Source organism: Miscanthus floridulus, chromosome 9 (assembly GCF_019320115.1).
Source record: "Miscanthus floridulus cultivar M001 chromosome 9, ASM1932011v1, whole genome shotgun sequence".
Taxonomy (NCBI): Eukaryota; Viridiplantae; Streptophyta; class Magnoliopsida; order Poales; family Poaceae; genus Miscanthus; species Miscanthus floridulus.
Genome location: NC_089588.1, coordinates 142,374,951 through 142,445,806, shown reverse-complemented (window position 1 = coordinate 142,445,806; position 70,856 = coordinate 142,374,951). Strand labels below are relative to the sequence as shown.

The following is a 70,856-nucleotide window of genomic DNA, read 5'->3' as shown; positions in this document are numbered from 1 at the left end:
AAGTTATCTATTAGCTGTGCTAGCTCTTTGGCCTCTTATTTGTTGGAGTTCTTCTTGGCCAATAAAGCTTCGCGATCAGCTAGGTTTCTCTAAGCCCTTTTCACCCTTGGAGCTTGATCTTCAATGATGGATAAAGGTGTCAAAGCTTCGATGAGATCTGGGGACAAATTATCCTTGATAGCTAAGAAGATTCTTCACATTGGAGCTGCATCTTGGACCAAATCGGCTATATCCTTCTCAAGCATTGGCAATATGTCCCTTAGCCGATTTCTGGTCTCTTCTGATAAAGTCTCTTGGAGAGAGGTGGCTGATGAGCTAATCTCACCTTCATCTATGTATTCTTCAAAGTTGAAGGAGTAGCTCAGAGCTGCAGAATTAAGTGTCTATATATGAGCAAAGGAAATTTTATTAGGAGGATCAAATCAGTTGATAACCAGATAAATGGTGAAGTAAACACAGTACCTTTTCTGAAAGAGGCTCTAGTTGAAGAGAAGGAACAGCCGATGATGTGCCAACATTTTTTCCAACAGTCATTTGAATTGACTCTGGGTTTTCAGGGATAGTGTCTGCAAGCATCAAGGAGTGTTTCAGTTTATGTTTGCTATGAAACGCCGTGAACATGAGAATTTCTTACCAACAACTGTTTGCTGAGCTAGGGAATCGGTAGTTTGGGCATTAGCGTAAGCAGGATGATCATCATCTGGTAAATTATCAGACCTTTGTTCTTGTGCAAATGACTTTTCAGGTAGAGTCTGACAAGGTAAATGGTCAGAAGAGAATAAAATTATATAAAATTAGGAGGCTTGGGAGGATACCTTGGTAGCATTAGGAGGTGAAATAGAGAGATGCTCATCTTCTGTCACCTGAGGTCTGTTAGAAACATCGGTTGTTTCAACTGTAATCGGCTCTTTAGGGGGACCAGCCGATGAGAGGTTGGTGGATGCTGATTCAAGTACCTGGGACAGTAGTTTAGCACCCAAAACAGACTGGGATGCAATACTTGATGGCTGCAGGAGGGAATTGGATCAGAAATTAAATATTAATATGAGAAGGGAGATTAGTTGATTTACCTGAGTAGCTGATGGTTTGGTTCTGTGGAATCTTTTCCTAGTGGTAGTTTTTTGAGTCACACCTCTAGCTGCCTTACGTTTGGTATGTAAGTATTGCTGGAGCAGCTGGGGTCTTCATCAGCTTCTTTAAGATGGGTGTTGTGGATCCCATTCTTGAGGCTAGACATGGTGGATAATGTTCTATGGGATGCCCCTTCCTGTCCATGCTTGGGGGATCGAATTCGGTGTCCTGAAAAAGTTTGCTAAAACAGTTGGCAGGGGAATTTATTGAATAATTTTTCTAAAAAGGAATGGTAAGATACCTCACTGTCAGAAGCAAAATCTTCATCCAGAGCTATGCAATTAGGATGGACTGACCCACAAAAGAGATGGGAGTGCCATTCTTGCCACCAGGAGTCAAACATGTTGGAAGAGAAGGTGAGTCTTGTCCAGTCATACAAGCAAAAAGAAGGAAGATCTGATCCTAGTTGAAAGACTCTGGAGGCTTCCATTACTTCACTGATACCTTCTCTTAACTTCAGTGTATTCTTGAAGAACAGTTGAGGAGGTAGCTGACCAAGGCCGAATTGACGGGCCATGAAACAAGGATTGTAGAATTCGTAAGTTGGAAGATTTTCTAGAAGAAAAGAACCAATAGTCATTTTACCACGGCCATGGTGAAATTCAGCTGGCAATACACAGGGTTTGATGATGTAACTAAAAATTGTTGCAGCTGTTTCATCTGAGCAGCCTGATTCAAACCGAAATTTGACTGACAGAACTAATTCATTGTCTTCATCTTCAACATAAGGCAGTCAAATCAAGATGTTTGCATCAAATCCTCTATAGAATTTCTTAAAGAGATGGCCTACATCAACAGCAATTGTTATGGCTAATGCAGGCTCACTATAATTCATACACTATCGAATTCTTCCTTCTTTTCCTTTGTAATCTTCAGCAAAGTTGGAAGAAAGAAAGCTCAGATTTCTGAGATCGAGTCTTACAATCTTGTGCATATACAGGTTCAGCCATACTTGTATCAACCACCAAGGGCCACTAATGGTATGCACTAGTTCGTTCTTTAGCAACTGGACAGCTACCTGGTGCATCAGATGATAAGAAGATCCTAGCAGGTATTTTCCAAGAGGAATTTCATTGCTAGCTGCTAGCTGCTCTGCCTGGTATTTATGATTCAAAGTTGGACCACAAGATGATCCACAAAAGATGAATCTTTCCAGCCACATGTTCAAGAAAGCTACATGTTCCCTTTCGGCAACAGTTGATCTATCTCCAATATGGTTCAGAATGTAGCTTGCCCATCCTATGCAGTCTGATATTTTGGCTAGTTTCTTGGATCCAGCACTTAAGAAGTCATAAGGTTGCATTGATCCTGTTATTCTAAGGCCGGTCAACATGTAAACATCGGCCAAAGTGATGGTCATTAGGCCATGACCAAAAACGAAAGAATTTAAGGTGTTGGACCAGAAGTAAGATGTAGAAATCAGAAGTGAATCATTCCTCTCCATTCCAGATAGTAAGAGTGTCAGGCATTGATTCAAGTCATAAATCTCCCAATCTCTAGCCTTTTCCTCTGATACTCTATGAAACCAATCTCTCCATCCCTTAGGCATTTTGGGCCAGAGTTTTAGTGTTCCCGGAGGACAAATCTACTACAGATTGTTTGAAGGGGATTCGGTTGGTTTCTTGACTGTTAAAGTCAGATGGATTAGTGTCACCCATAGGCCCAAGATAATAGACATTGAGAACAACAGCCGATCGAATTAGAATTTTGTTTCTCATTTCCTAGAAACCAGATAGAATAAATTTGAGAAAGGAAATATAGGGTAACGGCTAATAATTGGAAGACGGGAACTTGAAAGCATACCTCAGGGATGTGGTCGTTGGTCGCCATCGTAGCCAAAATGGATCTGAATCTGAGGAAGGTTACTTGAATAACAGCTTGATAGAGTAGAGGATTTGCTAGGGTTAAGGCCTTGGTGATGGCGGCTTTGGTTGTTGAGGCTTGCTCGAGAAAGAAGGGGAAAGTGAATAGGCTGAGTGAGTTGGAAATAATACTGTTGGGGTATTATATAAAATTCAGGCCGAGAAATCAGGAGTCGCGCGTATATTTCGGAATAAACGGTTATGACACGGTGAGTAGGTAAATAGAAATTTTGGAATAAAATCATTTTAATCCCAAAATTGGGGGGCATGTGTTTACACCAAAATTTGGAAAGAAAAAAGCAGGAACTCGAAGCTTCTAAGATTGTATCATCAAGGAATCAATCAGATGTGAATCGATATCGGCTGGTTTTGAGGCAGTGTCGGAATTGGCTATTTTATAGATGATGTCAGCAGATAACGTCGATGGACTACGTACAGATGGTGTCGGGGAAAAATATGTCGGACTCTACAAAAAGGAAAAGATTAGGGTCCAAGTTATTTTAGGAATATTTTCTTTTGTTCCAAGAATTGTAACGAGTCGTATTTGAGTAGGATTCATATTTAGGGTCCGGGTATAAATATTGGACCCCGGTTATTGTAAGAGAAAACTCATAATCAATCAATACAATTACTTTTCTGGCTTCACACCAACCCTTAGGAGTAGGACTACTGTAGATCTTAATGAGTTCTTCAACAAGCAGGGCTGCATCGACCGATCGACCTTCGGCTTATTTGTGAGTACCGTCATGACTTGTATCATACTTGTAAAGCTGCATCAGCCGATTGATCTTTTACGAGCACAATATAAGTTAGTTATCGATCTGTATCATTATTTGTAAGGCTGCATCAGCTGATTGATCTCTTACAAATCATAATATAGATCAAAGTTATCGATCTTGTGTTAAACAACTTGTTGTTTAATACAATATCACCAGTTATCGAATCTGCTAAGATTAGTAAGATTTTCATTGCTGTTTTTGGTTGATTCACCAGTTATTGATTGAGATAGAGATAGATCGGCATCATATCATCATAATTGGTCGTCTTCTAGTCTGGTCACGCTTTGAATCTTATGATTGATGACTTGATTCTGCTAGATCGGTTGTTTTATCTCTATTCCAGTCAAACATAATGTGCATTCAAAGACATGTTTCAATCCTGAATAAACTCACTAGTTAATGAGATCCAATCTAATGACACTACCATAGCTGCATCGATCCAATCGAACCTCACTTGTAAGACTTTGGGTTAGAGATTATTGATGAGTGGTTTTATTCATGGTCGAGATATGTACTCTATTTGTTTGCTATGCATGCATCGGCTATTTTAGCCAATTCACCTGTGCTTTCATATATATGGCGCGCTTTCATGAGCCTGTCAATATATAGATGGTTTTATGGATTCTTTGGCTTTAGTTTGCTATCATTATCATAGTTGTATCGATCCGGTCGAACCTCACTGTTTATAGTAATAGATTAGATTCAGAGCGTTTGTAGATCCATTTGTACCAGACAGTCGATTTGTTCACATGTTATATCCCTTCTTGTTAAACTTATCGGCTCAATGCTTTACACTGGTTATATCCATCTAACTGATGATGTTTCTTTATATTACTTATATCTGGGTGTATTGTACTTGTTATTATAAATCAATCATGACCCATGAGCATCACAGTCCCTAAACAGTCGATTTCTTCTCATATTGGCTATTTAGTCGATTCCCCTGTATGGCTGCTCCTGAAGCAGCATACTTGGAACTATCTGGGCAAAACCGGCAAGTTCCACCCTAAATTACTGATAAAACTTTCTCTCCTTGTCAATTGCAGGTCAAATTGACTGGCACGCCTTTGGGATTTTCAGGATCGACTGGTCTTGTGTTGAAGCCAAGCATATCTCCAGGTTGACTCTGCCCAAATCGTTTCGGCTTGCAGTGTGTTAGGCGCATCGCCACATTTTTGCACCAACAGACTCCTTCATGACTTAGTCGACTACCAGCTTCGAGTCGACGCGGACATAGAGCGACGTCGCACCGCGTGATGTGCAGCCAATTGATAAGGGCCTCGTACTCCGCAACGTTGTTAGAGGCCTAAAAAATGAGACGGATTGCGTAGCGGATCCTGCTCCCATCCGGGGAAATCAGGACCACTCCAGCCCCCGAGCCGGGTGCCTTGACCGACCCATCAAAGTACATCATCCAGTACTCATGGGTGACGTCCGGGGTCAGGATCTGGACTTCCATCCATTCGGCGATGAAGTCGGGAAGGGCCTGAGACTTAATCGCGGTACGGGGGACATACCTGATGTCATGGCCCATAAGCTAGCATGCCCACTTGGAGATTCAGCCCACGGCATCATGGTTGTAGACGATCTCCCCCAGCGGGTACGAAGTGACGACCATGACCTCATGGTTGGTGATGTAGTGCAGGAGCTTCCGGGTCGCCATCAGCACGGCGTACAGAAGCTTCTAGACATGGGGGTAGCGAACTTTGGCGTCGGTGAGTACCTCGCTGACGAAGTACACCAGTCACTGGACCTTCAGTGCATGCCCTAGCTCCTCCCTCTCGATGACGAGGGCGGCGCTGACCACATGGTTGCTTGCCACAATGTAGAGGAGGAGAGGTTCCCCTCATTCAGGAGCGACGAGGATTGGGGCCGATGTTAATGACGCTTTGAGGCATTCCAAAGCCTGTTGTGCCTCCTCTGTCCAGACGAATCCATCTGTCTTCTTGAGGAGCTTGTAGAGAGGCATCCCCCGTTCGCCTAGTCGGTAGATGAACCGGCTCAGGGTGACCAAGCACCCAGTGAGCCTCTGCATGCCCTTGACGTTGCGTATGGGGCCCATATTGGTGATGGCCGTGATTTTTTTGGGGATGGCTTTGATGCCATGCTAGGACATGATGTATCCGAGCAGCTTCCCCTTTGGAACCCCAAAAATGCATTTTTTGGGATTCAATTTGACGCTGAACCTTCAGAGGTTCGCGAATGTCGTGGCTAAGTTTGCGATCAGGTCGCTTGCTTGAGCCATTTTCACCACTATGTCATCTACATAGATGGCAATAGCCGATTTTGGTCGCTCGACTTGGTTAGGTTGGTTTAGCGGGTTGATTTGGTCGGTGAAGCATCGCTGCATGCACTGTTGATAGGTGGTGCCCATGTTCTTCAGACCGAACGGCATGGTCACGTAATGGTATGAACCATACAGGGTGATAAATGAGGTCGCGACCTAGTCGGACTCTTTCGTCGCGATCTGGTGGTAGCCCGAGTAGGCATCCAGAAAGGAGAGGATCTCGCATCTTGAGGTGGAGTTGACTATCGAATCTATGTGTGGCAAAGGAAAATGATCCTTTGGGCATGCCTTGTTGAGGCCAGTATAGTCAACACACATTCTTCATTTTCCATTCTTCTTTTTTACAAGAACAGGATTAGCGAGCCAATCGGAGTGGTATACCTCCTTGATGAAGCCGGCCCCTAGGAGTTTGGTGATCTCCTCGTCTATGGCCTTGCGCATCTCGTCATCAAAGCGGCATAGGCGTTGCTTGATGGGTTTTGAGCCCGAGGCATGCGTAGTGCATGCTCGGCGACCTCCCTTGGTATGCCCGGCATGTTAGAAGGCTTCCATGTGAAGACATCCCGATTCTCGCGTAGGAAGTCGATGAGCTCGCTTTCCTATTTGGGCGGAAGCTTGATCCCGATCTGCACTATCTTGGTTGGGTCGCTGGGGTTGACCTCCACTGCCTTGGTCTCCTCAGTTGGATGGAAGGCACTCGTGGAGGTTGGCTCATTGCAGTCGGGGACAGCCGGAGCCGCCGCATTCCCGAGCTTCGGGAGCTCGATGGAATTGACGATGGCAGTGGCGGGCTCGTAGTGCTCGCAGTTGTCCATGTAGGCATGCGAGAAGGTGCTACCCATGGTGATGATGCCGTTTGGTCCCGGCATCTTTAGCTTGAGGTAGGTGTAGTTGGGGATCGCCATGAACTTGGCGTAGCATGGCTGCCCTAGGATAGCGTGGTTGGACCCCAGAAAGTCCACCACCTCGAAGGTCAGGACCTCCGTGTGGAAGTTGGCACAGTCACCAAATGTGGCGAGCAAGTCAATCTGCTCGAGTGGGTATGCCTGCACCCGTGGGATAACGCCACGGAAAGGAGAGTTCATAGGGCGGAGCTCTGACCGGGGGATACGCATGGTGCTGAGGGTGTCGACGTACAAAATGTTGAGGCCGCTGCCCCCATCCATCAGTACGATGGTGAGGCGCTTCTTGCGGACGACGAGGTCGACGACGAGCGGGTAGCGACCTAATCGGATGACCTGGGGAGGATGGTCTCTTCGATCAAATGTGATCAAGGAGTCCGACCAGCGAAGGAAAGAGGAGATGGCCAACTCGGTGGCACATGCCTCTCGGTAGTGTACCTTATGCTGGCGCTTGGAGTGGTCAACGTCGGCCCCCCAAAGATCATGAGGCATTCCTCAGGTTCCGAGAAGCCATCTCCATCCTTGCCCACTGCGCCTCCCTTCTTGGCCATGTCCTCCTTGCCTTTCCCCTCCTTGGGCTTGGCAGCTTGCCACAAGAAGCGCTTGAGGAGCTCGTAGTCCTTATAGAGGTGCTTGATGGGGTAGGAGTGGTTGGTGCACGGGCTCTCCATGAGCTTGTTGAAGTGGTCGGACTAGCCCTGCTGGGGCTGCTTGCCTGGGCACTCGGTCACGGCGACCAGGGCTAGGTTGGCCGGTCGACACCAATCCTTCTTGTTCTTCTTGCCCTCTTGCATGGAGGGCCCCTCGTCTTGGATCTCGCGCTTGGCCTTGCCCTTGTCTCGACCGCCGTTGAAGACCGCCTGACCACCTCCTTGCCAGAGGCGTGGTTCGTGGCGATGTCGAGCAGGTCGTGGGTGGTACGGGGCTTCATGTAGCCAAGCTTGTGGACTAGGGCCTTGCAGGTTGTCCTAGAGAAGAACGCGCTGATGACATCCACGTCGACGACTTTAGGAAGGGGGTTGCACTGCCTCGAGAACCTGCGAATGTAATCCCGCAGGGACTCATTGGGCTCCTGCTTGCAACTCTTGAGGTCCTAGGAATTCCTGGGATGGATGTATGTCCCCTGGAAGTTCCCTATGAAGACCTTCTTGAGGTCCACCCAGTCATGGATGCTGCTGGGTGGAAGAAATTGGAGCCATGCCTAAACAAACTTCCCTACACAGATGGGGAGGTACTAGATGATGAAGTAGTCATCATCCGCTCTGCCGGCTCTATAGGCGAGCCGGAAGTCTTCGAGCCATACACTGGGGTTCGTCTCCCCAGTGTACTTGGCAATGTTGGTGGGAACGGCGCTTTTTGGATACAGTGACCAAAGGCCCGTGGCCCTGGGCCATTCGGGCTAGGGCTCCGGTTGCCGTACCGGTCGCTCGGTCGACTACCATGCCTAGGGTGGGTCTCCTTGTACTCCTTGGCAGGCCAGCTAGGGCCTATGCCACCTGCACTCGCCGCCATTCGATGGACGTCATCATCGTGTCGGGTGTGGCACCGAGTGTTGATGATGCTACGAGCGTCACGATTCGACCTGAGCCACTCGCGCACATGCGGTCAGCGCAGAGCAGGCGCCGGGCCAGGCTGCAGCGCAACTGTGGTGCCCTGCCCCACTCCTGGTGACTGCTGTGGTGAGTGGATGGAGCGATTCAACTAGTGTGGCCCTAGTGCGCCGATCGGGCAAGAGGTCGCGTGCCGCAGCCGTGACAAGGAGCTTTCCGCCTGCTGAACAGCGGTGGTCTCCACTAGCGCCCGAAGGTTTTGGTGAATCGCCTGCTCCTAGGGGTCAATAGGCTCGGGGAGGCTGCGCAGAAGCATCGCCGCGGTAGCGATGTTCTGGCCAGCCCGAGCAAACTGAGGGGGATCGTCCCTGTCGACGAAATATGGTCGGCAGTCCACCGAGGGGGGTGCCCGTGGTGGTAGATTATCGGTAGACGGTGCGTGTGATCTGGAACCAGATGGTGACACAAGGCGTAGAGACAGCGATTTAGACAGGTTCGGGCCGTCTGGTCGACGTAATACCCTACGTCCTGTGTCTTTGGTGTATTGTATTGGGATGTATACAGATTAACCTGTCCTCTAGGGGACCCTTGCCTCTCCTTATATACTCTGAAGAGACAAGGTTACAAGTAAAGTATCCTATTTGGTACTATTACAATATCTAGTACAGCTTGTAGCCTTGCGATGTACAACTTGATCTTGCGGGCCGGGCTACCTCCGGTGGTGCGGCCCATGTATACCCATGAGGGTATAGGGGGTCTATCCCCCACAGCTAGTCCCCGAGCGCCTTGTATCCTTCGAGTAGCGCCGTCTTGAGCTTGCCAGAAGGATGTAAGGGGCTCAAGATAAAATTTGAAAAATATTTCCCCCGAAGTGTGCCCACTTGTATTTCTGAAAAGAAATGTAAGTGCGTCTTGAAGCGTAGCGTCCTTGATCATCAGAGGCGTAGAGGTCGAAAAACAAACACATTCACCGCAAGGTGAAGTGTGCCCACTTAGTCCCCGAGCCTGGTAGTAGGTGACGTAGGCACGTGGTGCCAGGGTCTAAAAAGAATTCCCAGTTAAGTTGAGAATCCAACCGTCGTACAGGCGATACAAGATGCACCGGTAGGTGCATCGTACCGATGTAGTCCCCGAGCTTGCTGGAAGGCGAGGTATGAGCCTTGTAGCAAGGTCTAAACGAGAAAGAATATCCCAACTGTATGCGAGTCGTCAGTCGCATGTAGTTGAAACGCAAAGTCCCTGAGCTGTGGTCGGAGAGTGGTCAAGGCAGTCCCCGAGCACAGGTCGAGGAGCGAGCGACGAAATCCCCGAGCCACGGTCGAGGCAGTCCCCGAGCACAGGTCGAGGAGCGAACGACGAAGTCCTCGAACCGTGGTCGGAGAGTGATCGAGGCAGGCAGTCCCCGAGCACAAGTCGAGGAGCGAGCGACGAAGTCCCCAAGCTCTGGTCGGAGAGTGGTCGATGCAGTCCCCGAGCACAGGTCGAGGAGCGAGCGACTAAGTCCTCAAGCTCTGGTCGGAGAGTGGTCGATGCAGTCCCCGAGCACAGGTCGAGGAGCGAGCGACTAAGTCCTCGAACCGTGGTCGGAGAGTGATCGAGGCAGGCAGTCCCCGAGCACAAGTCGAGGAGCGGAAGACGAAGTCCCCAAGCCGTGGTCGGAGAGTGGTCGATGCAGTCCCCGAGCATGGAGTGGTCTGGCGAGAAGTCCCAGAGCACGGAGTGGTCTGGCGAGTCCCCGAGGGTCCCAGAGCACGAAGTGGTCTGACGAGTCTCCGAGCACGAGGGTGGTCTGGCCAGAGTCCTCGAGCACCGTAGTGGTCTTGGCGAGCCCCGAAGCATGAGCTCATTGACCGAACTATGTTCCTGAAAAATAAACACGGAGAGCGGTAGTATATGATGATGTACGAAATATATTGATCTCTCTGTAGGAGGTGAAGTAAACACTTGGTGTTCGGTTGGCGATGAATTATACTTGGTATAATATTCGAAAAATAATATTGGCTGCTTTTAGCCCTTTTGTTATGTAGCGGCGTAGCGCGATGTATTAACCTGTCCTGAAGAATGCGCCAGCCCTGGGCTGACCAACATCTCGTAGCGCGAGGTACGGAACGCTGCCGCGCGTAGAGTGCCAGTGTTACCAGGGAGCGACTGCCGACTACCCGTAGCGCAGAGGGCGGACTCTCATGCACGCGTGGGGTGGAGCCGGAGACAGTGCCGGCTCTGGGATTCTCAAGCAGGAAGGAAAACGTATCGGCGAACCGTTGTGAAAACTTATACATGTTTTGGACTGTATGTATGGAGAAAATTCGATGCGGAGCGCACCCTAAGGGTGGTCGGCGGAGGTGTATGATGATCGAAGAAATTTTTAATTAAAAATAATACTTAGCTTTATTGACGACCGGTGGGTGTAGTCGGCGTGTTGCGATGTTCGAGAGATGGCTTGACGTGTCGTTGGCGATGAAGTTGTCCGGTCCTCGAGCTTTTTGACCTGTCGTCATGACTGTGGTCGCGATTGTCGTAGCGCCGTTCTTCACGGCGATCATCATTGCGACGTGGTCTGGTGATCGATGTGGTTGGAGCCGCTCGGGATGTTTTCGACGTGGTCTGGTGGTCGAGGTGGTCGGAGCTCGGCGAAGGCCATCGAGCGGTGACGACGAGTCGACGGCGAGGGACATCGGCGAAGGCCGTCGAGCGGTGACGACGAGTCGACGGCGAGGGACATCGGCGAAGGCCGTCGAGCGGTGATGACGAGTCGACGGCGAGGGACGTCGGCGAAGGATGTCGGCGAAGGCCACCGAGCGGTGACGACGAGTCGACGGCGAGGGACGTCGGCGAACGATGTCAGCGAAGGCCGCCGAGCGGTGACGACGAGTCGACGGCGAGGGACGTTGGCGAAAGATGTCGGCGAGGGCTATCGGCGAAGGCCGCCGAGGGCAGCGGCGGCGAGTCGTCGACGAGGGCTAATGAGACCAGCAACGGCGAGTCGTCGACGAGGGCTGATGAAGGCAGCGACGGCGAGTCATCGACGAGGGCTGATGAGGGCAGCGACGGCGAGTGGTCGGCGAGGGCTGACGAGAGCAGCAACGGCGAGTCGTCGACGAGGGCTGACGAGAGCATCGGCGGCGAGTCGTCGACGAGGGCCAACCAGAGCAACGGCGGCTAGTCGTCGACGAGGGCTGACGAGAGCAGCGACGACGAGTTGTTGGTGAAGACGACCTCGGAGGTGGTTCCGAGATCGGATCTGCTGTCGCAGGGGCTGGTGTAGCAGCGATGAATCGTCGTCGTGGACCGGGATGGATCTCCACGAGATTGACGACGAGAACGCGTTGTTGATTTGAGGTCCATCTAGCTCGCCATGGATCAAGCGCACACCCCCTACCTGGCGCGCCACTGTCGACGAAATATGGTCGGCAGTCCACCGAGGGGGGTGCCCGTGGTGGTAGATTATCGGTAGACGGTGCGTGTGATCTGGAACCAGATGGTGACACAAGGCGTAGAGACAGCGATTTAGACAGGTTCGGGCCGTCTGGTCGACGTAATACCCTACGTCCTGTGTCTTTGGTGTATTGTATTGGGATGTATACAGATTAACCTGTCCTCTAGGGGACCCTTGCCTCTCCTTATATACTCTGAAGAGACAAGGTTACAAGTAAAGTATCCTATTTGGTACTATTACAATATCTAGTACAGCTTGTAGCCTTGCGATGTACAACTTGATCTTGCGGGCCGGGCTACCTCCGGTGGTGCGGCCCATGTATACCCATGAGGGTATAGGGGGTCTATCCCCCACAGTCCCCTCTAGAAAGGAAGTTACGCTGGACCTAGTGGGCACAGGCTCGAGCGCCGCTCACCGGGTTGCACACGGTGGCTCAAAGCGTTGCGCTGGGCGCACCGGCACAGGCGGCTACCGACTCTGCCGCCGCTGTCGCAACTCATCGCCGTGGTCCTACGCACGCGCCAGGGGTTGAGTCTGCTGAGACTCCACCGCCTCTGGTGGCTGTCCCAGGGCGTCCACGATGGCGCACTCCTGGGACAGAGGATGGCCAGGTGCCATAACGTCGCCTATGCTGGAGCCGTCGCTTTCGACCTCTTCATCGATGAGGTCATGGAAGGAGGCAGGGACGTAGCCTGCCATTCCCACAAACTTGGACGTGAGAGGGGGTGGAATCACGGCCCTCCAGAGCCCCCGTGCGTAAGCGTCCGCGGGGGACGCTAGGCCATAGGGGAATCGACCGTGTGGCGATCACGGCAGAGATAACGGGGTCCCTCCGGAGAGCTAGCAAAAAGTGTTGAATAGTGAGTACTAGACAACATCCACGTCACTCACCATGGGGTTCGTGTGGCCTAGGGCCCATGGAGGTCGCTCCTCCTCCCGGGGACACCGGGGCAAGTGCCTCCTCGTGGAGGCGGAATACGCCGAGCTTGTCGGTGACGAAGTCCAGACTCCCAAAGCGGAAGGTCTAGAACGGTGCGAAGACGAGAGGAATCCACATCCCACTGAGCGGGGGGGGGGGGGGGCAGGAAACTCTAGCGAGCCGAAGCGAATTGTATCACTTGAGCTCACCATGCCGAAGATGGCGGAAAGGTGGGCCATCCGATAACCAAGAACACGAATGCATGGCATCTTCCCCATGGACGACGCTAACTGTCGGTGCGAAATGTGGCCGACAAGTAAATATTTGTAGTTTTGCCGTGCGTTAGATCGGATGTGGCCTAGCACATAATGACACAGGATTTATACGGGTTTGGGCAATGGGCCCTACGTCTAGTTTTCGGTCGGTCGGTGACTATATTCCTGAGCCCAGGTGCTCGAAGTTTGCAGTGGGGGTACAAACGAATGAGGAATGAGAAGAGGGGTGTTTGAGGTCCGGTTGGACTCTAGTCCGAGTGGAGAAGAGTGATGGAGACCTGAACACGCACTAAGTGTTGTGCTAGAGAGGCAGAGAGTTTTCTCGTATGTCTCTGTGTGTGCGTCTGTGTTTTCTAGCCTCTAGAGAAAGAGAGAGTGTATCCCCTTTTATAGTTTAAGGAGACGGCCTTACAAGTCAAAGAGAGAGAGAGAGTGTGTACGGGCGCTGCCTAGTCTTGTCATTGCCCACGTCATCAGGTACGGGATGGCCATCACCCTCCATCCCTATTCATACACTGTTGTGATGGGCAGGTAGCAGAGTGTCTGCCTGACATGGCCCGATGGCACCGCCCAGCACGTGCATAGGGCATGGCGAGGTACGGTCCTCGGTATTGGGGTTGACATGGGTGTGTTTCCCTTATCTGCTCTACCTGCTCCCCGGGTCCACACTGAGCGGGCGTCCCCGGTCGGCCGTTCCCGATCAGTCCCGACCATATCGATCGGGAAAGAACCATGTGCGTAGGTCTAGCATATCCCCGGTCAGGGGAACTCGGTCAGAGTCAGACTGGCCGGAGGCGTCGGTCGGTGACCGGATCATGGTCTGGGCCTGTCGTCGTGTATCTGGGCTCACCCAGGCACGTGCTGTTGCTGCGCCGCCTGCTGGGCCGAGTGTTGTAGAAAAGCGGGTCCATTGGGGACCCCGGGTCTATGAACCCGATAGGCTGCCACTGTGGGGGAGAGGCGCCGCGCCCTACATGCCGAGGGACAAAGGGAGGGAGGAGGGCCACCACTGAGGAGAGGGAGGAGGGGTGCCACCTTCGTATTCGGAGGGAGAGGAGCCAGTGAGAGAGAGAGGGACGAGTGAATGAAACCCGAAACCCTAAGTTCACGTATTTATACTAGAGCACGACTATCGGGCCTCGTCTGGGCCTCTTGGGCCTCGGCCTTTTTCCCAAGCGGGCCTTCTAGGAGTTCCGTCTCTGAAAATGGAGGCATTTTCAGGAGGCCCGCCTCCGTAAATCAATTTAAGGAGGCGGGCATTTTCTAACCGCCTCTGTAAATAAACCGACCGCCTCCGTTAAACGATTTTGCAAGTCGGTTAGTTTTTTGTGCCTTAGTAATTAAAACGGCCGCCTCCGTTAATCGTCCAGCATTTTCCGAGATAGTTGGATTTTGTGATCGTCTCGGTTAATATTTTGGCACCGCCTCACAAAATCTTTTCTATAGTAGTGTATAGCGATCTTGGGAACCATTTCCCAGATTACACACAAAGCTAGCTAGCTATGTACTTAGCTACTGAAAACGAATCATTTGGTTCTGGTGTCATCGACGAGGTGATGACGTTGATGGTACTTTGGAGTAAGGTCTCTCTGGTCTCTCCCCACCTCGACGACGTTCAATCTGGCGTCGGTGAAGGACCAGTGAGAGTTTGGTCTATCAGATTTGTTGATCTTTTTCAGATCTTGTCAGTTGATGTGCTTATCAAAGGAAGCAGTTGGTTGGTTTTCGATGTGGCGATCTCGACCTTTTCTTTTGGTTTGTTCTACTGCAGGGTTCGGAATCTATAACACTCTGTTTTGATGGTGAAGGATTGCAAGCCTGTGTTTCTTGGAGGATTCCTCCGGCCGATGTTCTTTCGGTGGATACTAGATCTCATTGTCAACAGCAAGTGGATTTTACGGTCTTCAAAGCCATGTTTGGCGAGGGTGTTTGTAGGTAGCCATTTTCTTTGTTGTCTTTGCAGTGTGATCTTCAAGCTCCGATAGGCAGTGGACATCCGAAAGAAGACGACCAATTTGGTATTTGATGTACTTTTATATTTTAGAGGTTGTTTTGTGTCTCTCCATCCATCATTTGTACTAGCCTTTGTTTTTCTTGAGATATATCAGATCTGAAACACTCTTTTGACTGTTTTTATAAAGAGTAAAATGCACCGGAGGTCCATTAACTTTCGTTGGGGTGTCATCTAGGTCCATCAACTTGGAAACTGCATTTTTGGGTCCATTAACTTTTAAAATGGTTCACTGCAGGTCCATACCATTTATTTAACCTTAAATTCAACATATATTTGCATAAAACCCCCTACTTTCTTTATCTTCTATGCACTCAGACCCTTCCTGCTCAACGCATGCATGCACGTCGGCCGGCCTCGCTCTCTCCCGACAGCGCAGCTGCACCGAGCTCCCGCTGGCCTCTGCCAGCTCCACGAAGGCGTCATCGGCCTTGGCCACGCGGATCTTGGGGCCGACCACCATCACCGGCTTCACGGCCTTGTCGAGGAACGGCCGTCGCGTTCTGCACCACGCGCACCGCCGTCAGACGCACGCCCGGGTGCTCGACATCAGGGACGCCAGCGTCAGGGCCTCGCGGTCGTCCGTGCCGCCGATGAACACAACCACCACGAGCGTCGTCTGGGATTGCTGGGACTGGGAGCTGGTGCTGACGACGGATGCATGCTTCCCACCGAGGCCTCGGTCCACCACCACCCCCACCGAGCACGGCGCCAGCTGCAGCACCTTCTGGTTGACCACCCGAAAGTCGTGGTGGCCCAGCTCCATGCTGCCGTCCGATCGCTGCGCCTTGTGGAACGGGAGCAGCACCAGCGCCGCCATCACGTCCTCCGCGCAGATGCACATGTCGCTATGCATGTCCGGGAACGACGACAGAGCCAGTAGCCGCCACACCTTCACCTTGGCGCAGCCGCCGCACTCCGACTGGTACGCGTCCAGCGCCTCGCCGATGAGCTTCCGCATCTTCGACACCTCCTCGTCCACCACGGTCACGCCGTCGAATCTGCCGCCCTTCACGATGGCCGCCGCCGTCTGGTCCGTCATCTGCACCATGTCCACGGCGTACAAAGGCAAGCTCGCCGCCTCCTCCCGCGCCACCGCCCCACCGCAGCGCCACCATGATGTAGGATAGCATCGGCACGTCCTGCGGGCCGTGTAGCCCCACCACGAGGCGCAGCTCCTTGGACGGGTCGTGGTACTGCAGCCCCATGAGCTGCCACTGCACGCTCATGGGCGCAGTAGAGGTGGAAGTACCCCTTCATGTTGAGCAGCATCCCCAGTGCCAGCGCCTCCAGCATCCCCAGACCTCGGAGGAGTCCCGCCGCCACGCACCTGGTGAGCTTCCCGAGCGTCCCCATGACGGTGACGAAGAAGACCTTCCACCACGGGAACGGTAGCTCCATGACGTAGGCCCGGAAGCCGTCGTTCCGCGTGAGCCCCGCCACCTCGATGTCGTCCGTGGTCTGGCGCAGCGACAGGCAGACGTGGGCGATGTAGAGCGGCAGCACCCGCACCCTCGCGAGCGCGGCCGCCGCCAGCAGCGCGTCACCAGAGATGGACGGGAGATGGGTGGGGTGAGCAGGAGTGTGGCGACCGGCCACCGCTGTCTGTCTCGTGTCTGTCTCGTGTCTCGTGCGAGCACCCATGCAGTGGCCACCCATGCCACGGCGCCGAGAACCCATGCAGTGCGCACGTGCGACACTTGGATGGGCGCGTACACATCACCAGGGGGCCATCCCATCGCCCACCAGCGCGACGGACGCTGGCCCTGGCTGGTCTCCCTCTGCGGGGACGGCCTGCGGCGGCGCCGCTGTGTGGCGTGCTACGTGTGAGGCGCCGTGGACGGGCACAGGCCCACGGCGAACGGCGCGGTGGCCTGCCCTGCATCCGGCGTTCCGGGCTGCATCATGTCGTCGGCGTCCACCGGCGGGGCACCTCCTCCTAGGGACGCGACGCTGGGCCAGCACATTGCGCGGCGCCTGGTGCAGGTGGGCGTGAGCGACGTGTTCGCCGTGCCGGGGGACTTCAACCTGACGCTGCTGGACCACCTGATCGCGGAGCCCGGCCTCTGCGTCGTCGGCTGCTGCAACGAGCTCAACGCCGGGTACGCGCGCGCCCACGGCGTGGGCACCTGCGCCGTCACCTTCACCGTGGGCGGGCTCAGCGTGCTCAATGCCATTGCCGGCGCCTACAGCGAGAACCTGCCCGTGGTGTGCGTGGTGGGCGGGCCCAACTCCAACGACTACGGCACCAACCGCATCCTCCACCACACCATCGGCCTCCCGGACTTCTCACAGGAGCTCCGGTGCTTCCAGGCCGTCACCTGCCACCAGGCCGTCGTCAACAACCTGGAGGACGCGCACGAGCAGATCGACAGGGCCATCTCCACGGCGCTCAGGGAGAGCAAGCCCGTGTACATCAGTGTCAGCTGCAACCTGCCGAGACTGCCGCACCCGACGTTCGCGACAGACCCAGTGCCATACCTCCTGGCGCCAAGGTCAGTCGGTCGTTGTTAATTGCATTGCGTTAATTATTGTTCTTTGTTAATTAGTTGAGAGTGAATGAATGAATGAAATCATTGCATAATTTGCATTGCATGCATGGGCTGCTGCAGGCCGAGCAACCTGATGGGTCTCGAGGCCGCCGTCGAGGCCACCGTTGCGTTCCTCGACAAGGCCGTGAAGCCGGTGATGGTGGCCGGCCCCAAGATCCACGTGGCCAAGGCTGGCGACGCCTCCGTGGAGCTGGCAGAGGCCAGCGGGAGCTCAGTGCAGCCGCGCTGTCGGGAGAGAGCGAGGCCGGCCGACGTGCATGCATGCGTTGAGCAGGAAGGGTCTGAGCGCATAGAAGATAAAGAAAGTAGGGGGTTTTCTATAAATATACGTTGAATTTAAGGTTAAATAAATGATATGAACCTGAGTGAACCATTTTAAAAGTTTATGGACTTAAAAATGCAGTTTCCAAGTTGATGGGCCTAAATAACACCCCAACAAAAATTAATAGACCTCCCATGTATTTTACTCTTTTATAAAATAAAAAACCAATCTACATTGTATATGACCTCATGGCGGATGGCTCTCGGTAACAAACGTCGCATATTATAAAAAGAAAAGAACAGAGGGAGTGTAGTACACAGTGGTGGCATGGTACCAGCAGTAGTACCGTCAGCAGTTAGCAGTCAGGGTCCTTATATGACAGCTGCTTAGCTTTTTATCGTTGCATCGTAGGCCTTGTTTAGATTGAGGCTAGAAATTAGTATTTGGTATGGTAGCACTTTTGTTTGTATTTGATAATTATTATCCAATTATAACCTAACTAGGCTCAAAAGATTCGTCTCGTAATTTACAATCAAACTGTGTAATTAGTTATTTTTTTATCTACATTTAATACTCCATGTATGTGTCCAAAGATTTAATGTGATGGAGAGAGAGTGAAAAAACTTACAATCTAAACAAGCCAAAGGAACGTCTAGCGGGCCAGGTAGCGTAACAAATTGTAGGTAGCTGCAAAATCATAACCTACCGCCGATCCGATACAACCTTTTCCTGCCAAAACATAAACTGTCGTTGGCACGTCTGCTGATGGCGAAACCCAATAATTAATGCCTTTTATAATTTGCAAGTCTTCTTGCACGGTTGCACCCAATGCAAACCCGCACGTCAGCATAAAATCTTGTCCGACCAACCGCCCTCTTCCCCTCCTCTTCTTCTTCTTGGTCCCCGCGCACTGCGCATGCAATTGCCCATGCATGGTTTTCCTACTTTCCTTACCCTCTCTCTGCCTGAAGAAGCCCTCAAGGCCTGAACAACAACAGGCAGCAGCACCACATCCGAACAACTAGCAACCATGATGGTCACCAACGTCCTCAAGACGTACCAGCATCATCTCCACCACAACGACAAGCAGCATCAGCTCTCGCTTCCCAAGAGGAAGTTCGTCACCTACGCCGTCTACGCGCTCATCGCCGTCGCGCTTTTCTACCTCATCGTCGACCCAGCAGCTCCGCCTGCTGCGGCATCATCTACTACCACCAAACCATCATCGCTGGCGGCGAGGCCACCGTGGATACAGCAGCTGCCACCGGCGGCGCCGCCGCTATCGACGATATCTCCACCTCCTTACCAAGGACAAGCCGCAGCAGACAACAACGATGAAACATTGCTGATCGTCAGTACGACGACTGCTGCACCGCCGCCGCCGTGCGACTACTCGGACGGCGAGTGGGTGCCGGATGCCCGGACGCCGCTCTACAACGGCATGACCTGCGGCGCCATCAAGGACGACGGCCGGAGCTGCACGGCGAACGGGCGTGCGGACACGGGGTACGTCTACTGGAGGTGGCAGCCGCGGGCGTGCGACCTCCCGGCCTTCTCCGCGGCCGCCTTCCTGCGCTGGCTCCGCAACCGCCACATGGCCTTCGTCGGCGACTCGCTGGTGCGCAACCAGGCGGAGTCGCTCGTGTGCCTGCTCTCGTCAGCATCCCCGCCGGAGCTCGTGCACCGCAGCGCCGACGGCAGGTTCCGGCGCTGGCTGTTCCGCGACCACAACGCCACCGTCTCCATCTTCTGGTCGCCGTTCCTGCTCAAGGGCGTCGAGAAGTCGGAGCGCGACGGCGTGCGCTACAACCAGGTGTTCCTGGACGCGTTCGACGAGCGCTGGATGTCGCAGCTCGGCGCCATCGACGCCGCCGTGCTGTCCGCGGGCCACTGGTTCCGGATCCCCAGCGTCTACCACGAGGGCGGCAGGGTCGTCGGCTGCCACGGCTGCGACACGGCGGAGTTCAACCACTCCGCTGTCGCCGAGATCAGCTTCTTCTCCGTGTTCAGGGACGCCGTCAGACGGACGCTCGCCGAGGCCGCCCGCCGGCATCACGAGCAGCAGCACAGCGGCGCCGGCGTGAAGCTGGTGGCGATGACCACGTTCTCGCCGTCGCACTTCGAGGGGCAGTGGAACGAGGGCGCCCCGTGCAAGAAGAAGGCCGACACGGAGCTGGGGTACACCGAGACGGAGATGAGGAAGATCGTCGTGGAGGCGGTGGACGAAGCGTCGTCGTCGTGCTCGTCCTCGTCCACCATGCGGTTCGCGGCGGTGGACGTGACGGCGCTGGCCAACCTGCGGCCGGACGGCCACCCGGGCCCGTACATGCGCAAGAACCCGTACGCCGCCGGCAACACGGGCGGCCGGCCGGTGCAGCACGACTGCTTGCACTGGTGCATGCCAGGGCCGGTGGACACGTTTAACCAGATACTGCTCCAGACCATCCTCCGCTAGCTGAAACAACGATCGATCGATCCAGTATTTGCTAGCTCTTGCATGTCTTCACTTCATTCTCATATCGTCGTCCACGATCTGCATCAGAAACGGATGGATATTGACTGTATATATACGAGCAGTGCAAGTTTGTACGTGAAACATGTACTTTATGTGGAAAAGTTTTGTTTGCAAATTTAACCATAAATGTAAGCTACTTCTAAATTCTTGAAAAGCATCTCCGATCCTTGGACATTTTCTATAGCGTGCACTGATAGTTCTGAAACTTATTTAGCTATGTAATTCCAGTTTCTACACTCGCTAATCGTTCCTTGAGTTCTTTAAACTTGTTCGGCTATATATATTATCTCGGTCTCTAAACTTACAAGTCAGCCATTTAGATCTTTAAAAATTGTTCAATTGTGTCATCTTAGCCCCTAAACTTATATATCACCTATTTAGATCCTTAAACTATATTCGGGTCTCACAGCCAATCTAAAATGGGTCTAGACTCTTGCTCATGTGCAGATGTGGCATGATGACATAAAAGCCCCCTATGTTAGCTCCATTTTCCCCACCTCCTTCCTCTTTATCTCTCCACCCTAAGCTCCCTCGATCTCTTCTATATCTTCCCTCTTTTCTCTATCGCAAATTCATGGCTCCAGGGTGGTGTCTTGGGAGCCACCACAGGGGGCTAGGGCAACATAGCTAAGGTTGGCATGGCTAGGGGCTCGCACAACCATGGGGGCTTGCCTAGCCACGGAGGCTCGCCACAACTAGGGGTATGGCCAGTCATTGTCGACGGTCGCTCAATTAAGTGTTCGAATTGGTTGAGTAGCCGAACCTTGTGTAAATGTGGTGCTTATACATTGTTTTGCCTATGGATGCACCCTACATGCCGGAACGTGTGGTTGATCGTGGGGGTGACAGTCTCGTTGATCCTTTGTAATCCATCTCACGTATGTAGGACTAGTAGGACCTGGTCACGATGGAGGAAGTATATTTAGCTATGTTCCTCTTTAGAGATGCCCCTTTTGCGTGAAAGTAGAGATAATCTTTTGTTATTGCTAAGTATATAAAATGATGGTATGCTATGACATGTAATTAAGAATAACTTAGGAATTTAACTCACTTTTAACTAACATAGACTAGCTATTGCTATCTTTTGGAGTCTCTCTCTAAATGTTATATTTATCATATATCTATCTATCTTTTGGTTTACCCCTGTTTAGAGTAAGTGGATGGTTACTTGATTCATCCCAAGTATAAGTTTATCAATCTCTTTAAATGCCATCATTCCTCTTTGTGGTAAAATATAAATAACGATACCTGAAATACTCCTGGTGAAATGCTACAATGGTAATCTGTGCGCTTGTAGAATCCTTAATATTATATTTGCACTGACAAACGCCAACAAACATTTCTGGCGCCGTTGCCGGGGAGGGCACAAGGCAAGTAAAAAATTGATCAGACTATACTTATTGATGAAATCAAAACTATTCACAATTGCTCTAGTAGGCTTACCCTTGTCTTTATTTTGTTTATATCTTATATAGGGTATTGCATGACCGGTTTCAACCTTTCGACAAATTTCATTGAAAATACAGAATCTCTCATCAGTAAAAGCAAGAAAAGCAAGACCGAGGAAGCATCAACTTCTCAATCAAACCAATCAAGAGGTAGCTCAACACCAGTTTTAGGAGCTATGGCTAACAAGACACTTTGTGAATTCTCTGCCCCAAGCGCTGCAAACATTCGCACTGGACCAAAGGTCAACACTAGAGATGCCTCATTTGAACTCAAGCCAGCTCTCATCAACATGGTGCAAGCTAGCCCATTCTGTGGAAAGACACGCGAAGATGCAAGTGCTCATCTTCAACATTTTCTAGAGATTTGTAGCACATTTACTATCAAAGGAGTCACTCAAGATGCCGTGTTACTTCGTCTCTTCCCATTCTCACTCTTGGGGAAGGCAAAGCAATGGTTCTACGCTAACAAAGAAAACATCAACACCTAGGCAAAGTGTTCCAACGTACTCCTATCAAAATTCTTTCTAGTGGGTAAAACCAATGCTTTGCGTGGAAGAATTTCAAGTTTTCAACAGCAAAGTGATGAAGCTATTCCCAAGGCATGGGAACGTTTTCAAGAATATATTTTAGAATGTCCTCATCATGGAATGGAGGATTGGTTGCTTATGCAAACCTTCTACCATGGGCTGACCAATAGTACCCGTGAAAATATGGACGTTGCTGCTGGAGGAGCATTCTTATCACTTACAATCACTAATGCAACAGCTCTCATAGAGAAGATGGTTTCCAACCAAGGCTGGTCGGAAGAACGTCTCCAACCCTGCAAGAGAGGTGGAGGTATGCATATGGTTAAAGAAGTAGACATGTTGTCTGCTAAGATGGACTTGCTCATGAAAAGACTTGAAGATCAATCCAATGAGAAGCAAGGTGGTATGCAAGTCCATGACTCACACATGATATGTGAAGTCTGTGGAAGAACTGGACATTCGGGCAACAACTGCACCTAAACACAAGAAAATGTTAACTTCATCAACAACAACTCCAACAATTATCGTCCTCAACAACAACAAGGACAAGGATGGGATCAACAACCACGACTCAACTATCATGGTAATTACCAAGGTAACTACCAAATTAATAATTTTAATAATCCTTATAATCAATCATCCTTGAAAGACCTAGTTTTAGGACAAGCTAAAATCAATGAAAACATATCTAAAAAGCTTGCTGCTAATGATAAGATCTTAGAAAACATAAATAATAAAATGGATAATTTCTCATCTACCATAAAGAACCAGCTTAGCTTTAATAAAATGTCAGAATCACAAATAGCTCAATTGGCATCTGCTATCCCATCAACCAAAAAAGGTAAAATTCCGGGGCAACCCGAAGAACCCGAAACTGTGAACATAATTGAAATAGCAAATTCAAAGTTCTACACGGAACCTAGCCATGGAAATTGGCAGGATGATTCCATGCCCGAAAAGAAAGGTGATTTTGTACGCCCTGTCATTCCTATCAAGATTGGACCTTATGAGTTCAATGAAGTCATCTGCGACCTTGGTGCAAGCATCAATGTTATGCCAAAGGTAATATACGATCACATTTTACAATTTGATACTTTATTGTACACAACCATGCATGTGCAACTTGTAGACCAATCTACTTGTCGAGTAGAAGGAATTGTAGAAGATATCTATATACAAGTTGGAAGCTCGTATGTATCCGTGGACTTTGTAGTCTTGGATACCGGCTGTGATTTGAAGGCACCCATCATCCTAGGACGTCCTTTCCTACACACAACTAAAGCAATCATCCAAATCGGAAGCGTTAGGATCTATTTCTAAATGAAAGATAGAATGGAGAAGTTCTCTTTTAAAAATAGCAATTGGCATTCCACTAAGATGTTACAGGAACAACCCCCAACTAGGCGAACCAAAAGAAAGAAGGAGAAGAATGAGCTGCAAGGGACACAGAAACTAAAATTTGAGTAAGGAAGGCTTGAGTTTGTTAATATGATTAACACACTTCGTTCCAACTACGACCAATACCTCGCTTCACCATTCATCACCAAGAAAGGAGATCCAGGATTACCTACGATCAAATGTTCTATTAGACTGCAAGTTCTGCAACGCCTTCTGCTACCTTGGATCAGGTATCAACATTGTCGACGAAATATGGTCGGCAGTCTACCTAGGGGTATGCCCAAGGTAGTAGATTGTCGGCAGACAGATGCGCAAGCCACAAACAAGACGGTGACGCAAGACAGACACGCGGTTTTATCCAGGTTCAGCCGCTAAGAAGGCGTAATACCTACGTCCTGCGTCTGATTGTATTGCTGTATGTCGATGAGAGATGTTTTTTAGAGGGGTCCCCTGCCCGCCTTATATAGTCCGGGGGGCAGGGTTACAGATCTGGAAACTAATCCTAGTCAGTTACAATTGCCATAGGTGGCTGGATAAGGATTCCTATTCTAACCGACCAAGATCTTGCTTGATTGCCAAATCTATCTTGACTCCTTGCGCGGGACTCCGAATAGGTTGGCCGGGCCGCGCGTCGTCTTCTGGTGGACCGAACCCACTGATCCGGGCCGGCCCAAGCTTAGCCGTAAGGGTATAGGGGTTAATACCCCCACAGCTAGTCCCCGAGCACCATGTATTATGCTGCGACACGCCATTTTAACCTTCTCCGAATAGTAAGGCTTGAGTCCTTGACATCTCTGACCTCCGTTATCGCCGGAGAAGTAGGTTGTCCGAAGAATGTATGGTGCTCTTAAGAAAAAACAAAAAGATTTCCGTCCTGGGAAGTGTGCCCACTTGTATTTCTGAAAAGAAATGTAAGCGCGTCTTGAAGCGTAGCATCCTTGATCATTAGAGGCGTAGGGGTCGAAAAACAAACACATTCACCGCAAGGTGAAGTGTGCCCACTTAGTCCCCGAGCCTGGTAGTAGGTGACGTAGGCACGTGGTGCCAGGGTCTAAAAAGAATTCCCAGTTAAGTTGAGAACCCAATCGTCGTACAGGCGATACGAGATGCATCGGCAGGTGCATCGTACCGATGTAGTCCCCGGGCTTGCTGGAAGGCAAAGTATGAGCCTTGTAGCAAGGTCTAAATAAATGTCTCTCAACTGTATGTGAGTACAAATCACATGTAGCCGAGGAGAACGATCTCCGAGCAGTGGTCGGGACAGTCCCCGAGCATGATAGTAATCCTTACAATTAGTCAAAGCATAGGGGTCGATTAAATAAACACATTCGCCGCAAGGTGAAGTGTGCCCACTTAGTCCCCGAGCCTGGTAGTAGGTGACGCAGGCACGTGGTGCTAGGGTCTAAAAAGAATTTCCACTGGAGTTAAGAATCCAATCATCGTTCAGGCGATACGAGATGCACCGGTAGGCGCATCGTACCGATGTAGTCCCCGGGCTTGCTGGAAGGCGAAGTATGAGCCTTGTAGCAAGGTCTAAATAAATGTCTCTCAACTGTATGTGAGTACAAATCACATGTAGCCGAGGAGAACGATCTCCGAGTAGTGGTCGATATAGTCCCCGAGCACAGTAGTGGTCGGAGCAGTCCCCGAGCACGGCAGTGGTCTGGGCATTCCCCGAGCACGGTAATGGTCGGAGCAGTCCCTGAGCATTGTAGTGGTCGGAGCAGTCCCCGAGTACGGAAGTGGTCTGGGCAGTCCCCGAGCACAGTAATGATCGGAACAGTCCTCGAGCATGGTAGTGGTCTGGACCATCCTTTAGCACAAGATATGCAGCGAAGAAATGAACGCCGCTTGTAGTATTATTTGGTTTATTTATTTATCTCCTTACTCTATCAAGTCCAATCTGACACGTCTGGTCAAAAAGGCAGACGGGTATAGCACGTCATACTGTCTTCTTGCCCTTTCGAGCAAACAGTCGCTTGGCACCTGTAAGGAGGTGCGTCAGTGTGGGCCCTCTCACACTAGCAACGAAGAGGCGCGTACACTGGTAACGAAGGGGCTCGTTTATTGGCGTAGATCTCGAGGTTGTGAAAACAACCGTCTGCGACGCGTGCGCACGTCTCCTAAGAATCTCTGGCGGATGAAACGACGGAACTCTTGGTTATTTATAATATAGAACTGGTAAGTTACTTTTTACCGATCCCCATTATCATTCGCCACCGCAGCCTTCTTCTTCCTCTTGCCGAACCCTATACCTCCGAAATCATCACCAATCCCCCTCCACCATATCCACCCCCTTAGCGAGGACGGATTAATGGCGAAGAGAGACGCCCAGAAGAAAGCCGGAGTCATGGCGAAGGAGTGGTGGAAGTCAAGGAGCAACGAGCAGACAATCGAAGACCTCGTCACCATGGGAGTGCTCCATAACAAGGCACTCGTGGGATGGCGCGCCGGAAGGAGAAAGCTACCCTGATCCACAACCAGGTGAGATTGTGGTTTTCGAGGATTTCTTCAAGCGGGGTTTTGGGGTTCCAGTGCACCCTTTCCTTCAGGGGCTCTGTTTGTATTACGAGATTGGGATTTGCAATCTGCATCCCAACTCGATTCTTCTTGTCTCCACCTTTATCCATCTTTGCAAAGCATATGGTGGCTTCCAGCCCTATTTCGACCTCTTTCGCCATCTGTTCTGTCTGCGGAAGAAAGGGAGCGGCGGCTCGAAGATAGCCAGAGGCATATACCTCAATCTGCGTGACGGGATGAAGGCCCAGTACCTGCACTGCCCTTGGAACACATCACTGGACAACTGGTACAAGAAGTGGTTCTACATCCACGAAGAGCCAAACACGATCACCCTGTGCGACTTGGGTTTCATTCTGGAGAAGAAGAACAGCTGGTCGGAGAAGCCCGAGCACTTGGAATAGATCGTAGAACTGCTTGGGATGATCCGTGGGGGAAACTGGATGGTCCAAGCGTGGTCGGGAACTTCATCAGCCGAAGGATCCAGCCCTGCCAGAGGAGGGTACATCCTGGCTACGAATACCAGGGTAGTGCAGATCCAACGAAGACCAGGAAAGAGGCGCTTGACAAGATCAAAGTCAAAGCTAGGATTGGAGAGCTATTCAACTTAGCCGATCCAAATTATGTCAGATTGAGCGACATCGAGCACGCCTTCAAGTTGGCCCGACCTCCCTCAAAGGTAAATTATGCTGCCTTGTACCCGTAGAGTTATGTTGTAACAAAAACTTACTGTGTTGTTGCCCGTATATTTCTCAGATTAATGGTCGTGATAGAGCAGCAGTGTTCGTGTCTCCACCCCCTGGTGTGGATTGGCCTCAAGCTGTCAGCCCAACCGCCCAGACCAGCGCCAGGATCGAAGACGTTGACTGGGCTATACTTGGGGTTGGGGAGGAGGCAACGGCCAGGGCTGCTGGCAAGCGGCCGACGGCCAGCAGGCGTCGTCAGGCCATCTTCCCACTGTCAGATGATGAAACAGAGGATGCAGACATCTTTCGACTTGTCCCTTGAAAGAGGAGGAGACAACTGGAGTCGACGGAGCAGGGTGGCTCCTCCGTGCCAGTGGAACTCGCAGCGCCGACCACTGCAATGCCAAAGACAAGCGGCAAAGGGGTCGATCATCAAGCCCCGACGCCGGTACTGGTCGTGGAAAGTGACCCTGTGGCACCCGCAGAGCACGTGGAGCAAGCACGGACAAAGAGACGGGCCTTCGCCACATCATTCCGTGCTTCCAAGCTATAAGTATCTGTAACCTTGATGTAAGCTTTCAATTTATATTGAATACTATTGTCTTCTGAACTTATCTTTGATATATTAGGTCGGCGTCCACCGAGAATCCTAACCAGCTAGCCGGGTGTGGCATGGCTTCGCCAGCAATGGCGGAGAGAACTGCCCAGCAGCCGACTATGGATGAACCTGTAGAAGAAAATCCACCGGAACCTCAGCTGACGAGCGGCCAGACGACAGTCCCCGAGCAGCTGGTCGAGAAGAGAGCCGAGCCAAGTACAAGTGCTCCGAGCACTAACCCTGCTGAGGGGGATACTTCAGCACCAAGGGGACCAGACCAAGCCAAGGAGCAGCTGCCGGAGGTGGCACAGAGCCCGCTTGCCGAGGTTACGGCTCGTGGGAAAGCCATAGTGATCGCAGAGACTACAAACTCCAGACCAGCGCCGCTTCCTGAACAAAAGGCCGAAGAGGACGAAGTAGAAGAGGTCCTGGGCCGTCCCCAAGACAAACGACAACATGTATATGTGTCGCGCTGGCGGAACGACCAGTGGGTTATGCATGAGGAAATCCCAGAGGTCGAAGAGACCCTAAAAGTTGAACGAGCAGCAAAACGTCTGGTGACGGAAGTCCAAGTATGTTTGGCTTGACCACTTCATCCTGCTATTCAGTCAAACTATCTGACTTAGCTTGTTTATATGCAGGACTTGATGAAGACCGCAAAGTACCGAAAAAGGTGCTTCGACCAAATTGAGGGGATCACGGCAAACAATAGAGAACTAGCGGCCGAGGTAGAACGCTTGCGCCGCCAACTTGAAGCCGCCGACCAGGAGAGGACGGAGCAAGAGGCACAAAACCAAAACCTGGTCCTCCAGCTCAGTAACAAAGAGCAGGAAAAAACAAGTAAGTTGTCATTTTATCACAGCAAGTGCATGACACGTGTTGTTGCATTGTTGGTAGTGACAGCTGTAGCGCAGGCTTAGAAACCGAAGTAGGCCGTCTCCAAGAGGAGAATAGCCGCGTGGCCGTAGAGTGTGGTCGCCTGAAGGAAGACAACAAGAAACTAGCGCACGACCAGTCGCAACTCTGGGACCGCACTACCAAGATGGAGGAACTGAAAAGTAAGTGTTCCAGACCACCTTGGTTATTCTATTGCCCGCCTTATCTTGTCGTGGCGTGACATTTTAATGCCTTGTGCAGTTTGCAGTTTTGAAAGTAAATGCCAAAAAACATCTGGAAGCCATGATGAAAGATCGTGACGGCTGGAAGGCGTGATGCCTAGAGATCACCGAGGATCGGGACACATGGAAGAACCAGTGCCAGGAGGTGGCAACTGGCATTTTGCCCGTCCTCGACCTTATCGACCCAGCGCTTACAGAGGAAGTGCCAAGGACACCGCAGCTCGGACTGGTCGAGAGATGCCAAAAGGCATGGGGATGGTTCCAAGAGTTCGTGAAGGAGGCAAGTGAGTACACAGGTGCACATGTGCTAAGCATGGTGCTTGCCCACTACCCCCTGATCGATCTCAAGCGCCTGGAGGCTGGGTACCCAAAGGAGGTAGACCCAGACAAGGCTGAGGAGCTTCGGATGACCCAGCTGGACCTGTCGTCAAAGATAATTGGCGACATTAACCTGTGTGGAGGTGGGACGGCACCTGTACGGGGTACGCCATCGATAAGTCAGCTGGAAACGCCATCAGTTGCGAGCCAACTGACAAAACCTACGGTCTCGACCAGCCAGGCATTGGCGGGGCCATCCCCTTCAGCTCGACCAGTACAAGAGTCTCTGAGACTCGAGCAGGATATCAGAAGCAGCGAGCAGCGGGTGCCGCGTGTCCCGACCAGCCAATAGAATAGGCTAGAGCTGTAGAAGAAGGATGTAGTTGTGTTATTGTAAACTTGGGCCTCTTCAGGCAAGCTTGTAATAACATAACTGTATATCATCATAAGCTTGTTTGTTTTGTATAAAACGTATTTAAGCTTGAAATTCCTTTTTGTGTAACTAAGTGAGAACATGTTAGCGTTCTGTTTAGTTGTACCAGTTTACTCGACACGTCATCCTGAAAAGTTTGTACGGCCCCGATTTGCCATGTGGTCAGAGTGTGAGGTGCGTGACCTGTGCACACGTAGACGCAGACAAGTCAAACCAGGGGGGACCTGCCGATCACCCGTAGCGTAGAGAGCGGATCTCGTGCACGCGTTGGGAGGAACCAGAGACAGGGCCTGCTCCGAAAACCCGAGAAGGAATGGTGGTCGGCTTTGTCTGGCTAAGTTAAAGTAACCATAAAATTCGAAGTGACACATCAGAATGGTCGGAGAAATCATAATAGCTTTATTGAATGAAATTGAAAGTACAAGAGGAGTACATATCTTAGTAGTTAAGCATAGAAACGCCTAAGCTTGTCGATGTGCCATGAATTAGGTACGTCTGTACCGTCCAGGTGAGCTAACCTGTAAGATATTGGTCGTGTGACATCCTTGATCATGAAGGGCCCTTCCCATGGAGTTGTGAGTTTATGGACACCAGCCTGATTCGTCTTCCACTTCAGGACCAGGTCACCGACCACGAAGAACCACTCTTTAACGTTCTTGTTGTAGTACCTGCGCAAAACAGCAAGGTATTTGGCTGTACGTACGCAAGAGTCAAGCCGCTTCTCTTCTGCACTATTCACTTTGAGCTCCCGCACTTCGTTGACCCTGCCTTTGTCAAAGTTCTCGACCCGTGCTGATCTGAAAGCTATATCTATTGGGAGGACTGCCTCAACACCGTACACCATAAAGTATGGTGAGACGCCGGTGTTACGACTAGGCTGAGTTCTGAGGCCCCAGACCACGGCTGGTAACTCTTTGAGCCATCTTCCGGGAGCTTTGTCATTTTCTCTGTACATCCTCTTCTTCAATGCGTCCAAGATCATGCCGTTTGCCCGCTCGACTTGTCCATTAGCTCTAGGGTGCGCCACCGAGACGTATTTTACTACTATACTCCTTTCATCGCAGAAGTCCCAAAAAGCGTTCCCGGTGAACTGAGTACCCAGATCAGTGATGATGCTGTTGGGTATGCCGAAATGGTGGATGACCTGGTCGAGGAACGTGACAGCCTTTTCTGAGGATGCCTGTACCAAAGGCATGTATTCTATCCACTTAGAAAATTTGTCGATCAGCACAAAGACGCATGTAAATTTCCCAGGAGCCAGTTTGAAGGGCCCGATCATATCCAGTCCCTAGCATGCGAAGGGCCAAGAGGCTGGTATTGTCTGGATCTCATGTGCTGGTACGTGGATTCTCTTGGTGAAGAACTGACAACCCTCACAGTGGTGGACTAGCTTCTCTACGTCGGCTACTGCTGACGGACAATAGAACCCTGCTTGGAAAGTCTTACCGATCAGCGTTCTTGAGGCCGCGTGGTTGCCGCAGGAGCCAGAGTGGATTTGGTCTAGGAGATGTTCGCCATCCTCCTGGGTTATACACTTCATCAAGATTTCCTCCTTTACGTTTTTGCGCCATAACTTGCCATCGACGAGCAGATACTGCTTACTACGACGCATTAGTCGCTCATTTTCTGTCCGATCAGTGTAACCGCTGCCATCTGTTAGGTACTTGATGAAAGGTATTCTCCAGTCGGGCTCATGAGTGGTCGAAGGCGGCTCGGTGGTGCTCGACGCTGGAACCGTAGCCACCAATTGCTGGTCTGGAGGCTTGTCGACCATGGAATCTTCCTCTTCGATGGAAGGCGTGAGCAGGTCTTGGACGAATACGCCATGTGGGACTTTGGCTCGGGATGATCCTAACTTTGACAGCGCATCCGCTGCTTGATTCTTGTCTCGGACCACGTGTATGTACTCGATGCCATAGAACCTGCCTTCCAGCTTTCTGATCGATTTGCAGTATGCATCCATCTTTTCGCTGGTCGTGTCCCAGTCCTTGTTGAGTTGGTTGATGACCAGAGCCGAGTCTCCGTAGACATAGAGACATTTAATGCCAAGCTCAACCGCAATGCGCAAACCATGTAGGCATGCTTCGTACTCGGCGGCATTATTAGATGCTGGGAAATAAATCTTGAGGACGTACTGGAGCTGCTCCTTGGATGGTGACATGAAAAGGACTCCTGCTCCCGCACCGTCAATGTTGAGAGAGCCATCGAAGTACATCGTCCAATACTCGTCGGATCCCGGAGAGGCAGGCGTGCTTAAGTCTGTCCACTCGACGATGAAATCGATGAGTCCCTGAGACTTGATTGTAGTACGGCTTGCAAATTCCAAGGAGAAGGGGCATAGCTCCATTGCCCATTTGACGATGCGCTCATTCACATCCTTGTTGCTAATGATGTCTCGCAGAGGGTACTCAGTCATGACCACCACACGATATCTGTCGAAGTAGTGTTTCAACTTTCGGGATGTTATCAGTATGGCGTAGATCAACTTCTGAATCTGTGGGTACCTGGTCTTGGACTCATTGAGTACCTCACTGATGAAATAGATTGGTCGCTGTACCTTATAGATGTGGCCGGGCTCATCGCGCTCGACCACCATGGCCGTGGAGACCACTCGATTAGTAGCCGCAATGTAAAGCATGAGTGTTTCGTCTTCTCTGGGAGCAGTGAGGACCGGAGGTGACGTAAGGTATTGTTTTAGCTCTGTGAAGGCATCGTCTGCTTCCTTCGACCACTCAAACTTTTCAGATGCTTTGAGCAGTTTAAAGAACGGTAATCCTTTTTTGCCTAATCTTGATATGAAACGACTGAGGGCGGCCATGCATCCGGTAAGCTTCTGAACATCCTTCACCTTTTTGGGCAGCTTCATGTCCAAGACAGCTTTGACTTTCTCTGGGTTAGGGCATATGCCGTCGTGACTGCTGATGTTGCCAAGTAGTATGCCAGAAGGAACACCAAAGATGCACTTTTTTGGGTTTAATTTCCACTGGAATGTGTTAAGGGCTGCAAAGGTGCATTCCAGGTTGTCAACAAGGGTATGTGCTTCCTTGGTTTTGACAACTATATCATCAACATAAGCCTCGACGAGGCCGTCTTTTATCTCGTCGTTGAGGCAGGCCTGTATAGCGCGTTGGTAGGTAGCCCCGGCGTTCTTGAGCCCGAATGACATGGTCATGTAGCAGTAGGCGCCGAAAGGCGTGATAAAAGATGTCTTGATCTGGTCATCCTTTTTGAGAGCGATCTGGTGATAACCAAAGTAGCAATCGAGAAAGGAAAGCAGCTCGCAACCGGCGGTTGAATCTATGACCTCGTCTATGCGAGGTAAGCCGAAGGGGTCCTTAGGGCAGTGTTTGTTGAGATCAGTGTAATCAACGCACATTCTCCATTCATTATTCTTTTTGCATACAAGAACCGGGTTGGCTAACCACTCCGGATGATACACTTCTTTAATAAATCCGGCTGCCAAAAGCCGCGTAACTTCTACCCTAATTGCCTCCTTTTTGTCGTGAGCGAACCGTCGTAGCTTCTGCTTAATAGGTTTGGCCTTGCCGTTGACATTCAAGGAGTGCTCGATCAAGTTCCGAGGTACACCGGGCATGCCAGCAGGTTTCCATGCGAACACATCCATGTTGCTCCTCAAGAACCTGACGAGCGCGTCTTCCTATTTGGGATCCAGGTTGGCCCCGATAAGGGCCGTTTTGCTGGGATCACCGTCGACCAGCTAGATCACCTTGTGCTCCTTGGACTTGATGTTCTTGCGTGGAGCCTCGAGCTCTGGGATCTCCAGGTGGTCGACCGAGGTCTTCTTGGCGTCGAGCATGGTCTCGGCCATGCGAATAGAGAGGTCGTGAGGCTCTGCTATTTTGAAACTGTCGTCCTCGTAGGTATAAGCTGCGTACACGTTGCCTCGGAGGGTTAGAACTCCTTTCTCGGTAGGCATCTTGAGCACCAGATACCTATAATGAGGTATGGCCATGAACTTGGTGAGCGACGGTCGACCCAGAATAGCATGGTAGGTGCCGTCAAAGTCAGCGACCATGAAGTTGACGTAGTCAGTGCGGAAGTGGTCTGGAGTCCCAAATTGCACAGGTAACGTGATCTGCCCGAGAGGTGTAGAGCTCTGTCCGGGGAGAACACCCTAGAACTATGCCTCGTACGGCTTGAGGTTCGCCTGGGCTATTTTTAGGGCGAGCAGACTGTTCTTGAACAGTATATCGATGGAGCTACCGCTATCGATCAGTACTCTGTCGAACTGAACCTTGTTGATACAAGGATCGAGGACTAGGGGAAAACATCCTGGCTCAGGTATTGCGGCCCATTGGTCCTTTCTGCTGAAGGAGATTTCGCGGTGAGACCACGGAGGGAGCCACGGATCAATGAGGAGGTTGTCGGTGTTGGCCACGTTCAAGCAAGCACGGGCGAGCAGCTTGCGTTCTCGTTTGGTCTCGATGGACACTTTGCCTCCGATGATGGTGTGCACGCGATCGGTTGGCTTGACGTACTTGTGACGAGGATCTGCGTCTTCGTCGTCGTTGTCCTCGTTACGCTGTTCCCCTGCGTCGTTAGGCTTGTCGGACGTATCCGGAGCCTATTGACGCGTGTAGATAGACTTGAGAACGCGGCAATTCTCCATGGTATGGTTTGACTTAGGATGGAGCTGGCAGGGCCCTTTCAATGCTTTGGCGTAGTCGTCTTCGTAGTTACGACGTCCGCCACCTTTTTTAACGGTGTTGACCTCGCCGTCGTCTTCCCGAGCACGCTTGCCCCTGTAATCGTCGTGGCGGTTATGCCGCTGATTACGTTGGTCGCGGTGGTCGTAGGAGTCGTTGCGCTGGTTGCGGCGGTCAAAATTGTCGTTCCGACCACGGTTGCCATGGTAGTCGTCACGGTGTGGGGGTGGTCGGAGCGTGGAACCCTTGCTGCTTCTTCGATAATTATCTTTTTAGCGTCGTTGGCGTCCGCATATTTCTTAGCAGTGGCCAGGAGCGCTGTGACTGATTCAGGTCTCTTGCGGAGGAGCTTGTCCCTCAAGGCGTCGTGGAAGCGGAGGCCAGTGATGAAAGCCTTGATTGCCTCGTTGTCAGAGATTGATGGGACCTTGATGCGCATCTCCGAGAAACGCTGGACGTACTCGCGCAGTGGCTCATCTTTTCGATCTTGAATCCGTTGTAGATCATATTTGTTGCCGGGTTGTTCGCAAGTAGCAATGAAGTTGTCGATGAAGGCTTGCTTGAGCTCTTGCCAAGAATCAAAGTAGTTTGCCGGCAAGCTGACCAGCCATTGGTGACCTTCATGGCCAACAGCAACTGGGAAGTAGTTAGACATGACGTGCTCATCAGCAATGGCTGATCTGCACGCGGTTTCATAGAGCATGACCCATAATTCGGGGTTTTCCTGGCCATCGTACTTCTGAAGTTTCTCGAGCTTGAAGTTCTTGGGCCATATGACTTGGTGAAGGTGCGGAGTAAACTGCTTCAAACCTGGCGGACCGTGGGCAGTGTCATATTCCATACGGCGATAACTTTCGTAGGATGCTCGATCGTTGGCTCTTTGGTTGATGTGATCGCGCAGATCGCATTCCCCAAGGTAGCGGCGGAGATCGTTATTGCCATCACGGCGATCCCAGTTGCCATCTTGATTAACCCTGCGACCGTGGTGACCGCGGCGATTATCGCGGTTATCACGGCGGTTGTCATCCCGAACATCACGGCGGTTGTCCTCCCGACGGCGGTTGTCATCCCGACCACTGTCATGACCACCATTTCCGCCTTGACGGTTGTCTGATGGGTCGTTGTTGCGTGAGCCACGTTGGTTGGGTGGCTGTGAGCGACTTGAGTATTGGCGGCTGTGGCTTGATTCGACTGAAACAGATGGAGCCCGGGCTTGATTCATCATCTCTGCGGTCTGAGCCATAGCAGCCGTCAGATAATCTTGTATATCATCGTGAACTGCCTGGGTTTCCGGGGTGTTGGGTAGCCATTGCATTGTCGCCATGGCGACGGCTACGTTGGCGCTTGGAGTCCTGAAGACCTGTTTGTCCCCCACCCTATCGAAAGCATTGTTAAGGTCGCGTGGCTGGACCCTTATGCATCATGCCTCCTCTTCTACTTCAGCTTCAATTTGCTGGCGATTAAGCCGGTCAATATTGCATGCCTCGTGTGCAATCCTTTCTTGTTCTATTTCGCCAACTGCTGGCGGTTCGTCATTGTTGACAACATTGATCAAATCCCCTCGCCTTGACGAGAAAGACGGGAATTGTGGGAACCCCGGGGCATGGTCTGGGATATCCAGATTGTATTCGATGCCTTCATTGTCGTGATGCTAGAGCTCGGTGTGGACGGAGGCATTAGATGCGATGCCAGACGAGGAGCCGGAGTCACCCTCTTGGACAGTGTGGATGGATCCTTCTTGATAATCCTCAATCCAAATCATGTTGACAAAGTTGCGTGGCTTCGACCGAGGTCGATGTACAAGACACAAATCTGAGCAGCGCTGTATATTATACGCGTAGTTGGAGGCAGCGTTTCGCAGGCCGTAGGGCTGGGCCTAGTAGTTCTCCGTCGAGGCTTCACACTCAGAGAGCCAGAGTCCCATCTTGGAGGCTGGCCAGCGACGAGCAGAGCGCCCTTCAGGAGTAGATATGACCACGAGATCTGTACCAAGTCGTGTAGGACGACTGGCCCGAGCGGGTCGGGTAGATCTGTTGTGGGGAGCGGTTACCTGCTCATTAGGTCGACTTTGAATTGCACTTACCAGAGCTAGGGTTTCCGCGAGTTTGGTGCCAACCCGATCGATGGAGTCGAGCAGGTCGGTGTTGTTGATCTGCTTCCCTTCGTAGCGGGGAAGCGGACGACGAGTGGTCGGCGTGGCTGAAGATGATGCAGGCGTGGTCGGAGCCAGATGTACCATGGTCGGAGCCCGATCCATCGTGGTCGGAGCCGTATCCACCGTGGTCGGAGCCGTATCCACCGTGGTCGGAGCCGTAGCCGATGTAGGTGAAGTAGTGGTCGACGCAGACTGAATCCACGCCTCCTCCGTGGTCATGGCGATGAAGTCGTCGGAGCCGGTGGTCCAGGTGATCTGGTCGACGGTGAACGTGAGGCCATTCGGCGTAGCCATGGAGCCAGAGATGATGACCATCTTGTTTGCTTGGAGAGCAGTACGCACACCCCCTACCTGGCATGCCACTGTCGACGAAATATGGTCGGCAGTCTACCTAGGGTATGCCCAAGGTAGTAGATTGTCGGCAGACAGATGCGCAAGCCACAAACAAGACGGTGACGCAAGACAGACACGAGGTTTTATCCAGGTTCGGCCGCCAAGAAGGCGTAATACCTACATCCTGTGTCTGATTGTATTGTTGTATGTCGATGAGAGATGTTTTTTAGAGGGGTCCCCTGCCCACCTTATATAGTCCGGGGGCAGGGTTACAGATCTGAAAACTAATCCTAGTCAGTTACAATTGCCATAGGTGGCCGGATAAGGATTCCTATTCTAACCGACCAAGATCTTGCTTGATCGCCAAATCTGTCTTGACTCCTTGCGTGGGACTTCGAACAGGTTGGCCGGGCCATGCGTCGTCTTCTGGTGGACCGAACCCACTGATCCGGGCCGGGCCAAGCTTAGCCATAAGGGTATAGGGGTTAATACCCCCACAAACATCATGTCCAAGGTAACATATGATAACTTGTTAGAAGGGCCTTTGTTTCCTACATATATTCAATTATAGATGGTGGACCATACAATTCGGTTTCTGGACAGAATAGCAAAAGACATCTTAGTGAAGATCGAAGATGACTATGTTCTGAAAGTGCATCTAGCCCCTTAGTGGGTTTTGGATGATTGAATGACAACGCGATTAAAGGTCTAACATATTTGCTAAGTGTGAAACAGGACATTGAAAGTCTCACATACACTTGAGTTCAAATATAAAGCCAAAATGATGTGTTTTTGTATAAACAATCTAGTTCAAGCATAAGACAACAATGCAAATGGAATTCATGTAAAGGCTTATTTATTGTGGGATTTCATGATTGATGAAGATGGTGTTCTATGGAATTCATTGTATGATTCAACACAAGATGTGACTTGATGGTTTGAGATGGTGAAGATAGCAAGGAAAGGCTTCGAGGTACTAAGCAAGGGTGAAGGGCAAGCGACTGCTTGACGGCCGAAGAACCTAGCTAGGGTGAAGAAGGAAGTACTTGCATTTAGTTGAGGTACTAATCAAGCTATAATGGTCATATTGATGTGGAGGTCAAATCATTATTAGATTGATTGTTGGAAGTGACTTGGTACATTTGGGGTTATCTATATTTGATGAATAAAATCAAGTCACGTGCTCATGATGGCTATGCTCAAGTGAAAAGATCAATATTGACATGTTGGCACCCTCACTTAATGAAGATTGAAAGACATGGCATCGATTCAAAGGAGATCAACTCAAAAAAAGGTTTAAATTCATTTTTCATTTAATCTTGAGTTAATAGGTATGCCATACTATTAAGAGCGATGGATCATATTGATAGATGATTATTCATAAGTGCTCAAGACAACCTATGAGAGGTTTGAGTGAAAGAGAGAAGAGAGAAACTAACTTGGTGTGCTGTGGCCGAGCATACCGGACATGTGTCCGGTATGGCAGGGGTCACTTCGATGTTTCTCTAATTGGGTTTGTCGGAAGTCCCGAACTTGAGTCAGGAGTTCCAGGAGTTGAAAGTCTCGACAAGAGTCGAGAGTCCCGACACCTTACTGATGTGAGAGCTAACTGCCCAAGTATTACCGAACATGTCCGGTATGCCTACCGGACGTGTCCGGTATGCACCAATAGCTCTCTAACGGCTAGTTTTTCAAAAGTGACAAGGTCAGAAGTTCCACCAAGAAAGAGTCAGGAGTTCCAGGCATTGGAAGTCTCAGTAATCGTCAGGAGTTTTGACACCCCGCATTCTTATAACTCTCTAACCTTTGGCGCAGTGCAAGTCAAGCTCAACTGCTAGAAAATGGCTAGTTTTTCAAGGGGGCTATAAATACCCCCAAGCCTCCACCTTTGGAGGCTGCTGATTCTGCTGGTTGACATACATGTTTTTGAGCCTTGCAAACACTCTCCAACCCTCTCTTAGTGAGTGATTCATCCCAATTGCCAAATCCATTTGTGGGTGGAGAGAGAATTCAAAAAATAGAGCAATCCAACCACTTGAGCACTTGTGCATATTGTCAATCTCATGATTTGCATTTGTTACTCTTGGACTCTTTGGTCCTAGATGGCTAGGCGTCGCCGGAGAGAACCCGAGAGATTGTGGTTGCCTCAGAAAGTCTGTAACGGTCGATTCCGCCACAGCAAGGGAAGGAATCAACTAGTGGAAGGAGGAAAAGGAGTTGAAAAAGACTCCGGCTAGAGTGACCTTTGTGGTACCCTCCAGGGCTGATCTTCGCTGGGTCATCCACAGCCCCCTCAACGGAGAGTATGACCCAGCAGAGTCTGAACTTCGGTAAATAAAATATCGTGTCTCAATTCGCATTTCATTTGATATTTGTGATCCACTTGTGTTGCTTGAGATCTTGTGCAGGTTACCTATGTGTGGCACCATCTTTAATGGGTGCCTACAGGTTGGATTCAAGTTTGGAATTGAAAGGAGCAAGTTAGGGTTCACTCTGTGGAACACGTGTATACCGGACGTGTTCGGTAGCACTATCGGACATGTCCGATATTTCTTACAGCACCTGAGTTAAGCGGACGTGTCCGATAACTATATCGAACATGTCCGGTATTGGCCCCTACCCTATTTTTATCTATTCACTACATTAATCTTTGTGTTGTAGGTTTTAGTCTCCTAGATTCACTTAGTATCTTTTATATACTCGTTGGCTAACTTGTGAGGGGTTGCATTACTCTGAGTTGGAATTTCCACTCGAAAACTCCCATTACTAATCATTTTCGCTATTAAAGGTGTTAATTTTCAAAAACGCCTATTCATCCCCTCTAGGCAACATCCTAGGTCCTTTCAAGTGGTATCAGAGCTAGAACTCACCTAAAGCTTCACCGCCATGAGAAAAGGATGTCGACGCCTATCGAGTTGGAGCCGGTGCTTCTCCAAAATGATGGTCAAACTTTCTACCTTAGTCAATTCATGTACTCAATGCTTTTAGGGATATTAGTCCTCTTGTTGAGCATAGTGTGGATGCAAGCATGCCTCTTCCTATAGTTGATTGGAGCAACTACAAAAAATTGTTAAAAGAGGAAGAGATATGTGTGCAACTCAATGCTCAAGCTATTAATGTCATTTTGAGTACATTGAGTGCAGAGGTTCAAGATGAGGAAATCTTTAATGGACAACCACCTCCGGAGAGTGCTCATCTCATTTGGACTAGACTTGTTGAATTGTACGGAAAATCCAAATGTGATGATGCTATTGAGTGCAATTCAATGGAAAGTATGTCCATTGTGTCTTCATGCAGCGAAGAAGCCTCACAAGACCTCAAGAGCGCCGAGCCGGAGCAAGAAGTGCAAGCAACGCATGACCTGCTGTCTGCCTGCACATGCCTACCGGACGTGTCCGGTATGGCCGAGGCAGCACAGCAGCAAGTAGCTATTTGCAAGGAGTCGATTGAGTAAACGCTGATATCTGCTGAATCAAATGTGACACTAGGATCGGTTCTCTCCGAACGACGTCAGCAGATAACGATGACGAGATATGATTGGCATAGAGAAGATACATATCGGACTCTACAAAAGGGGAAAGATTAGAGTCTAAGTTATCTTAAGATAGAAATATTTCCTTCATACCAAAAATTGTACTGAGTCGTACTCGAGTAGGGTTCGTTCTAGGCTCCGGGTATAAATACCAAACCCCGGCTATTATAAAGAACACACAATCAATCAAATACAAGTCAATTACTTTTTCGGCTCTGGCCACCCCTTAAGAGTAGGAGTAGAGTAGATCTCGGCGAGTTCTTCAGCGAGTACGGCTGCATCGATCTGGTCGACCTCCACTGCTTGTCTGTAAGTACCATCATGGTTTATACCTCTGTTCGTATGGCTGCATCGATCCGGTCGACCCCAACTGCGACTCTGGTATAGGCTAGTTATCGACTCTTGTCTAGTTCAAGTATGGCCTGTATGATTCTGCCTCACACCCCACTGCTTGAACTAGATCAAGGTCAAGTTATCGGCTCTACCTTAGAATGGCAGTCTCTGGTAGATTCATTAAGTTACCGATATAACTTATTGCTTTCATTGTTTATCTAATTACAGCAATATCATTCTCCCCGTTTGAGATTGATTTCGATCGGCCTTATATCTTATTTAACCCATCGTTTGTTAATCTAAAACTGATCTAATCCACACCTTGAACGATGAGTTATGTTTTTATCGGCTGTTTTATATCAATCTTAATCGTGCATAGCGTGCGGTTAAGGCATGTTGCGTCTCGAGTAGATCTATTGGCTAGCGAAAACCGTTCCATGGCCCGTTATCATAGCCTGTGTGATTCTGCCTCACACCCCATTGTTAGTACCGTGGAGTGGGGATCATTATTCAGTAGATCTATTCCTGGTAAGGCATGACCCTAACTGTGCGCTATGCCTGAATCAGCTGTTTTAGCCGATATCGAAAGCTTTCACGAACAGTTTGCATCACGAGACCGTTGAAGTAAAGATAGGTTGAAAGATGTGTTAGCCCCATGATCTTATTATTGTATTACGGCCTGCATGATTCTGCCTCATGCCCCACTGATATTAGTAATGAGTTAGGGTCGTCAAGTCTATTGTTGTTTCTACGGCCTGCATGATTCTGCCTCATGCCCCACTGGTCATAGCGATAGATGAGATCTAATATATTCATTAAATTTATCTTTATTAAATGGTTGAATGGTGCTGAATTGTTTCTTTATATAAAAAAGGGATTCGGTTACTTGTAATCATTGGCTTAGTAGAAACTGATCATCATTGATATCTTATTGCCATTGATTAATATTTTCTCAAATAATATTTATCCTGGATGATAACCGATTCTTCTTACACAACCCCATGAGCTTAACCAATTTATTCTTATGAATATGCTAGAATCGACTATTTAGTCGATCTCCTCTCATATCGGCTATCAGAGCCGCACATTCGGGACTGTCTGGCAACACCGGCACGTTACGCCCTTAATTACTGATAAACTTTCTCTCCTTGTCAATTGCAGGGTCAAATTGACTGGCACGTCTCGGGAGGATTGCACAGGATAGACCACCCCTGCGCTGAAGCTAGACGGATCTGCTCCATCGAACGGACCCTTCCGGCTTGCTGCGTGTATCCTCGGCACGGAGACAAAAATTCTGTGTCGACAGCGTCCTCGCCCACCTCAGGCTCGCCATCGAGTGCCTCCACGAGGACGTCACAGCATCTGAGCCCTTGACATGGAGGGTTGGAGGGAGGTGCTGCCACGGAACCCGGAGGATCAGCGGACCACCACTATGCACACCCCAGGGCTGACGCGATGGCGCCGCATCCGACGCGCTGCGCGACAGGTGCCTAAACTATCTCTCCTACACTCATAGGCTCACCACCTGCCGCATGCCTCTGTGGTGCTTGTGATGTCGTGCATTCTGGCACCTCGCCAGAGACTGCAAGCGGCCCAGGTCACCGAAGAACTCTAGGAACGACGTCGGCGCTCTTCTGGTCAGCTACGCTTTGTCAGGGCGTGGCGGCCGAACAGCCCTGGAACGCCGGAGGGCTCGCAGGCTGGCCAACCAACCCCTCCCAGCAGCCCGCTGTGAGCCGGCAAGAATGACCCTATCATCTGCAACCACGAGCCATTGCCGCCCGGACATCCGATGGACAGGCAGGTGGAGAGCGCGTGCATCATCCAGCGCATCACCACCATTGATGACGCCGAAGCTGGACTGCGGCACTGTTGACACCAATTTTGGCATACACAAAAATGTGTGAAAACATTTATACCATATTAAATAAAATGGTATAGATGATTAAGTTTTATATGAATATGATATAGGCAAATAAGAAATAATATAACATGGCTAAAGAGGAAAAGAAGATGGAGCAAAAAGAAAAAGGGGACACACATGTACATATATGCATGAGCGTGTTCACGCATAGAAAGAAAATGAAACTAATGTATGTATATATATATGAGGTTGGTTATGAAATATAGTGCATACAAATATGCACGATGAGTGAAGGTGTATACCTATATAGGGTTCTGAATTCTAAAGGGCATTGACAGCATAATCTATCATATAAGTGACGTGGTGATTATTCAAAAGGAGAAAGAAAAAGATAATGACTTATGCAAATGTATATGCATGTACGGAACAAGTCGGACCATGGATACTCTCATACAGCGCTGCGGGAGTAAATAAGTATTATCACATGTCCCATAAATACACCCGGCCGTAAATGCAAACACTTTGCACACGCATGGATTAAAGTATGATCATGCAACGTATAGTATAGTGGTGTATATATACTACCTAGCGTGTAGCGCTACGTATGCCGGCCAGGAGATAAACCTCCCCATTTTCCTTTATTAAATTAATTACTTCAATCTAAAGATAAAGTGGCCCACAAGCCATAGAGAGGGAGCAGCAGGTCTCGATGCGACAAGTCCAAGTCCAAAGGAGGATTCAAACTTCCACGAACTTCACATCCGGAAAGAGTCCCGTCCAGCAGTCGCGCGGGAGATACCCAAATTCCGTCTCCATGCCAAGTGCTATCTTTGCCTACGCTATATGTGTGGGTTCAAACCAACAGGAACCGGGCATGCTAGTAGTAGAGCAGGTTTGAGCATACTAAAATCAAAGAAATAGCCAGAGGATGCTCCGTGCTTGGGCCTTGACCAAGTTAGACGAGAACTACTTTGACCAAGTCCGGAGAGACCCACGATCACACGTTCTCCGCCAGCGCGCGCAGCAATTCAAACTCCAGCGCGCCGGTGTCATTAGCGAAGGGAAATCAAATTTAAAGGAGTGCCAAGTCTTAGAACCGCTGGTTGCTTGTCTATAAGTAGCAGGCTAGTGCAAACGTTCGAGCCCCCCCCCCCCCCCCCCCCCCCCCCACACACACACACATACACATACACATATACAGCTCGATCGCTGGGCTGGCTGGCGCTGGCTGGGCTGGCCAGCCCCCTCACATGAGTACTGTTCATCTGAACCAGCCAGCAATACTTCTATCTTACATAAACGAACCAGCAATGATACGAACCAGCCAACCGAACAAGCTGATACACCTGGCTCTCTAATCCACAGTGCCGTCAGGCTCCCCACACATACACTCCCATAGCAAACACCTGCCAACTTCCCACCTCAAACACAGCACCGTCCGGCTGCCTTCCCGCATCGTCGAAGCACACACCGGAGGCCCTCTCCGGACCAGCCGGCGGAAGCAGCTACGCTCGTTCGTCGGTGCCCGGAACAAGATGGGAACCCCAGTTCTTTTCAGACTCTCGGTCCGATCTTCAGTGACAAATCAAGGAGCCCCGCTCCTGTCTCTCTACCTCCCTTTTGATCTGCGACAACTTCATCGACAAGTTTCTTGTCCTCCTCCATTCTGGTAAATAGGGCTAGTGAGGGTGGTGCCCCATACATGGACGTCATGTCTTGGTAAAAGGTAAAAAGAGCTGGTAACGGCCGGTTGCGCTGCACGCATGGGCTACACGCCCCGGTTAAAAGATGAATGCATTGTGCAAAGAAGTCTCGTGCCCTGGTAAAGAATCGGTCAGCAGCGCCAAGATTGCGTGATGCGCGCGGGTCTCGTGCCCCGCTAAAGATGTAAAAGGCCAGCAGATGTGCCTCGTTGAAATTTCGGAGCGGACGCATTTTGGCTGCATATATTTTGGCCATGGCCCGCCGGCCTATTTTCATACTGTGCATCAAAGAGAATAAATAGGCCCGACAGAATAATGTCAATTTTTCTATGTGTATTGACACGCACAGAAAAATCACGCAATTTTTCTGTGGGTTTTCGAATATTTATGTCGGGTTTTTTGAAACGCACATGTGTATAGAGAAACACACACAGAAAAATGCAACACCCACAGAAGTATTCGAGTTTCCAGTAGTGTTGGGTGCACCAAGTCAACCCGATGTCGGCGTCCAAGGCGGAGAGCCATCCCCAAGGTCGTCTGGCTACACATCGCCGAGAATGAGATCTCCATCACCGACGAATAGGCCACGGTTGTCTTCGGCAACTACGGCCATTCGTCTGTTGCAAGGACGTGCTCATGTACCAAGTCATCATCCACATTCGTAAACAGGGCCTTAACAAGGTTATAGAACTAAATTTTGACTTTAGGAGTTGGTAGACCTAAGTAGCACATGGCCACAAATTTAAGGACAACCAATGTATTTGTCATTTTATTGTCCCTGAAAGCATATAATTTTAGATTTTATGCAGCCCAGACTTTCTTACGTATAATTAAGTTTATAAAAAATTGCACAAATATTTATGTCACCAAATAAATTTACTAAAAAATATATTATATAATTAATATAATGATTTTGTATCATAAATGTTAGGTATTTTTGGTATAGATTTGGTCAAACTTTACATTGTTGGACTACTATAAAAGTGAGAATTACATTTTTTTTGAGACAAAAGGGAATAATTTATTGACTTTGGGTAGAACTCTAGGGTGTTTAATATAATATTAGCATAACATTAAATATATATGCAGCCTCCCTTTCGTACGTGATACCATTTCGAAAATGTCGTCACAGGGACTGCCCAGCGCGCACTAAATACAATGACAAAACTGCAAAAGCACTTAAACCACCCAGTACTAATAATGCCCTCACCCTCGTTTAATTTGGAAGTTTTGTTGCACGTACTGCTGGGAGTCTATTTAATTATGAGAGAATTATTTATTTGGCACTGAAACAAACCAGTGTTTCGTATTTGGCACTCAAAAATTTGAACTTTCTTATCTGGCAACAAGTTGAAATTTCCTTTCGTAAATGGCATTGTCGTCCATTTAGGGCAGTAACGGTGTCAAGTGACCGGCAAAAAGGCATAAATACCCTTGTTTGCAGCAGAAACCCATGGTGCCAAATAGGAAAGTTCAAGTATTTTCGTATGGTGCCAAATAGGGAAGTTCAAGTATTTTCGTATGGTGCCAAATAGGGAAGTTCAAGTATTTTCGTATGGTGCCAAATAGGGAAGTTCAAGTATTTTCGTATGGTGCCAAATAGGGAAGTTCAAGTATTTTCGTATGGACGATATTGGCCTCAACTACTTCCCTCATCCTAGTCACTGACGGTAGGCCCCACGCGTGCTCATCGTCAACTGCAGCCATCAGCAGTTTTCGTACGTGTGCACTGATGGATCTAGCTATCACAACAATCTCCTAATTTAGTGGTCAAAAGAATAATAGCACACCTTTGGTCTAATCTGAAAGTGAATATAAGTGTTGCTGCTAGCTAAATATAATATGGAAACTGTATTGCATTTAATTATATCTTTATAATATGGAAATTGCATGAGAGAGTTTAAGTATTCAAGCTCAGAGTAATTTCTTAGTATACTTAGACATTCCACTTGAAATGAAAACTAAGATGAAAATTGCTTTGATTGTGAAAAACATAGCGACATAATTAGTGCTTCTTTTGGACAATAAACTCACCCAAAAATTTCTAGGGAAACCATTTCTTCCTTAGGAGTTTCAAGAATATGGGGAAGGGTGTTAGTGGCAAGCCATGTACAAGAATGCCAGACCAAACCACTAATCAAAACAAGAATGCCATGTACAAGAATTTACTGAACTAGTCAAAATGACATCATTTCACCTGAAGAAACAGAGGAAACTGAAACTGAGTGCGAACTGAGTGCTTCTGAATCTGATGATGAGCTATTTAACTGAAGAAAAAAATATGCAGCAGTACTGATAAGACAGTGGTCTATACTTGATTGTAACGATGGTATTTTGTACCAGTTCTTAGGATTTTCAGAGTCATACCTTATAACTAATCATTGCATTACTCAAACAATTGCAAATAAGACTCTTGACTAATTATAATTAACCTCGCCTCGCAAAACAAACATTTCAAGGAAGACTGCAATATGTCCAATTACTACATGTACATGGCAAGATAAACTATTGAAAAACTTCATATAAAATCAACTACCCAGATCCCAACAAATTCTGAAAAAAGGTTTGACTTTTGGACCCTCCACTGGCATACCATGTTATATAGCACCAGCAATATTTCAAAAAATCCATTCTGCATTCAATCTTCAGCGTAATTCCTGCAAATAGACATTTGCAAAACACAAAGCACATCTAACAGAGAGTGCACATCTGTTGGAGCAAAACTACATACTAAAGAGGGCGTATTTGACGGCAGATCGAATATCTCACCTTGGAGTTGGATTCATTCCAAGATCACAGCCGCCAAGATCTCCGGTGCTAGTCACGGCCGCCACAGCAGCACGCTCAAACCGACGGGAAAGGATCAAGAACACGCAGCTAGAATCGTTCCTCGTTCAAGAGCATGGGAGGAATTGTCCGTACCTGGGTCGGTCGCCAATGGTGGAGAATCCAAGCCTACGGAAGGAGGAGCCGACACCCCAGATCGGATGGGGATGCGGCGGCGGCACCGCTTTTTGCTGGCCGGCGGTGGGCTAGGGCGACGGCGGGCTTGGGGGCGGCGGGCTTGGGAGGCGGCGTGCTAGGGCGACGGGGGGCTAGGGACTGGGGTGGCGGCGTCGTTGGATTCGGCGACGTGGGCCTGGGGAGGGGGGCTGCGGGGCTCCGACTAGGGAGTTCGGCTGCGGTGGGATTGGGAGACGGCGGCAGTGGCTACTGACGGCGCCTAGCCCGCGGAGCCCTCCTGCGGCGCCCGGCGGAGGAGCCCTCCTGGTGGCGCGCTAAGTCGGGATCTGCTGGTGGCTGGCGGCGTCAGTCTCTGCTGGCTGCCGGGTTTTTTCCCCGAGTCGCATGAGTAGGATTGACAAATGGGGATGGGTTCTGAGGCAACCTATTTTAGTGGGCTCAACATTTAGCATCTCTTTTGCCGTGCGGTGTCCCGCCCAACACTATCATCTTATTTGCTTCGGCGCATAGCCTTCGACGACACTTTGACAGTGGTTTGCTTAGGCTACGACGACAGTTTGTTTGTCTTATAACTTTCGCCGACACTTTTTAGGTTGGAAGGACAAACGCCGACACATAACGTGTAGCCTTACATTATTATTGGCAACAGTTAAGGTGACCCTAAAAAAGGTATATCATTGCCGACACTTTATGTGTTGTCAAAAGGCTAGTTTTACCAACACATAACTGTAGGAAAAAGTAGGTTATGGTGTAGTGATAGTAGTCCAACAATGTAAAGTTTGACCAAATCTATACCAAAAATACCTAACATTTATGATACAAAATCATTATATTAATTATAAAATATATTTTTTAGTAAATTTATTTGGTGACATAAATATTTATGCAATTTTTTTATAAACTTAATTATACCTAAGAAAGTCTAGGCTGCGTAAAATCTAAAATTATATGCTTTCTGGGACGGAGAAAGTATCAAGAGTTAAAATGACAAATACATTGGTTGTCCTTAAATTTGTGGCCATGTGCTACTTAGGTCTACCAACTCCTAGAGTCAAAATTTAGTTCTATAACCTTGTTAAGGCCTTGTTTACGAATGTGGATGATGACACGGTACATTAGCACATCCTTGCGACAGACGAATGGCCATAGTTGCCGAAGAGAACCGTGGCCTATTCATCGGTGATGGCGATCTCATTCTCGGCGATGTGTAGCCAGACGACCTTGGGGATGACTCTCCGCCTTGGACGCCGATATCGGGTTGACTTGGTGCACCCAAGAGCTTGGAGCCAGGATCTTGGCTATGGTGTCTTTCCGCCAAACGTGCGGCGGGATGCCCTCGACCTCGAGCGACGCCTTGAATTGCATGGATGCGGCTTCAGCGTGCGCCAAACGCATCCAGGGGTGTAGCACCAGCGTTGTGCCGGCCACCGGCACCATGGAAGCTGTGAGGAGAGTGTTGCAGATCATGGGATCGGCATAGCACGATGAAGTTCCCCGAGAAGAACGGGACCACCATGAATGCACCCTCCTGGACGCCATTGATGCACCGCAGGGCGCGAGTGGCATCGGCGGCAGTGACCACGATAGTTGCATCCGCTGCCAGCACCGTGATAGTGAGACAAATTTGATTTTGGTTAAATTTAATTGGGACAAAAGAAAAAGAGCAGGTATTGCAAGTCCATACTTCCATAATTCTTATATTTGCATAAACATTATGTTAATTACGTCTCCGTAGAGAACACCCCTGATTAAGAGTTCCAACATGAGTACATGAAAAATAAGATTACATCATATGGCTTCCTACTACAAACTACGAAAAAAGAAAACAAAGTCTTCGGTCTTGTAGTCTCGGATGGATGGATGGATGCATGAGTATGTTTTGCATTTGGCGATGGTCATTTCTTGGATAAATAGTGCATCGTATCGTGTATGCACGTGGTTTACTTTTGAAGACTAAGTTTGACATAGTCTCATCAGGCCATGCAAAACTCTGGATCGACATGTTTGATATATGTGGATGCACTCGACATATGGTGCGATATTTTATATGGGCACTTGCCAAGGTTCAGGAAGATATGTTGTTGAGCCAAACCTAGGCGTGACACATGGAGTTGATTTGTTTTATCAAAGTTGGCGTACATGCTCATGACATGGTATTTGACCAAGGGTTCACATGCACTATGCTATTTAATTTGATTTGATTTGGTTCGTTATAGCTGGACATAATCTTATATGAGTGCAGTCTAACTAAGGGGCTAGATTTAAGTTAGCCGTAATGCATAGCATTTGGAGGGCCTATCTGGGGCATAATTGACATTTCCTTTGAACATGACATGAGTTCATTTCTTGGCAAACTAACGCACACTCTTTGTAAAAACAAATGACCGATAGCTTATTTGGGTTTTTTAGGAGACCACGATGTGCATGTATTTAGTTTATGCAAAGCTTTTATGAATATCATGTTATTTATTTAGGCCATGACGTAGTTACGTCTTAATAACTCGGCATATGGCCTATGTATGATTATTTGGACATATATGCATTTTGACATATGTGCATGCCGACAGAAGAAAATTTATACATTTATGTGATAAACATTTATTTGATGCGTTGTATCATATATATATATATATATATATATATATATATATATATATATATATATATATATATATGCACGTGATTCATTATATCATGCAAGATTATGGATTGGGATGCTTTGACATATATGATGTAATATTTTATTTGGGTCTAAGCTAGTACGTTTATATTGCCATGGCTTAGAAAGATATGTGTGGCATCACCAGACTAGAGTATGTAGTTAACTTATTTTATCAGAGTTAACGTGTATACTCATAGCATGGTATTTGGCCATGGATTAGCATATATTATGCAATTTACTTTAATTTGAATGCGATCACTAACTTGGCATCATATTCTCTTTTGTGCAATGCATGCCGGGCGGAGCATATTGGGATACTTTATTACTTAGGGCGTGCAATTAGGTGCTAGCCATGCAGTATATTAGAATAGAATCCTTTAGTTGCAAAATGGTGTGTTTGGAGATGAGCCGTGTAATGCATTTGATCCTTCTTACCTTAAAAAATATTTAACTATTTAACATTGAAATGACGATTGGTTTTGTGCCGGAAGAAGCCTGGAAGCTAGCAGTATTCCCGGCGTATTGCATATGCATGGACTGAAGATTTCTACATGCAGTACATGGCTATCTTTTCTTTTGGCATAATCTCTAATGCACAGATGTCTATTTCTTCAATTTAATATAAACTAGCGCACGAACTTTCTTTATGGCCGTTGCATGCACTTTAGAGCATCTCCAATCGTTATGCATTTGGAGCTATGCATTTTGGGCAATTGGAGCACCCCCAAATGAAAATGGCAAGGCTATATTCGGGTGTTTTCCAACCGTTATGCAAAATGCATAGTCCAACAAGTGTTTTTTTTCCGGAAATATCTTTTTCTCGGCAATCATTCCCGCGCCGCAAATTTTTTCCGCGCCAAACAACGCCCCATTCCCGCGCCAAACATCGTCGAAGGAGGTCGTGTCGCCGCCGTCGCGTTGAACCAGGTCGCGATGAGGTGATTCCATTCAGGTCGCGTTGAACCAGCTCGTGTCGCCGCCGTCGCGTACGAAGTGCGATCAACACCATCGCCGTACGTCACTTCCAGGTCACAGCTGCTTGTATTGTGCCAGTTCGTCACTTCGCCGTACGTCACACCATCGCCGTACGTCCCTTCCCCTTCACCATCAGCTCGCGATCGCCGCCAGTTCGTCGTCAAGGCAATGTACTGGCGAATTTCTTGAAGCCAACATGGGATCCAGGGTACCGGAGAATGGACCAAGCCGTATTGCACAGCGCATCGCCAAGGTTTGCACTTCGTAGCCGAATATCTTGATCCAATTCATGTGTTGTTTGTTCCATGTTCTTATTAGCTGCGCAATTATTATCAGTTGAAGGCTTCCAGATCACGTCGCCGAAACCAATTGCTTGACGATTCTTCGGACGACGAGGCGTACGACATGGTCACAGCTGCTTGTATTGTGCGCTCATTTTTTCCAGAGAAACGAAGCCATGGTGGTTCGGTCCCTGGCCACGCTATGATTTTTCGCGATAGAGAAGGAGGCCACCGGAGGATGTATCAAGATTACTTGGCGCCGAATCCGACGTACGGTCATGATTTATTCCGTCGGAGGTTGATGTTTTGGACATTACACTAATTCATAGTATTTCTTTTGTTATGTCAATTTGCTGACCTTTTTGTTTTGTATTCTTCAGATTCAGAATGAGCAAGACACTTTTCCGTCGCATCATGGATGCAGTTGAAGCACATGATAATTACTTTGTGCAGAAAAGAGATGCCTGTGGTGTGCTCGGTCTGAGTTGCTTCCAGAAAGTGACTGCCGCTCTTCGTATGCTCACATATGGAGTCTTTGCTGATTCTACAGATGAGTATATCCGTATTGGTGAGAGCACTGCCCTTGAGAGCCTGCGTAAGTTTGTTGCTACAATTGTTGAAATATTTGAAGCTGAATACTTGAGACACCCCACTGAGGCTGACGTAGCACGCTTGCTGGCAGTCAATGAGAAAAGAGGTTTCCCAGGCATGTTAGGGTCGATCGATTGTATGCATTGGGAATGGAAGAATTGTCCAATGCAATCACAGGGGCAGTACAAGGGTCATGCGAACAGGCCAACTATCATTTTAGAAGCTGTTGCATCTCATGACCTTTGGTGTTGGCATGCATTTTATGGGATGCCTGGTTCTCATAATGATATCAACGTTCTTCACCGGTCTCCACTGTTTGACAACCTGACTGAAGGAAAAGCTCCGGAGGTGAACTATACCATTAATGGCCATGAGTACAAGATGGGGTATTTCCTCGCCGATGGTATTTACCCCCACTGGGCGACTTTAGTGAAGACCATCTCCAATCCTATGGGGAACAAGGCCAAATATTTTGCAAGAGCACAAGAAGCTGTGAGGAAGGATGTCGAAAGATTTTTTGGTGTATTTCAGTCTAGGTTTGCCATTATAGCACATCCAGGTCGCATTTGGGACACAGAGACACTAGCTTTGATCGTGAGGGCTTGTGTTATCATGCACAATATGATTGTTGAAGATGAAAGAGTTCTGGACCCTGATGAGCGGTTCCCGGATGCCCCAAATGATAATGTGCAACCTTCGCATGGGACGCCCACTCGCACACTGGCTGAATTTATTGAAGCCAGTAAAAAGATTAGAGACAAGCCAACACATTTTCAGTTGAAAGAAGACCTCATCGAGCACCTTTGGAATCGTCATCCTGATTTATACCCCATGGAACCGGCATCATGATTTGTAATCACCATAATATTATTTGCCATAGTGTTTTAATTCAAGTGTAATAAACATTTTTTATTAGTGTTTTCAGTGAAGTGTAACGAACATATTTCATGATGAATTATTAGTATGAATTCTTGCTGTGGAGTGTACTAGTTTGCGCCAAATCTCACATCATCAATGATGAGCAGCAGTACCAAATAATTAGTATGAATTCTTGCTGTGGAGTGTACTAGTTTGCGCCAAATCTCACATCATCAATGATGAGCAGCAGTACCAAATAATTTATAACTGCACAAGCATCTCGACAGCAGGCACTAGGCACACGTTGAACACATACTCAGGAAAAATAATATGATAGCTCCAGGATCCAGTTTAACATACTCGGATAAAATAATATGATAGCTCCAGGAATTTAAATATCACTCAAGCACACTGAATTTAAATATTTGAAGGGAAATAATCTTTCTACGCTAAATCTAATTTTCCGCGTGTCGCGCAAGGATCTTCTTCCTCATAATCTGAATCCACTGCAACTGTTGGTCGTCGAGGGAGCTCGTGTCCGCAAGCATTATGTCTTTCTCCTCCTTCATTAGGGTTGCTTCAGCAAGTTTCTTCTCCGCCTCAATTGAATCCTTGTCTACCTGTGCTGTAGCCTCTCTCGCCTTTTCTCTTTCCTTGTCCCGTGCCTCCTTCTTCTCCATCATCTTGTTCAACGCTACAATACTAGCGTCGTTGCCTCCCCACTTAGCTTTTTTTGCCTCCTTCTGACCCGGTGGCCTCTTACGTTCTGCGGAACCTGCGTCTGGAACCTCTAGTCCTTCAGCATTGTTCTTTTCGTCCCCTGTGCTCGGCGTGGAGTCCTTGGAACTCTTCTGTTTTCTCTTAGGGGCTTGTTTCTGCTTCGTACCTTGTTCAAGCCTCCATGACTTCCACTTGTCTTCATCCTTGAGCTTGTACCAGCAATGCATAAAAGCAAACGACTTATGCTCATCGTCGTCTGCCGTGTAGGTCTCCAAAGCATCATTAATCTGCACAATTGAAAATAAGAAAAATGTTTGAATGTGTAAACTTAACCAAATATTTAACAAGTACAAAATAACCAACTCTGAAAGCGTACCATGTCTTGGATAGTCTTTCCACTAGCATTCCTACGAAGAATCTTGTCATAGGCTGAACAGAACTTGTTCACTTCCTTCTGAATAGTCCCCCACCTATGCATAATTGAATTTTCTGTCCTAGCAGCTTCAGTTTTTTTATGTTCATCAAAGTATGCACGAACTCGACCCCAGAATGTTGCTTGCCTTTGATTTGCCCCATGAATAGGATCCTTGCTTACCTTACACCAAGCTACGCATATTATTTTGTCTTCGTTTTGATCAAATTTTTTAGACCTATGTGACAGATTTTTCCGAGCACTACGGGTAGCACCTACTTCGGTTGGATCCACTAGGGAAACATCTTCTTGAGATTCATGAGGCATAGCATTACTATTTGCCTGGCTTTGTGGAGTTAGTGTAAAGGGCAATTCGTTTAAGCCAGGAATATGTTCAGAATCAGCTGCGAGTATGCCTGTATAGAGTTCAAGGTCATCCATTTGAACGAATCTACAAAATAGGATAAAATAAATGGAGTCGTCAAGACATATCAGACAATGAATATACTACATAAATCTTTTTTGAAAAAATAATGTGTATACTTCATCATGATCTATTCAATTTTGCAAGTTCTAGATCAAAGTGGCATCAAGCAAAATGCTGCAAACAACAACACAGAGTGTAATTGGCTAAGCTACTGGAATCAATCAAAGTTCAGTTGGCTAATAGTGAAACTACATGAGTTTCTGAACACAGATTGAACAGAACAAGAGCCCGAGCTACTGCAATACCCAATCTCATGATCCAATCCCCAAGCCGCGCCAACAGCATCCCAACCCCCAAGCCGCCAACAGGAAAACCCTAGATATTGCGTTGAGATGAAGTAGGCGTACCTGACCGGCTGCTTCGTCCTATCGAAGAACCTGGCGAAGGAGGACGCGATCGTATCGAGCGCGCGAACCTGGCGAAGGAGTACGCGATCCTTGGCGTCGCGAGCTGCTGTTGAAATCGCGATATCTGGTGGCGGCGCGAAGGGAGCCGCGCGAAGGGAAAGAAAAAAGCCCGCGAGGAGGAACCGAGAAGCCCGGGATGTCTATTTGCATAGCCGGACTACTTTGGCATATATGCCAAGTTTCCCCCTCCAAATGCATAGCTATGTAAAATGCAAAGTCCAAATGCATAACGATTGGAGGGTTTTTTTTTGGAGTTTTATGCATTTTGGTAAATGCCAAGCCCAAATGCATAATGATTGGAGATGCTCGTGTGTCCCGTTTCGTGGTCACTTGGGGTTAGAGAAATACTTAAACTTTATTTGAAAGTTTAACTGCTCCTACTCCCAACAGAATTCCGTGTAGAAACGATGTTTGCTGGAAAAATGATATGCAACCCCACTAGTACATAAATGATTTCTAAAGTTGTCTTATCTTATTTTCTCTTCGCCATGGTTTGACAAAAACTATCCTTAAAAATGGTTTTACAGCAACTCCGTTAGATTCAGAAAACCAATCCCCTTTTCCTAAAAACTCTCCTATAGAGGAATCAGGTAAAAAAAAACTGCTCCAACAGATCTTATTTTTCAATCCTTTTTTTCTATATTTTTTCTTAATTTCTGGAAACCTCCCATTAATCCGTCAAATGGAGGAGAGCAAGCAACATTTTTTTCTCAATCTCCTGTCCTCCCCCTTCTGTCACATTGACATCTCAGGCCCCATCGGACCAGCTCCTCGCTTTGCGCCAGGCTTTCCTCCACCGTGTTGCGCTCTGCCACCACCCTGACATTGCTCCGGGCAGCGAGCCCAACCGCGCTAGCTGACCCACGCCGTTACTACGGGCCAGTGAGCCCCGCGCCTCGTCAGTCGCCGCGCCCCACATGCCGTCGCCGTGGTTCCAGGCTCTGCCGTGCCCCATGCACCGGCTACCGCCCCGTGATGCTGCTTTGATCCGGCGAGCCCTGCGCTGGTCGCTGCTCCAGGCTAGTCACGCCGCCTCAGGCTAGCCGTGTTGCTCCTAGCTGCCGTGGACAGGCAAAAGATAGGGGAGGAAGAAGAGAAGTCCCAGTGACATGCGGGGCCAACCTGTTTGGAGAATAAAGGTGATGAAATTTTCCTCAATCTGCTAGAGCATTGTTCCCCTATACTCCAAAAGTTTGTTTTCTCAATCCTCTTTAGCTATATATAGGGGATTGGATATCCTCAATCTGGTGGAGATGTTTTTAGTCCTCTATTTTTAGGAGCATGTAACAACCTGGTCTAAATTGAATTTCTAGAGGCCGTTGGTAATGTGATCTGTCTCCAAAAATAGATGTAAAACAGTTAATCATACTATATTCAAATGAAGTTGGATGAAGACGAACCTTACATCAAAAAGTTGTAGAGCTTGAAGAGATCTACATAACTTTGTAGTTGATGACATTTTTATTCGAAATAGTTTAGACCGGGTCCCAAGTATATGTTTTGAATTCTTGGATTAATTCAAATTTTTGAATTTTTTTCATACAACCTTGGACGGACACCCACTCTATATCAAAGTTGTAGTGCTTAACGAGATCTGAAACTTTGTAGTTCAAACTAGTTTCATTTGAAATCGTTTAGACACTGAAATTTTCAACACAAGATACGTAACAAATAATATGAAAGGATAGCATGCTACAGTGTCACATGTTAGTGTATGATACAGTGGTATGGTGCTCTCGTCAAGCAGGAGCCCATTAGTGAATACTATTTAATTTGCTTTACTTGAAGTTTCAAATTGTTATAAAAGATAGTCACAAGTTGATTTGAGTGAAGGCCTCTAAACAATTGAATGGGAAATGGTGAGTTCTTTCACTACTACAGAAATGAGACTAGTCCCGGTTGGGAACTAGCTCTACTCCCGGTTTCCCAACCGGGACTAGCAATCCAGGACTAAAGGTGTTGTTCTTTAGTCCCGGTTTGCCACAACCGGGACTAAAGATCCTCCTAGCTTTAAAAAAAATAATGCCTCCCACCGCTGCGCCCTGTGAGATTCGAACCCAAGACCTCATGCACTGCCTCGCGCGTAGCTTACCACCCCACCTACACAACACATCTAACAATGGATGAGGTGCTTTCCTTTTGAACTAACCCATCGGGGACATTTAGTTCCGGTTGGTGTTACCAACCGGGACTAAAGGGTCTACCTTTAGTCTGTGTTGGTATTACCAACCGGGACTAAAGGTTGGAGGACTTTTAGTCCCGGTTGGTGGCTCCAATCAAGAGTAAAGGTCCACCTTTAGTCCCGGTTGGTGTCTCCAACCGGGACTAAAGGTCCCCTGCCACTGTGCCGAGCGCAGTAGCCGTTGGGCAGGGACCTTTAGTCCCGGTTGGAGACACCAACCGGGACTAAAGGCCTCTCTAGTCCCGGAGGCAAAAAATGCCGAGGCTATTGCCAAATTGGGACATCGTTCTAAAGTCTGTTCTCTAGTAGTGTTTTTATGCAAATTTATTAAGTTAGGACAAATAGTCCATTTTTCAGAGCTTGTGACTAGTGCGTGTGTAGGCCTCGCCTTTTTAAAAAAAAGACGATGGAGCGTTAGGTACGGTAGAGTTGCACCGCCTCGCCTACCAGGTTATCTCTAGCCATTTTGTCTAGGTTTTAAAATTCGCGATATAAACTACGCGTTTCTGGTGAGCGCCCTAGGAGCTCTATAGGAATACAACCAAAGGCTGGACCGTCCTAACACACACAGATTCAAGTTTTGGTATTACACAAAAAAGTAGATAACCGAGATATGGACAACGATGCAACCTAAGAAGTGGCCTTGCGTCTTCGCTGCTGCCTGCATGGCCCATTTTCATCCAGGAAGAGCGTACGCTGTGCTTCGACGTTAGACGCGTTCGGCCTAGCCTCGAAGAGCTGGTCGTAGGCCTTTCTTCCCGATACGGTTAGCGTTGATAGATCAAGATCAAGCCCATACGCTGCATGATTAGGGTCTCACCTTGTCTGAAAGCAAGCACTCGAGAGAGACTCTGAGCCACCAGACGTTGGCTCTGTAGTGGTAGCATCGGCTTAGCAGTCAACGGCTGCTTGGGAGGATGATGAATTAGTGGGGATTCCACCTTTTGCAACACTCGCTTGATGAAGTTCTTGAGGCAGCCTGTGTCGGTGTTTCGAATTGCCACCAACAAGTAAATTTCTAATATTGCGCGTCTGGCCCGGATGGTGTGCTAAGAGGACACAAGGTTTATACTGGTTCGGGCAGAATGTCCCTACGTCTAGTTCGTTGCTGCTGCTCGTATTACTAGCACTGAAAGTTCATAGTAGGGGTTACAAACGGTCGAGAGAGGGATGGGTCCCAAGTCTCTGGTGATGTGTTACGATGAGTTCCGATCGGTTCAGATTTGAGAAGAGCTTGGATGTGTTCAGATGCGGGATCGGTGGTCCGATGCCCCTTAATGGGACGCCCTGCTTTCCCTTTTATAGGCAAAGGAAAAGCAAGGGTTACAGCGGAGGGAAAAGAGGAGAAATGAGAAGAAGAAGTCCTCCAGAATCGTCGGGTCCTCCATCTTTATGCGGGTCCCGTCGACCCTATAGACGTCAATAGGGACAGCTTCCCATCGCGGCCCTGTCCATCACTGGCGCCATGTGCAGGCGTCGTCTGTCGATCATGGCGCTCCACTTCATCCTAGCGGACATCGTGGTCAACTAACGCACCTGTCAGTGTTCGTACGAGGGTTAGGTAGAACAGTACCGGTACGCCAGACACTGTTCCTGATGTGAATCCCTAGGTATGGCCCGTCATGGCCACGGGTTATATCGAGGCATGCCGATTTCTTCCCTGGCGTCAGAGCTTTGACCCAGGCCCATATGGTTGGACCTGGAGTGGTTGGCGGCGGTATGGGTATCCGTCGGGCAAGACGGAGCCCTCGGCCTCAGGGTCGGGCGAGGTGGAGTTCCTCTCCAGAGGCCGGGCGAGGCAGAGCATGAACCCAAGGCACGGGAGAGGAGGAGCCAGCCCTTAGGGGTCGAGCGAGGCAGAGCCTGTGGCCTCAGTGTTGGGTGAGGCAGAGCCCGCCCCTAGAGGTCGGGCGAGGTGGAGCCAACCCTTAGGGTCTGGCGAGGCGAAGCCCGCGACCTCAATGTCGGGCGAGGTGGAGCCACCCTTAGGTGTCGGGCGAGGCAGAGCCCACCCTAGAGGTCGAGCGAGGTGGAACCCGTGGCATCGATGTCGGGCGAGGCGGAGCCTGCCCCTAGAGGTTGGGCAAGGCAGAGCCACCCTCAGTGGTCTAGGCAAGGCGGAGCCCGCGACCTTGGTGTCGGGCGAGGCGGAGCCTACGACCTCGATGTCGGGCGAGACAGAGCCCACACCCAGAGGTCGAGCGAGCCAGAGCCACCCTCAGGGGTCGGGCGAGGTGGAGCCCGCCCCCAGAGGTCGAGTGAGGTGGAGCCACCCTCAGGGGTCGGGCGAGGCGGAGCCCACGGCCTCGGTGTTAGGCATGGCGGAGCCAACCCTCAGGGGTCGAGCGAGGCAGAGTTTGCGCACCTGGTGGTTGGTTGGAGCTGTATTCGCGCTCTTGACTGCTTAGATGAATCAATGTTTGACGATTATTAGCTCCTCTTCGGGTACCCTAGTATTGGTCCCCGACAGTAGCCCCTGTGCCTACGAAGGAGTAGAATACTCCTTCGGAGGCTTTTCCATACGAGAGGACTCTGAAGGCCTTGGCCTTCTTTTGTTGCTAATGGCATGTCTTGGGGATGATGATTCCCTTTCCTCAAGCCTCATCCCATTGTAGGGGCCTGGTCGAGGATCGGTTTGTCTTTGAAATTGTCTTCCCTCAAGCGTTTTTTTTGATAAAAACAAAAGGGCCGAGTCGTGCCATGATTTTCCTCTAAGGACGAATCATGGTATCCGGTGAGTTGTTTAATGGGCTAGTCTGAATGGGGTTCCTGGCATCCCGTTCGTGGGGATCCAGTATGGGTCAATTTGGTGACTGACCCTAGATTCTCAGCAGTCAATCCATATAGTTCCCAGGTCCGTTCAACCGGTCTCGAGGGCTAAGTACCTTTCTTCAAAGAAAAACCATGGATCGTAACCAGACGAGACTCGATCATGGGCCGGGATACCCGTGGCGCTCATGCGCCTGGGTACTGGCTGCCAGCGGGGCCCATCCCTTTCCACCCCTTATTCTAAGGGTGCTTGGAGCGGTTGTCGAACCCATCGATGGGCCAACCTTCAACCTCCTAGGCCTAGGCGGGCTGTAGACGTGCTTTTAGATCCGTATTCTTCTTACTTGTGACGTATTGTGACCCGTCTAGAGAGGCAAAACATCCAGTGAGTTTTTTGAGGGGGCGGACAGAGATTGTGTGCGCACTTCCCATGGCGGGATGTTGTGGTAGATCATGGTAGGCATGGAGATCTAGGCAGATGGTTGGTTTCCTCACATCCGTCGCCCCTATAAAACCAAAGGGTTCACCCCTAGGGTTCCATATCTTGCATCCTTGCCTCCGTAGCCACGACCGCCACCACCAATCACCTAGGGTTCCCTATCTCCGCATCCCCACTGCTGTCGAGCCCGCATCCAATCATCCCCACCTCCAATGGATCCGTGGTGCTGTTCTAACATCACCTTCCAGCGCATGGAGGGCCTCGTCCATCGCGGTCTTCTCCACGCGCGGACCTCAGCCGAGATGTGGGTTCGTGACCCCTACCTACAAATTTCTTTAGGGGCTACTGCATTATTACAAGATTAAGCTATAGCATCTGAACCCCAATGGGATCCAACACATGGCGATGTTCGTCGCCCTATGCGAGGGGTTCCTGGGGATCAGCCCCCACTTCGATCTGTGGAGATACTTCTTCACTTTCACCCTCCAGAAGAAGAGGGAGAAAAGAGACAGGCAGGAGTTGCATATGCAGATGGGGTGCGCCAACATCTAGCTCCGGAACAATAGGGTCGGCGAGTATCTACCCATGCGTCTCTCGATGTCCAACAAGGGGTGGCACTCGTAGTGGTTCTACCTCAAGAACGATGTCACCGCCCCCTGCCAGACTTCACCGGGTGCCTGATCGAAGAGGCCCCAGAGTCATGGAGGAAGTGGGGTGTCCTGGAGAAGGACAAGAAGAGGATCCAAGACCACATCACCGCCATCCACATCCTTAGGGAGAATGGCCTGAAGGGGTCAGGCATCATTGGGGCCTACCACGCCAGGAGGATGGTGCCGTTGGTGATGCGAGCGCTTCCACTATATGCGATGGCGCCCGAGGCGTCGTTCGATGGAACGGCACTGGCCGAGGGGACGCTCCCCAACTTCAGGATCATGCAATGCTTCAAGGAGGCCATGGAGCCCTCGCGGGACGACACGGGTGCCCCCCTCGATTTCATCTACCCGGTGCTGGGACATCCTCCGATGTGGCCTGAACCAAGCCATGTCATCTTTGTAAGTTTCCCCTCCTCATACCTCCGCTTCAATTGATTTCCCGACCTCTTGATACTAACCTTAAGAGGGGCGAGACCAGTCGAGGGACCTCAGCTTCACGGATCACCCAGCTCCGTTGCCGAGGGATTCGTCCGTGAGGGCGGTGAACTACGTCGCGGGCGAGTGACTAAGGAAGGCGAAGGAGGACAAGAGGAAGAAGAAGCAGCGGAAGCTGCAAGCGCGGGAGTGAGGGGAGGACACCGACATCGACAATGATGATGGCGATGATGATGTGGTAGTTGACGACATTGAGTCAGATGACCTAGAGAACGAGGATGTGCAGACAGGTATCGGCTTGTCCTTGTAGGAGTCGGGACCCTTCCCGTTCCACGGAGGGGAGGGCGTGTCTGGGGAGCCAGTGGAGACAGGCTGTACTATCGGCCTGCCCTAGGAGTCAATAGGGGTGAGCGGCTCTACCGCCACACCCAAGGTGCCAGTGGAGGCAGGTGGCTCCGCCGTCGTGCCCCAAGATCCAAGGGAAGCGAGCCCCTATGCCTAGGAATAGGGGGCGGGCTCAAAACAGCCTTGCCCCAATGAGGCAGAGCAGAGGTCGGGGGGTTCGCCCCCCAAACATACCTGCCACCCGATGGCGTTGAGGTGAGTCATCAGCTCTTCTATTTTTCCCTATTTTGGTCGGATTTTATCGCGACTTATGCTTTTTGTTTCTTGTAGCGTCGGGAGGCAGCGTAATCCTTTGGTGCTGGCGCCAAAGAAGAACGTCGCCCTTCAAGCGAGGCGACAACCGTCGACTGGTGTCGCACCCATTTTGGGCGGGAGCGGTGCCAGTGTGACTGCGTCACCGGCTGGTCAGGCACCGCCCACGGTGGCGCCCGTGCCCTCGGCTGGACAGGAGGACGCGGGGGCTCAAGGGATGCCTTCGGAGGTCGCAGAGCAGCCGGCGATGGTGGTGATACCACTGCTGACGATGGGGTGGATGGGGCTGCCGACCGCACTCGTGGAGCTGACTGTGGCGGGCGCCACGCAACCGGTCAGGACCCCGCCAACGCAGGCGGGGGGTGGCGGCAGCGCCTGAGGAACCGGCGTGACCCACGCCATCGATGACCTAGCTAATGGCGTTTGGTGTTGGCCGAACGGAGGTGGACGCGGCCGAGGGGTCCCTGGAGGTCATGGTGTTGGTAGAGGAGTCAGCATCCATATCGCTGACCCCTTCTCATGTCGAAGGGAGTGTCCTGACGGGGACATCACAACGAGGAGGATCGGCGGTGATCGGGGCCGGCGGGGAGCCTTCCCTAGCCCTGACATTGGTGAGCAGCGACTCGCCTGTGCGGGGTGAGCCCCTGCTTCGGTGGGTGAGTCCGGAGGACCCGACGTCAATGCTCTTCAGTCTCAATGATGCCACAGAGGGCATGGAGCGAGAGAGCCACGACGTGGGGATCACGTCCGTGCTTGAAGCCCTAGACCACGCTCGCGGTGCATTGCACGACATTGTCGTTCCCTCTGGCTGGGTATTCGCTTGACCCTGCTTCTCACCCTTTTCTTTCTCTATATATTTTTTGTATTCTGACCATCATCTCCTTTTAGTCCCTTATCGCTCACAGCAGTGGGAAATCTCGGTTCCTTCATGAGTAGAAGGAAAACTAGGATTGCCTCGTCGAGGAGGCGCGACTGCGTGGGGAGGTGACCGCTCAGCTTGTTGCTGCTCAGCAGAGGGTGGCCGAGTGGACTCCCCTCACCGAGGAGGTAGACAGTCTCCGGTCATGGGTGGCCGAGGCTCGTCGACATGTGGATGAGGCTGAGAGGGCATTCGAGGCCCTGTCGGTGAGATCACGGAAGGACGACGAGGAGGCCACTAGGGTCAGGAAGGAGCAAGACGAGCTACTTCAGATGGACGCCGAGACCCACTAGTGGATCCTCAACCTTCTGGCCGAGGTTGAGAAAGAGCGGGAGCTGAAGCTGGGAGCCAAGAAGAAGCTCGCGGCCCTAGAGAAGAAGGCGTGCCTGGATGCCGCGGCGGTCAATCATCTGCACAAGGAGCGGGATGAGCTACTCTAAACCACAGAGAGGCTCCACTTGTAGCGTGGCACAGCTTGCGAAGAGCACCACCAGGCCTTCCGAGAGCATGACCTGGCCTACCTGGATCGCGATGACACACAGCAGAAGGTCGGCTCTCTCTAGGCCGAGCTTGGAAACACGATGGCCTAGAAGCTGGAAGCCAAAAGCATTTTTGCTGGGTTGGCCGTGGATCTTGCCGAGGCGAGGAGGAATCTTTATGTGGAGAGCGACGAGCTCGGTATCCTGAGCGCCGCCCTCGGAGTGGTCTGTGATGACTTGGAGGTGGTGCAGTTGGAGGGGGCCAGCTCACTCGTGCCAGAGTCAACCAATCCTTCATGATTGCTCATTCTCATTATGGGGACAGCATCGACCTAGAGGCAATGAGCTATGGCTTCACACCTAGCTATGAGGCCCACGAGCTAGAGGTGATGGAGACGGTGGTGGCTCCCCTTTCGCAGGACCTGGCGGACAGGATCAAAAGGATAGTTCTCCCCCGAAGGGGTTAGTTAGTTCAATAGGTTGATCACTTTTGTATTCAGAGGACAGGTGCTGACCTTTTTTAACGTTTAAACCAACTTGTCATTTTGTTTCGTTTGACCAAGTCTGTTCTTTTGTTTTGGTGTGTTCCGCCCCTTCTGTTGTTTAAGTCATAGAGCTCGAGGTGTGGGAGGGAAACTCTGATCACGCTAGTAAGCAAGAGTGCCATAGCCACTGGGACGTAGGTTTCTCGCCGTCCGACTAGCCTTGCTCAGTCGTTCATTTCCGCAGACCTTGCTACTAGGTTTAACGTGAGGGAGGGGTCGGGCGCAATGACTATTTCTGAAAGGGTGTATATCTACCCTTATCAGCCCCTGAGTGAGACCCAATCCCTTGCCATTGCTAGGGTCAGGTGTCACTTAAGATCGAGGAGAGGATAGCGAAACTAGTAGGAGAAAGCGTCTCTTGTTTTCACACGTACCCCCTCCCTAGGATCTGAGCTACCATTCTATGACCACGTGTTCGGTCTCCTTGCGAGTCCAACTTTCCTCGAGCCCCCGCGCATAGGAGCGGTGCAGTCGAGGGTCGGTTCATCTTTGTGATCATTGTCCCATCTGCGGTTTCTGCAACCGGAGGGGTTGAGCTAATGTCACTTGCCTTGATGGTTCGAGTGACGCGCTCGGTGAGCTCGCTAACAAGCATGTTCGAGTGGAATCTGGGTTCATCATTTGTGACGGTGTCGGCAAAGCCCGCATGGGGCATCCCACTGCTCCTTAACTCGCCTTCCAGCAGATGCCTGAGCCATTCTAGAGGGTGACTCAGGTGGCCCGATGGCCTCCCCTTAATTTGATTCTGTGGGCTCAGCTCGAGGATAGGATAAAATCGAAGGAGAAGGTTGAGATGACCCTATCCACTTCTAGGCGGGTCGGGCAAGGCCGCTGGGGCTCATCTGCGTTTTCTCCCCTAGCTCTTGTTCGACATGAGGTGGCTTCGGGCCCTTCATAGGCTGGCCTTCGAACTGCGGTCTCCCAATTTAGGGTCGGACAGCTCGAGCCCCCAAGCCCCGTGGGGCTCGGTAGGAGTCAGCCGTGTTTCATGCGTCACCCTGTCATCGGTTTTCACAACTAGAGGGGCTGAGCTAACAACACTTGCCTCGATGGCTCGAGTGTCACGCTCGGTGAGCTCACTAACAGGCATCTTCGAGTGGAATCTGGGTTCGTCATTTGTGACAAGGTCTGCAAAGCCCATGTGGGGCATCCCACTACTGCTTAACCCGCCTTCCAGCATATGCTCAAGCCATTCTGAAGGGCGACTCAGGTGTCCTGATGGCCTCCCCTTAATGGAGATTTTGTGGGCTCAGCTAGAGGTTAGGATCGAATGAGAAGGTTGAGATGACCCTGTCTGCTTCTAGGCGGGTCGGGCAAAGGCTGCTGGGGCTCATCTGCGTTTTCTCCCCTGGCTCTTGTTCAACATGAGGCAGCCTCGGGCCCTTCATGGGCCGGCCTTCGAACCCCGGTCTCCTGATTTAGGGTCGGGCGGCTCAAGCCCCCAAGCCTCATGGGGCTCGGTAAGGGTCGGCCGTGTTTCATGCGTCACCCCAACCAGGGTTTCCGCAACCGGAGGGGCTAAGCTAATGACACTTGCCTTGATGGCTCGAGTGTCACGCTCGGTGGGCTCGCTAACGGGCATGTTCGAGTGGAATCCGTGTCTGTCATCCACTGACGGAGTCGGCAGAGCCCTCATGTGGCATTCCACTACTCCTTAACCCACGTCCTGGCAGATGCTCGAGCCGTTCGATAGGCTCGGGTGGCCCGTTGGCCTCTCCTCAATGGAGATTCTGTGGGTTTGGCTCGAGGTTAGAATCAAACGAGAAAGGTCGAGATGTCCCGGTCTGCTTCTGAGCGGGGTCGGGCAAGGCCGCTAGGGCTCATCTCAGTTTTTCTCCCCTGGCTCTATTTGATGCGAGGCGGCCTCGAGCCCTTCGTGGGCTGGCCTTCGAACCTTGGTCGGTCACCGCTCATATCAAATGAGACGACTACCGCTTTGTGACGTGACGCGAAGCATCGTGATGCAGCAATTGCATATGCAATGCTTGGATGAATGTATGGATGAATGGATGAATGAATGAATGAACGTATGAATGCACACATGAGAATGGATGAATGAATGATTATGCAATGGAAAAGAAAAAACAGGGGTCAAAAAAGTTACCTCGATGGCTCGAGTGATAGGTTTGGGGAACTCTTACCGGATATGTCCGTGTGGGGTTCGGGTGCGACGTTCGTGATGGAGCCGGCGTAACCTACAAGGGGCATCCCACTACTCTCTATCTGTCTCTCGGCAGCGGCCCGATCTATTCGATCGACCCGGGAGACCTACCGGCCTCTCCTCTATGGAGATTCCACTGGTGGGTCCCTCCAAATCCTTCCAAGGAAGGCAGAGGCTAAAGCTCAAGGCGTGGGGACAAAAACTCTGATTATGCTGGTGAGCAAAGACGCCATAACCATCAAGGCATAGGTTTCTCGTAGTTCGACCAGCGTTACTCGGTGTTTGTCTCCACACACCTTGCCTTTAGGTTTTAGCGCACGAAAGGGGTCGGGCATCGAGAATATCTACTGAATAGACACTCTTGCCAGCCCTCGAGCGAGATCCGACCCTTTTTGCCGTTGCTGGGGTCGGGGGCTCGATAGCGAAATTAATGCGCATAAAGTAAGGGTGACCCGTCTCTCGGCAGCGGCTTTGAGCTGTACGATCGACCTGGGCACATGATTTACCTCTATGGTACAAGTGATGGGTTCAAGGAGCTCTTACTGGATATGATTGAGTGGAATCTGGGTTCGTTGTTCATGACGGGGTCGGCACAACCCGCGTGGGGCATCCTGCTGCTCCCTTCTCATTTCTCGGCAGCGGCCAAGCTATCCGATCGACTTGCATTACCCACTAGGACAAGACTTACCTGTGGAGATAGAGGATGAGAATATCCCACACAAGAATTTAGTTAGGCGGATAAGCCAGGCGGAGAACTTGTAATAAATGGACAAGCTCTTAAATTTCATATAACAAAACAGCTTTTTAGCCCTTCTCCCCTTTTTGTATAAAAAGGTCAGTGCATTCCAACCCTTTCCGTTGTTAAGGTCGTAAAGCTCAGGGTGCGGGTGAGCAAATTCTGATCACGCTGGTGAGCAAAGGCACCATAGCTGTCGAGGCGTAGGTCTCTCACAGTCCGACCAATTATACTCAGAGTTTGTTCCCATTACCCTAGCTCCTAGGTCTTAACGTGAAAGTGTCTGGCATGGAGAAGTGTTTGCTAGGCGGACAGGCTCTTAAACTCGTACCGACCCTTTCCGTGGCTAAGGCCAAAAAGCCCGGGGTGTAGAAAAAAACTCTAATCATGCTGGTGAGCAAAGACGCTGAAAGTATCTAGGCCCCTAGTTGGGTTTCGGTGATTAATGACAATACGTGATTACTATGATTGACGTGTGTTTTGCAGAGACAATTAAATTAGGTCATGGTAATGGAGATCGATTGGGCAATCATGGTGGTCATGCCCCTACGATGGAAATCATTTCGGTTTTCAAAGGATGGACGACAAGGTTAAGGATGGACTAGTTCTAAGTGTTGATTGGAGTTGGAGAGACACTTAGAGTAGTTTAGGACTTTGTTTTTCCTTTGGCCGTACTATTAAGGGGGGTATGGACGGGTAGCTTGACCTTGGTGAGTCTAGTGAGTTAGGTGTGGTGCACACTTGCTAAATCTAGCACTAGGTAGCTCCAAAATAGCCCTTAGATCCAATGGAGCAAACTTCATTCACATATGATCGAGAGTTGGAAGTGAATGGAGGGTCAAATACTGACCGGATGCTGGCTCCAGTGTGACCAAACGCTGGCTCAAGGTCCGGTCAGTTCATTTGACCAAGGTGATTTCGTCTGGTGCGACCGGACGCTGAGAGGTGAAGTGACCGGAAACTGAGGGCCAGCGTCCGGTCGACTCCAGTAAGGTTCCAGAGAGGGAAAATCACGATCGGACACATCCTGTCAGTGCTGACTGGATGTTGGCCAGCGTCCGGTCACACTTTAAACACTAGAGATCGGGGTGTACTGACCGGAGCGTCCGGTCACCCCGCAGAGGCACATAACAGTTTGTTTTTTAGCCGATGTTATAAATATTTCCTCCATTCATGTGTGGGGGCACTTTTGCTCATTCCAACAGTTGAGAAACATGTTTGAGAGTGCCAAGAAGAGCAAGGTCCTAGTGAGGTGATTGAGATTTGAGAATCCCAAAGAGAGCCCTCATTAGTGAGATCAAGAGTAGCAAAGTGTTCATCCACCCTTCTCATTAGGCTTGTCATGGTCAAGTGAGAGTTCGTGCTTGTTACTCTTGGTGATCGCCATCACCTAGACATCTTGGTGGTGATTGGGAGCTTGGTGATCATCCGAAGAGCTTGTGGATGACCCAACTCAAGTTGTGAGCGGTTGTGGGTGATTCATCGCGACGGAGTGTCGAAGAATCAACCTGTAGAGAGCACTTGATCCTTACGTGGATCAAGGGGGAGCTACACCCTTGCGCGGGTGCTCCAATGAGGACTAGTGGGGAGCGGCGACTCTCCGATACCTCGGCAAAACATCACCGCGTTCCTCCTTCTCTATTTACTTTGTGCATTTACTTTGAGCATTTACTTTGAGCAATTCAATTCATGTCTTTACATTCATAGAATTGTCATGCTATAGTAGGATTGGAACATAGGTTGCAAGTCTTTTATGCGGTAGAACAATTAGTAACACTTCCTAGGCACAAGTAGTTAATTGGACTAACCGTAGGATTTTATTATTGCAAAAAAAATTAGAATTAGCCCAATTCACCCCCCCTCTTAGGCCTTATGCTCACGTATTTAGGCTTAACCGCCTAGAGAAAGATGTCTCACGAGGATAGACCTCCTCCTATCTTTTAGGGGGACGATTTTCCTTATTGGAAAATTTGCATGGAGGTGTACTTAGAAGCTCTAGATGTTGGAATACTTAGAGTCGCCTCACAAGGCTTTCCAAAACCTAAGGATGCTACACACCTTCAAGGCGATCAGGTGAATTATGAAAAATGAAATGCAAAGGCTCGAAACACCATCTTTAGAGGCATTTGCAAAGATGTGTTCAATCGGGTGAGGAACCGCAAAGACGCCCATGCACTATGGTCGGACGTTTGTGCGCTCCATGAGGGAACAAAGAGTGAGTGTGAGGAACGCTATCATCTTGTCATGAAAAAGCTCAACTCTTTTGAAATGCTTCCTAAAGAATGTGCTAATGAAATGTATTCACGTTTGAATGTTTTTGTAGAGGAAGTCAATGGGCTTGGACTTACTCAAATGCAACTATCCGATGTTGTAAGAAAGATATTGAGTGTCCTCCCCATTGACAAATATGGGCATATTGTGACCGTGCTTCATCAAGGTGATCTTTCCACCGCTACACTGACACAAATCTTGGGAAAGATCAATGCTCATGAGATGTATATGCACATCACGCCACAAGATGGCTCCTCCTCTACCAAGAAGAAAGATAAGGACTTAGCATTCAAAGCTAGCCAAGAGAAGGGTAAAGCAAGACTTGAGTATGAGAGCTCAAGTGATGATGAAGTTGATGATGCAAGTCTTGCTCTCATGTTGAAGAAGACCGCCAAGATGCTAAAGAAGCTCAACAAGAGTGGCATCAAGTTCGATGGCAAGAAGAAGAAGTTCTTCACAAGCTCTAGAAGGAAGCCAATCTCTGAGATGGATTGCTACAATTGTGGAGAACTTGGTCATCTAGCACACCAATGCACCAAGCCCAAGAAAGACAAGTTCAAGAACAAATACAAGGGCAAGAAAGATGACTCAAGCAATGAAGATGAAGATGAGAAGAAAAAGAACAAGCCATACAAGAAGAGAGATGGCAAGAAGAAGGACTTCCACAAGAAGAAGAAGAGTGGAAAGGCTTACATCGTCGGTGATTGGCTCACAGACATTAATTCATCTAGTGGATCATCCGATGATGATAGTGACAACGAGAAGGTGGCCACCATTGTTATTGACTCATCATCTTCACCACCACCACCGCCATCATCCTCTACACACCTATGCCTTATGGCCAAGGGTGAACGTAAGGTATCAAATGACGATGATAGTAGTGGTGATGAACATGCTAGTAATGATGATAGCGATAGTGATGATGATGAATATGAATCACCTACTTATGATGATCTTGCTAGATTGCTAAAACAATACACTAAGATCATTATAAAGACTAGAGCTAAGAATGAAAAGCTAGAGGCTAAAAATGATGCACTTTTAGCAAAATGTGATATAGCGGAAAAGGCTAGTGTTGAGCTTAGAGAAGCAAATGATGCTATGTCATCTAAACTCAAGGAGCTCAAATCTTCTAAGAAAGAGCTTAAAGATAAACATGATAAACTTGAGTGGGTGCACAAAGAGCTCATCACTAGTCACAACAAGCTAAAAGAAGAATATACTACTCTTAAGATTAATCATGATAGTCTTGTCATTGCTCAAGAATTTTTATCTAATGAGCCACAAGATGCTACTAACGATGTTGTTAAGATTGATATAGCTACATCATGTGATTATTTGATCATTGAGAGCATTGAGCAAAGTTCTAGTAGCAAGGGCAAGCAAGTGGTTGAGGCCGATGATTATGATGAGTTTGTCAAGCTCAAGAATGACAATGCAAAGCTCAAGAAAGATCTTGAAGAAATCAAAAGCCACAACACTATTTTGCTAGAAACTCTTGATCATGATGGTGACTTGATCCTTGAGATTGAGAAGCTCAAAGAAGAAAACAAGAAGCTCAAGGAAGAGAAGAACAATGATGCTCTCAAGGAAGAAAACAAGAAGCTTAAGTTGGAGAAAGAGCATCTCAAGATTGGATTGAGCAAGTTCACAAGAGGCAAGCATCTTCAAAGTGAGGTACTTATGAACACTGTCATGAAGAAGGATAGAAGTGGCATTGGGTACTTGGCAAACCAAGAGAAGAAGGCTCAAGCTCAACAACAACACAAATCAAAGCCAAAGCCAAAGAGATGCTTTGAGTGTGGACAAGAAGGTCACTTTGCCCATGAGTGTCAAACTCCACCACCACAACCCTTGCCCAAGCATGCTAGACCTTTTGCCTTCAATGCTCATTACATGCTTAGAAAGGATTCTAGTGGAAAGATGAAAGTCATGTTCTTAGGACCTCCAAACAAGAATAGGCCTAAGAAAATTTGGGTTGCAAAGTCACTTGTTGAGAAGGTGAAGGGCCCTCAACAAGTTTGGGTTCCTAAAGCTTGATCTCTTGTGTGTAGGTGAACTACAAGACCGGTGGAAGTTATTGGGTTATTGATAGTGGTTGCACACAACATATGACCGGTGATCCTCATATGTTCACCTCAC

At 49.4% G+C, this 70,856-nt stretch overlaps 4 protein-coding genes and 1 non-coding gene across 5 annotated transcripts; 3 read left to right on the top strand and 2 right to left on the bottom strand.

Moving 5' to 3' along the window:
* The first annotated feature begins 17,057 nt into the window (after nucleotides 1-17,057).
* Nucleotides 17,058-18,038, top strand: LOC136481154 (pyruvate decarboxylase 3-like). Its single transcript, XM_066478511.1, has 2 exons — nucleotides 17,058-17,647; nucleotides 17,765-18,038. The coding sequence occupies exons 1-2, from the start codon at nucleotides 17,058-17,060 to the stop codon at nucleotides 18,036-18,038; spliced, it is 864 nt and encodes a 287-aa protein (XP_066334608.1).
* An 836-nt stretch (nucleotides 18,039-18,874) lies between these two features.
* LOC136483160 (xyloglucan O-acetyltransferase 2-like) lies at nucleotides 18,875-20,638 on the top strand. Its single transcript, XM_066480245.1, has one exon. It carries the CDS (start codon nucleotides 18,997-18,999, stop codon nucleotides 20,419-20,421), a length of 1,425 nt encoding a protein of 474 aa, XP_066336342.1. The 5' UTR covers nucleotides 18,875-18,996; the 3' UTR covers nucleotides 20,422-20,638.
* A 1,833-nt stretch (nucleotides 20,639-22,471) lies between these two features.
* LOC136484663 (small nucleolar RNA R71) lies at nucleotides 22,472-22,578 on the bottom strand. Its single transcript, XR_010766162.1, has one exon. It is a non-coding gene; the product is annotated as a small nucleolar RNA R71 (small nucleolar RNA).
* A 28,337-nt stretch (nucleotides 22,579-50,915) lies between these two features.
* Nucleotides 50,916-52,456, top strand: LOC136483159 (uncharacterized). The gene is made up of 3 exons (XM_066480244.1): nucleotides 50,916-50,965; nucleotides 51,049-51,290; nucleotides 51,374-52,456. Exons 2-3 carry the CDS (start codon nucleotides 51,118-51,120, stop codon nucleotides 52,431-52,433), a joined length of 1,233 nt encoding a protein of 410 aa, XP_066336341.1. The 5' UTR covers nucleotides 50,916-50,965; nucleotides 51,049-51,117; the 3' UTR covers nucleotides 52,434-52,456.
* Nucleotides 52,457-52,770: 314 nt separating this feature from the next.
* On the bottom strand, nucleotides 52,771-53,723 carry LOC136483158 (glutathione S-transferase T2-like). Its single transcript, XM_066480243.1, has 2 exons — nucleotides 53,539-53,723; nucleotides 52,771-53,449 (listed from the first exon to the last, which is right to left on the bottom strand). Exons 1-2 carry the CDS (start codon nucleotides 53,638-53,640, stop codon nucleotides 52,898-52,900), a joined length of 654 nt encoding a protein of 217 aa, XP_066336340.1. The 5' UTR covers nucleotides 53,641-53,723; the 3' UTR covers nucleotides 52,771-52,897.
* Nucleotides 53,724-70,856: the final 17,133 nt, after the last annotated feature.

Coding starts and splice junctions, on each gene's coding strand:
- LOC136483158 (XM_066480243.1), bottom strand. CDS start 53,640: ATGCATAGGTGGGGGACTATTCAGAAGGAAGTGAACAAGTTCTGTTCA. Junction 53,450..53,538: donor GAAAGACTATCCAAGACATG/GTACGCTTTCAG, acceptor TCAATTGTGCAG/ATTAATGATGCTTTGGAGAC.
- LOC136483159 (XM_066480244.1), top strand. CDS start 51,118: ATGGTCACAGCTGCTTGTATTGTGCGCTCATTTTTTCCAGAGAAACGA. Junction 51,291..51,373: donor CATGATTTATTCCGTCGGAG/GTTGATGTTTTG, acceptor TGTATTCTTCAG/ATTCAGAATGAGCAAGACAC.
- LOC136483160 (XM_066480245.1), top strand. CDS start 18,997: ATGATGGTCACCAACGTCCTCAAGACGTACCAGCATCATCTCCACCAC.
- LOC136481154 (XM_066478511.1), top strand. CDS start 17,058: ATGTCGTCGGCGTCCACCGGCGGGGCACCTCCTCCTAGGGACGCGACG. Junction 17,648..17,764: donor CCATACCTCCTGGCGCCAAG/GTCAGTCGGTCG, acceptor GGGCTGCTGCAG/GCCGAGCAACCTGATGGGTC.